The following is a 72,089-nucleotide window of genomic DNA, read 5'->3' as shown; positions in this document are numbered from 1 at the left end:
CACCTGGTTAAACCTGGCCTAGAACACTAAAATCTGGGGATCTATCCCCCTCAGTGGACATAAAAAATAAGTACAGTGTGGCTTTGCTCTTAAATGAAGAAATAAGCACTAAGAACGCATTGTTTTTTTCTAAAAGGTGTGCAGCAGTATCAAAAGATATGAACTATCTAATAAACTATACGTTTTCCAAGAATTTTTGGAAAAAACGGAAACCTGAAGCGGTTTTAAGTACAATGATTACTGCAGATGACAAATCAGAGATTTTGTTAGTACAATGATTACTAAGATGACCATTCCATATCGATTTACTGTAGATATAACGCTGAACTTTAAACGGCTAAAAATAACAGGTTTCTCAACAAAAGACAAAAGTTGAAATTTTTTGATATTATATAAGTAAAAATATATATTACAATATTAACCTTTCATGGATGGTTGCACAAAAACAAATATATTTTGAGATGTTAACACATGGCTGCACAAAGGAAAAGAGATCTCGTCAAAGATGGGAATCTAACGTTCTATGATGTAGAACAAGTCTGAAAAATAATCCAATAAATCAATATTACCAATAAAACGTGACTAAAGTAGTTAAAATAACCCAGTGGAGTCGACAAATGATTACTTACTTCCCGGAACATTAGCTCATGCTTAAGATGTTAAGCCTCGTTACTGATAAATTCAATGAAGTTTTCGATTTGCGACACGAAACGGCACAAAAAAATTGTTCAGTTCGTGTAAAAAGAAATAAAGTTACTGACTTTTAAGGTCTTCAAAACAGGAAGAAAGCTCCAATTACTCGGTTTTAAAATGTAGGCGGACGTCAAAATTGTCTTCTGCAGACACGTCGATGAAATCCTAAAGATTCTAAAATTATTCCAAATTTGAATCAATGTGACAAAATTTACCTTAGGCCTAACGACTACGATATTCATGGACTACATTGAATTTTGGAAAAAAAAAAAATGCACTAAGCTGATTGTGGATTGATCAGGCACACAGGAAAAACAAAACACAGCAAATAAATAGACAAGTCTGAGCGCTTATAGCACTAAAATCAGGAACGAGTTACTGCGATAGGCATGGTCAGGTGATTAGAATACTCGACTTGTAACCCGAGGGTCGCAGGTTCGAATCTCCATCATACCAATCATGCTCGCCCTTTACCAATGTGGGTGTAAAGTGACGGCCAATACCACACCACTAGTCGTTGGTTAAACAGTAGTCCAAGAGTTGGCGGCGGGTGGTAATCACTAGCTGCCTTCCCTCTAGTCTTACACTGCTAAATTAGGGAAATTCAAAAACAAACAAACAAACAATACTGTGATAGGAACAACACAGTTTCTTGTCTTCTTCTTGTTGTTTGTTTAACAACTGACCCGGTGGATTCTTTAAATATCTAGTTTATCTGTCGTAAGATTGTCTTTAAAACCGAAAGAGCTTTTAAAAATCACTTTGCTATTTATACTAAAGTGCAATCGAGAGCTCATGTAAAAAGCTCAAGTGTAAGGAGTTTATTATACGAGTTCATTTTTTAAACTTACACTTCTCGTGTTTTTGTGTTTTACTCAGTGTATTTGTACTTACCTGTTACCATTATGTCTGAACTAGCATACCGTACACCACTATTAACAGTACACGCTCACACGATCGTTAAGAAACTAAGAAATTTAAACTAACGAATTATTAATAGAAGAAATAACATTTATTTTATTCAACAATGTAGAAAAGAACAACTAACCCCTAATTTTATAAATGTAAAGCTTTCAAAAAATTTTAATACATACTCAAACATTATCCAAAATTTACAGAAAAAAACTACTTAAAGCCATGTTGAACACAAAATACAAAGAATTACATGACTTACAAAAACAAAAAATGAACCTAGACCATCAACTGGCATGCTGCATTAAACCAGAGATTTACGGACTTATACAACGAAACATAAGCCAAATCAATACTAAGAACGACAGAGACAAAAAGATCTGCCACAACAAAAAACTAGAAAAACTAAGATGCAAACAACAGAAAAGACACCAAAACGACAAACCGCTGACAAACCTCATAATTAACAGATCCGACCGTCAATTAAACACAGACGAGATACATTTACTTAACAAAGGACTCAACTTCGCAATAGCACCTAGGTACATTCCAACCATAGAAATCAAAACATGTTTAGAAGACCTAGCCAGGAGACTTGTGATACTTTCTACAGAGAAGAAAAACAAGGAAACAACCAAAAACAACCAACAGAAAGAAGACAACTTAGATAATGTTATTGACATCCAACAGCCAAACTTCCCAGGTAAAATTACAAATTTATATTTTCCATAAACACCTAAAAACAACATCTTAAACTATTTTTTCAAAGAATTTTCTCACAAAACCATCAACATAATTTCACAAAACAGAAAACTAAAAAACAACCCTACAAAAAGAGACATCAATTCCATTAAAAACCTAAAACAAGACAAAAACATAAAAATTCTAAAAGCAGATAAAGGTAACGCTATAGTCATAATGAACACGAATGAATACATCCAAAAAAATGAATAACATCCTATCAGACACGAACAAATTTAAACCAATACACACAAATCCAACAAAGACACACGAGACGCAACTGAACAAATTACTACTACAAATGAAAAATCCAACACAATTTCACAATCACTTTATTCCTACCTACGTAAAACCGACTCACGCACACCGCAAATATACGGCATCCCCAAACCTCATAAACCAGATTGTCCATTACGACCAATAATGTCCACATATGAATCGTTTAATTACAATCTTGGTAAATACATAGCATGGGCATTCTCCAAATATGTAACATCAGCCAGCTCATTCATCAAAGACTCTTTTAATTTCAAGTCTAATCTAAATCAACTTAATCATAAAGCCTTAATGGCCAGTTTCGATGTTATATCCCTCTTTACAGAAGTTCCAACCACTGAAGCCTGCAAGATAGCCTTAGAACTCTATATTCGAGACCCTAACCCAACTATAGACATTCCCAGTAACCAATTAGCAACCCTCATAGAATGCACCACGATAAAGACAAACTTTATGCTCAACAACCAAAACTATATACAAACAAATGGCCTAAGCATGGGCAACCCAGTATCACCAGTTCTAGCCAATATTTTTATGACACAAGTTGAAACACAAGCAATTAACACAGCATTACATCCACCACTATACTAGTACAGATATGTAGATGACACGATTGCGGGATTCACATCTACAGAACACATACTTAATTTTTTCAATCACATTAACTCTATACATCCCAACATTAACTTCACATGTGAACAGGAAGAAAGCAATCAAATATCATTTCTTAACCTCAAAATTACAAGAACCGACACACAATTCAAAACAGAAATCCACCGAAAAAATCACCATACTGGACTATACATTCCTTGGGACTCAGCACATGAAACAAAACAAAAACTCAACAACCAAATAAACACAGCCATAAAACTATGCTCACCAGATAAAATTAACGATGAATTAGACAAAATAAAACAATACTTCATCAACATCAATAAGTTTCCTCCACAAACCGTAGAAAACATTATACGCACACACCTGGACAGAAAGCATAATCAACCAACTAAAGTAAATATATCTCACGAATCAAAAAACCACGAAACCATATACTGCTGTATACCATACATTCCTGACATCAGCAAACAAATAACCAACATTTGGCAAAAATTAGTAACAAAATATGACATTCCAGTTAATACCAAATTTATTCAAAAACTAGGCACAAAACTGAGGTCTATACTATGTAAAAACTACACTGACAAACACCACACCAACATTATTTACAAAATACAATGTGATAACTGCCACGACTTCTATATTGGAGAAACAAGTAGAAAAATGGAAACTAGATTCAAAGAACATAAAAAGTCACCTTCACACGTTTTCGAACACTGCAAGTCAAATAAACACAACATAACCATAGAAAACACTCAAATACTAAATAAAGAAACAAACATAAACAAACGCAAAATTAAAGAAGCCTTACTTATGCGACAACTTAAACCCAAAATAAACCAATATAAAGGAACGCCTTTATACCTATATTAATATAATAAAATAAATAAAATTATATATTCAAACATCTAATACCGCCCTTTACGTTCCGACACTCAGTTACACAACCCCTTTCAAACATGTGGTCAGCTTCCGGACAGTTACCTCTTTCTTTGTGAACCTGACGATGACCGAAGAAGGTCGAAACGTTGTTCGCTCTTCTATGTAAAATATTTTCTCAACCCAAACGAGCCGTTTTTGCATATAAATTTCTCAACAAGTGGGTTTCTCGACATCACTGATTATTAATTCATGTTATTGTTTACTGTTAATTACTTACTTGTATTCTAGAAGGTGTAACGTATTTTTTCATAATTCATGTTATTGTTTACTGTTAATTACTTACTTGTATTCTAGAAGGTGTAACGTATTTTTTCATAATTCATGTTATTGTTTACTGTTAATTACTTGCTTGTATTCAAGTAACGTATTTTTTTTACACACAGAATACAGGAATAAACTACTAATGCCTAACTAGGCCTAGCATATAGCATTACCATGGGATAAAGAGATAATTTATTCATGTTCGAGCAGAAATAACGTATTCTTTTGTCAACACAACACAGACCTAACCTACCTCCGTTACTTGTCTTTATTTCTAATACAATTTAAAATAAGAATATCCCTTCAACATGAAAGTCCCCCAAAGGGACGACGTTATGTCTCCTGACTTGCAACCCTAAACTTCGGGGTTCGATAGCACAATTTGGTTTTACTAGAAAATGAATACAAAACATCAGATTGTTGACAAACTAACATCGATCAACATTTGTCTCCCTGTGGCACAGTCTGCAAACTTAGAACGTTAAAATCCGGGGTTCGATCCGGGGTGGGTAAAGCGCAGATATAGCCCACGGGTTGTTTCATTATGTAACTACAAACAAATAATCAAATCAACATGGAAAAAACTGACCTATTTTCGGAAACACTACATAAAATATATGTAGTTCCAACAATCTTTTTATTTGTACTTTTGTTTCTGGTGACGTAGTTATCTCGCGGAACCTAAGATAGATTCCGGATGTTTGCTAGTACACTCAGCTTGTAGACATTTATTATGATTTCTGATACACGAGGGTATGACAGCATGTTCAATACTTTTAACGTAACAAAACCCGATGCATTCATTCCATTTTTCTATATTTCTTACCTTATTTGTTACATGGATAAATATTTAAACCGTGAATATCTCAGTATATCGTAAACAGATACGATATTACACATTTGAAATTGTAAACACAATTATATGTTTCCAGTTCTAAAGGCCACGTAACAACGATATGGGAAAATTACAGCTGTCTCCTGCAAAGCCATGAGCGCATAAAGATAATTTACATATAATAATGAAGACATACACACGCATATGCAGTGAACTGTGGCATAGCTTACGGTACGTGTTTTATTTCTATCACAGTTGTCTAAAATGTTTAGACAAAGTTTGCTTTTTCAATAGTCAAATTATACTTTTAAGAAAAGAATAAACTTATTTCTTCACACTGTTTTAATAAATAGAGATAAGTTTGACAAGCTGTATGTCGTCATCATGGATCCCTCGTGGATTGTTACCAAACGACCGACGTTTCATCTGTGACTTTTTAATTTGTACTTTTCCAACACTTGACGAAGCACTGGCTTTATAATTTCTCATTTTTCAGTGACGATACAATAGTTTTTTAACTTTTTTTTTCAACGTCTGAGGCCCGGCATGGCCAAGCGTGTTAAGGCGTGCGACTCGTAATCTGAGGGTCGGGGGTTCGCATCCCCGTTGCGCCAAACATGCTCGCCCTTTCAGCTGTGGGGGCGTTATATAGTGATGGTCAATCCCACTATTCGTTGGTAAAAGAGTAGCCCAAGAGTCGGCGGTGGGTGGTGATGACTAGCTGCATTCCCTCTAGTCTTACACTGCGAAATTAGGGACGGCTAGCACAGACAGCCCTCGAGTAGCTTTGTGCGAAATTCAAAAACAAACAATCAACGTCTGATGAACGAATAGGTTTCTTGTTTGTTTGTGGAATTTCGCGCAATGACACTCGCAAATTCTTTTTACTAGTCGTCCCCAGTTTGTAAGGAAAGCAGATACCCAACATCACATACCGCGTACTCTTTACCAACGAATAGTGCGATTAACTGTTACGTTATAATGATCTCGGGGCTGAACGGTAGAACATGTTCAGTGACGGTACTCGAACTCGCAACCAGTAGATTCATTAGGTTACGCAACATATTTCTAATTTCTTATTTTCTCTACTCAACGAAATAGTAAGTTTTTTTTTAATTACTTATTTTCGACACGTGACGAAACAGTGGATCTCTAGCTGTTTTTTTTTTGTACTTTCACGATTTGGCACGTTTCTAAGTTTTTTGTTTTCAGCGTTACATAAATGAGCGAAATAAAGTAAGAACAAAACTAAAGGTCGATAACCAAGTCAGCAAAAACAGTGAACACAACATTAGTGAAAAACACACAAAATTTAATAAAATAAAACTTTTAAACTTCGCGACGTCCGATATGTTCAGTTTGGCTTGTTTTGAATTTCACATCACGGTGGATGATGGGGACATGCCCTCTGTACTTTTTCAAGGATAAAATATCCGTATACGTGCCTCCCAACACGTGTATCAGCGGGATGTCAGTGAGATTATGACATAAAAAATCAGAATTCGATACTCACGGTGAGCAGAGCACCAATAGCTCACTGTAAGGCTATGTGTTTCATAACATATATTAGCGACAGTAATTACCCTCTCTTCACTTTTGAAACGAAAGTCACGTCACTGATAACACTATGTAGCACAAATTTTATTCCTGGGTAGTAAGTGTTATTTCTTAATTGTTTATGTTGTAAAAGTACAGAAAACGGTCATTATTCCCTTCAAACTTTGCTTTTTTGACCTGGATAATGAAATTTAGAAATTATCCTATTTTCTGTGTAAAAACAGGGAAATAAATTTTCACGTTTTCATTTACGTAATGTCTAAATAAAACAACACATGAATCAAGATGTACATGTATTTATACTAAAGTTATACAAAAATGAATAAAAATGTTTAGAAGTGACTAGTTTTTCGAGATTTGCGACTGTAATGTAAATCAGTTTCACGTATCAGCCCCCAAATATAGTCTCCCATCACGTTTTTGTTACACACTCCCAGGTCACAAAAGCAGAGTTTGAAGAGAAAAATAGGTCTTTTCCATTTACTTTAGGCGTAAGGAATTGGGAAATAACACTTTCTGCCCAGGAACAATAAAAAGTAAAAATTTTGTTACGTAGTGTTATAATATTAAGACAAAGTACAGTTCAACGAGATTTTCATTGTTAAACGTATTACTAAGCTATTGGTTCTCATTTTTGTCTATATTACTATGTTATTGTTTTTAGTGCAGAAAACTGTGAAAGTTTGCTCACAAACAAAATTATTTGACTTATTTATAGACACCTAAACAAAATCTGAGTCCAGCTCTTTCAACGTATTCTCTGGAAAAGAACGTTGAAAATCGCAGATCCACCTGGTTTTTACTTCTTCATGTCTCTATTCTTCACATTAGAGCGTGTTTAGTTACACGTGCGTGCACTGATCAATTATTCATCATATGTCATCTTATTTTTATTGATTTCCAGGACGTCTGGCGAAATGGTAGTGAAAGATGGGCAGGTGTGTCAGAGCCTTATTCAGAAGAGAGATTTTGTTTGTTTGAAATTTCACGCCAAGCTACACGAGAACTATCTGCGCTAGCCGTCCGTAATTTAGCAATGCCAGACTAGAGGGAAGGCAGCTAGTAATCATCACCCACCGTCAACTCTTTGGCTTCTCTTTAACCAACGAATAGTGCGATTTACCGTCACATTACACGCCCCCACAGTTGAAAAATCGAATATGTTTGGAGTTATGGGGATTCGAACCTGTGACTTTAAGATAGTGAGTAGAGCGCTCTAACTACCTGACTTTTCCTGACCTGAGAAGACAGATAGATAGTTAGTTCTGTGGGCTATTTTTGAACATTTAATTATCCATTAATACGGACTACTGCGACATTAAAACCCAGTAGATGCTATGTTGGTTGTAAGGATGCTTAGAAAGGGCACGTGCGATCAATAAATTCGTACACGTGCTCTTACGAAACAACATACACAAATAAAGGGTGATTAATGTTGAGTAAGAAAGCTACAGAATAATTAGTTAAACAGTTTAATTACATTAACTTTTACGTTGCAATTATTAAAAAATAAAAACCTAACCACTGTAAAAGTTGTCCTTAGTACATATTTGAATTACATAAAAAGAGAGAGTCTGATTGAAAGGAGGGAAAGGATATTCTTAAACACCAAAACATATTTTCCATTAAATTAAACAAAAGAACTAACACATTCTTCCCGCAGAAATATATTATATGTCAATCAACTATATTAATTTGTTTCTTTTACGGTAATGTATTTTATTGTATGGTAATCTGTTTTGCTATATGGTAATCTATTTTATTATATGGCAGTAACTGTATAAAAAAACAATGCAATAAAAGTCATGTTGTTCTTGTTTGTTTTACCGTAAAGCTGGACAATGGTCAGTGGAGGGTCCATCCCAAATTTCTGAAGACAAACTTACCTGTTTCTACTTCTATTCACAGAATTATCACGAACAATGAGCTAAGTCTAACCGATTTTTTTATATTAAATTTAATAATGTAAGTAATGACTCTTTGTATCATGAACTCCAATCATATTATCAGTTACAGGTAGAACTGGGGACAGCTGTAACTGAAGGATTAATGAAATTAACAGTAGATTGTCCTAATTAAAATTAATACCAATATATATCAGGTTGTCCAAAAATAAATGTCGTTTCTGGACTGCGAAGTTTGGGAAGTATAAACCAGTGTTTTAAAACATGCTTTAATCAAAGTAAGCACCATTTGCTTGAACATAATTTTTCCAATATGTAACGATGCTGCTTATGCCTCTGCTGTAGAAATCAAAGTTTCTATGGTTAATGAACTCTCTGAAAGTTGTTGTGCGAGGGCCTGTCTCAACTGCTTCCCTTAATGTCGAAACCTTTGGAACCAACGCTGAACTGTACGTTCAGTAGCAGATCCGTGGACGAATGCCTGGTTGATGTTCTGTGTATTTTCGGTAGCTTTTCGTCCAAGTTTGAAGTCGTAGAGAAAAATCAGACGAAAGTCCTTCTTGCCCATGCTGCCTCAGAGGTTACGAAACTTACTCTGAGTAGAGTTCAAACAGCAGACAATTACGACAGCAAGCGACAAAAGTTGGATTAAACCAACCAACCAACAATAAGCTACTCAATATTTAAGGTGAATTTTCAACAAATTTAATAATTGCCTTAGAAACAGTACTTTGGCTAGGTATAATTCCTCTGTGGTTGCCATATTTTTAAACACTTTAGTTTTTGAGTAAAAAATGAAACACAATATGCGGGTCGTCGAAGTCATGTTTCTCTCGGTCATTCGGCTGTTTCAGGGACGTTTTACAACTATGACGTAATAACTTCCAAACACGCTTCTTTGCGCTCCAACCAATGCTGGTGTTTTATGTAAATCTATCGGTGCTTTTTTTCGGATTACATTCTTTTAATCGGTTTGACAACTTGTCCTATGAGCGACAACAAATGCACTCTCTCTTGGTTGGCATCCGCTCGCATAAGCCACACCTACACCTTGCACAAACATACGGAATATGTCATATAAATTATACATTTATGGCAAATATTAAATTAACTATTCAGACTACTACATCTAGTTTGATTTTATAGACAGAATTATGACGCATAATTGAAATTATTTTTGTTACGAGTCATAAATACCCGGTACAATGATTGTGGAAGGGCCGAGTATTAGTTATCATAGTCGGCAAAGTATAAACAAATAAAACCCAGTCTGTGATACCAATAATTTATAAACACCAGACAGGTTTCGAGATGATTAAAATTGCACGTGAAATAATACAGACCATATTTGTTGTCATGACTTAGGCTTACCATTCTTCCACTGGAGGTATGACCGACTCGCAACCGGCCTGGGCGCTATCAGTATCACTTACAGTTCCGCTACTCTCGTTCGTAGAATTGTCCTCATCACCAGAACTTGTCAGATCCGTGTCAAAAGTAACTGTTCTACGTTCGTTCAGAGTAAGTTCGACACTGTTCAGAACACAAAGTCAAAACAGACCCGTCTCTGTTTCTTCGTATGCCCTGGCCATGTTTATTTACATTCAACGCGTTGACGTTGGCGGTTTGTTTGGCAACTATTACGTCACAGTACTTTTCCTAGCGACAAATTGAAAAACTAAAACGTTCGGATTGCCGCTCGGAAAAAGCTCCTTCTGCACCAAGTTCTATGTTTCATTTATTAGCACATATTTTTTTATAAAAAATGTGAATCTGTAAAATTAATCAGTATGAGTAGTTCTTTTGACTGCAAAGTTTTCTTTTTTTCTGTAAAATTCACCTTTAAGCTTCTAAATGTCATCGTGAGAATTTTGACATTTATTTCTGGACAACCTAATATCAATACAAATATGATTTACTTACAGTTCCAATTAATATGTCGAACAAAATATTAGCAACTTGATTCTTGACAGGCCTCAGTGGCTTTTAACTACCTATATATTTAAATTTCACTTCGTAATTATCGGTTGCTAATTGCAACTCACTATTTTCGTTATTCTTTTAAGAAATTAAACTTCATTTAGGCCTAACTAAGACTCACTGTCACTATTATAGCGATTTCACTTCTGAATTCGGTCTAGCATGGCCAGGTGGTTAAAGCGATCGACTCATAATCTATGGGTTGAGGGTCACACCAAACATGTTCGCCCTTTCAACCATGGGGGCGTTATAATGGTACCGTCAATCCCACTGTTCTTTGGTAAAAGAGTATCCCAAAAGTTGGTAGTGGATGGTAATAACTAGCTGCCTTTCCTCTAGTCTTACACTGCTAAATTAGGGATGGTTAGGGCAGATAGCGCTCGTGTAGCTTTGCGCGAAATTTAAAAAAACAAACAAACAAACTTCTGAATTCAGACTAAGGTTGACAATTCTAAAATTAATAAAATATGTATAAAATATTAAAAGTAATGTTAATAAAATATATAATGAAATAATTATATTTATCAGTATTTTAATAATTATAAAGTGAAAATTAATATTTACTGAAATAAATAAAATAATGAAAAGATACTCGATTTTTTGTTGATAAATCGTAAAGTTTATGAGTACATGAAGCAAGACTTAATTATAAGAAATGTGGAAAGTCCATTAATGTGTGTGTATGTGGAGAAGGGGTACATTTTGCAACCGCAGATGCCTAACGGAAGCCCTCCCAGTGTATCTCAGAACAGCTGGTATGGGTATTAACACTATAATTGATAAAGAGAGAACAACGTTTCGACCTTCTTAGGTCATCTTCAGGTTAAGAAAGAGAGAGTTTGAATGTGACCGTTGAAGGACACATGTCTTAAGGACAAGAGAGTAAACGGGAACGGGATTGTAGGGGCGTTGCAGGTCGATGTTAGGTCATTAAATTAGTATAGGTGTAAAGGTGTTCCTTTATATTGGTTTAATTTTAGTTTCAGTTGCTGTATAAGTAGGGCTTCTTTGCGTTTGTTTATATTTGTTTCCCTACTTAATATCCAGATGTTTTCTATGGTTATGTTGTGTTTATGTGATACGCAGTGTTCCTAAACGTGTGAAGGTGTTTAATGTGTGTGTGTGTTCGTTGAATCTAGTTTCCATTTTTCTGCTTGTTTCTCCAATGAAGAAGTTGTGGCAGTTGTTGCACTGTATTTTATAAATAATGTTCGTGTTATGTTTGTCAGTGTAGTTTTTATATAGTATGGATTTCAGTTTTGTACCTGGTTTTTGAATAAATTTGGTGTTTACTGGAATGTTATGTTTTGTTATAGGTTTTTCCAAATCTTGGTTATTATTTCACTGATATCAAGAACATGTGGTATGCAGCAATGTAAGGTTCTGTAGTTTGTTGTTAGTCTAGGTGTGTGTGTAATTTTTTCAACAGTTTTTGGAGGAAATGTGTTGATGTTCATGAAGTGTTGTTTTATTTTGTTGATTTCATCGTTAATTTTATCAGGTGAACATAGTGTTGTGGCTGTGTTTATTTGGTTTCTTAATGTGTTTAATTTTTGTTTTGTTTCATGTGTTGAGTCCTATGGAATGTATAAATCCAGTATGGGTGATTTTTCTGTATATTTCTGTTTTGAATTGTGTATCAGTTCTTGTGACCTTGAGGTTAAGAAATGCTATATGGTTAGTTTTTTTCCTGTTCACAGGTGAACTTACTGTTGGGGTGTATCGAGTTAACATGATTGAAAAAAAACAACTAAGTGTATGTTTTGTAGATGTGAATTCAGCAATTGTATCATAAACATATCTGTACCAGTATAGCGGTGGGTGTAAGGCTGAATTGATCGCTTGAGATTCAAACTGTGTTATAAAAATGTTGTCTAGAACTGGTGACACGGGATTCCGCATATTTAGGTCATTTATTTGTAGGTAGTTTTGGTTATTGAACATAAAGTTAGTTTTGGTGGTAGTGAATTCTATAAGGGTTGCTAACTGGTTGCTGGCGATGTGTATCAATGGGCTAGGGTCTTGGATATAAGGTTCTAAAGCTATCTTGCAGGCTTCAGTCGTTGGGACTTTTGTGAAGAGGGAGATTACATCAAAACTGGCCATTAAGGCTTTATAATTTAGTTGATTAAGAATATATTTAAAGTTAAAAGAGTCTTTTAAAAAGGAGCCAGCAATTGAGACAGACCCTCGCACAACAGTATGTGAACTTGTAGAAAAGCTAGGCACAAGTAAATCAAACATTGTAAACCATCTGAGTGCGATTGCAGAGACGAAAAAGTTGGATAAGTGGATTTCACATGAGCTGACTGAAGATCAACAAAATCAGCGTTATAAGACCTGTCAAGGATGACGCTCCAAAAACTAAAAAATTGGGAATCGAGTTTCTGCCTCATCTACTTGTAGATTCCTTGTTTAATGTGACTTTACAACGTGATTAAATATTATTAACTCTTTGACATTGGGTATTGTGTATATTTCACTGATAATATTTTGGTTAAAATGGGCTCTTTAGGAACCGTTGTGGCATCATTTCAGCACAATACCTTTCAGAACTTTGAATTTTATATTACGTTTCCCTGTTTAACATGGCTGGCTCTGAATCGGAGGGTCTAAAGTTCGTGATACGCTGTTGACTACATTCCGCACTTTCGGTTGTGGACGCCATTTAAAAGTGAAAGCCAAATCCGATATTCGGTTACAAATAGCCTCGTAGGTAGACGGGTGAGTGTTGCTAAATGATCACTTCTCCTGTGGCCAGCAACTATAACTTAGGAGTTCATATATTTGAGCGTTGGAGCTCTCTGTCTTAACAGTTTATCCTGTGTGTGCAGTAAAGTTGCAAACTCATGATTAACATTGTTTACATCATATTAAATTAGTATCTACAAAAGATATCTCATTATGAAGATTTAGAGATTTACTTTAGGTTATGTTCTTATCACAAATACTTTATTAGCAAGATTAATGCGCATGCACATGATACAATACAAAGCAGACTCAAGTTTCGTTACAATAGCTAATGAAATGTTCTTAGTATAATTTCTATAACAACTTCTGGTACTGAACTAGGACAAGAAACATAAAGGTCTCAAACGTAGCAGTCTTACGTCCGAGGCTCGTCATGACCAGGTAGTTAAGGCATTCGACTCGAGATCCAAGGGTCACTGGATTGAATGCATGTCGCACCAAACATACTCGCCCTTTCAGCTGTGGGGGCGTTATAATGTTACGGTAAATCCCACTATTCGTTGATAAAAGAGTAGCCCAAGAGTTGGCAGGGAGTGGTGATGATTAGCTGCCTTCCCTCTTGTCTTACACTTCTAAACTAGGGACAGCTAACGTAGATAGTTCTCGTGCAGCTTTGAACGAAATTCAAAACAAACCAAAACAAAATTTACGTCCGACTATATGGTACATATGGCAGTGCTGACCAAGAAGAGACACTTCCCCTTTTATCAATCAATGCAGTCTATTGACTAAATCTGTCAATATTAGCTGCGTTTATAGCTTTTCGCGAGTTGGTATTTATTTTTTATTTACAATAATAAGATTTTTACAACTAAACGTGTAACTAATTTCAAAAGATTTTATAAAGAAAAAAATGATTTCCACAATATATAATGCCAAACTATTTACACACATAGCTGAACAAAAATTTAACTTGTACAAGCAATTGGAGAACTAATCTTCCTATTGTTTGTTACTTATTCCTAACGTTTAACTTTTTAATGAAAAATTAAAATATTTAGTCTACCGATAAAGATAAAACTAAATATATTATTATTTTTTTTTATTGATTACTACTTGCGAACCTATGATTAAGAGTCCCTAACTTAGTGTGTCCCTCAGTGGGACAGCGGTAAGTTTACGGAGTTACAATGTTAATATCAGGGGCTCGATTCCTCTCGGTGGACTCAGCAAATCGCCCGATGTGTTTTTTTTTATAAGAAAACACACAAACATACACCCTAATTAAGTGGACTGCGATACTAGCGCCATCTAACCACAAGAGCATGTCAGGCCTTTGGGAACGGAATTTTTACAATGAAATTTAGCTTTTCATAAGGTTGATATATGAAAATAACAGTCAGAGAATAGCATTACAAGAACCATAAGTTGATATTTGAAAACAACAGCCTGTGATTACCATTATGGTTGAAGAATTGGTTAAGGTGTGAAATAACAGTCAGAGGATAGCACTATGATCATACCTAGTAAACTTTTAAAGTACACACCTGTTTAAATAAACAAATCATCATGTGATCACACCTAGTAAACCTTTAAAGTACACACCTGTTTAAATAAAGAAATCATTATGTGATCATACCTAGTAAACTTTTAAAGTACAGATCTGTTTAAATAAACAAATCGTCATATGATCATACCTAGTAAACCTTTAAAGTACACACCTGTTTAAATAAACAAATCATTATGTGATCACACCTAGTAAACCTTTAAAGTACAGATCTGTTTAAATAAACAAATCGTCATGTGATCATACCTAGTAAACCTTTAAAGTACACACCTGTATAAACAAACAAACAATAAATCGTCATGTGATCACACCTAGTAAACCTTTAAAATACACACCTGTTTTAACAAACAAATCATCATGTAATCATACTCAGTAAACCTTTAAAGTACACACCTGTATAAACAAACAAACAATAAATCGTCATGTGAAAAATATATATGTAAAAACGGCTCGTTTGGGTTGAGAAAATTTTTATGTAGAGGAGCGAACAACGTTTTGACTATCTTCGGTCATCGTCAGGTTCACAAAGAAAGAAAGAGGTAACTGACGGATAGCTGACAACATGTTCGAAGGGGATTGTGTAACTGAGTGTATGAATGTAGAGGGCGTACTTAGATGTTTGAATATATATAATATAATATATATTTTTAATATAGGTAAAACGGTGTTCCTTTGTATTGGTTTATTTTGGGCTTGAGTTGTTGTATAAGTAATACTTCTTTAATTTTGTGTTTGTTTCTTTATTTAGTATTTGAGTGTTTTCTATGGTTATGTTGTGTTTATTTGACTTGCAGTGTTCGAAAACGTGTGAAGGTGACTTTTTATGTTCTTTGAATCTGGTTTCCATTTTTCTACTTGTTTCTCCAATATAGAAGTCGTGGCAGTTATCACATTGTATTTTATAAATAATGTTGGTGTGGTGTTTGTCAGTGTAGTTTTTACATAGTATAGACCTTAGTTTTGTGCCTGTTCATTCTTTCTTTGTGAACCTGACGATGACCGAAGATGGTCGAAGTGTTGTTCGCTCCTCTACATAAATATTTTCTCAAACCAAACGAGCCATTTTTACATATGTATTTTTCTCTACAAGTGGGTTTTCTCGACATCACTGATTATCAAATCGTCCTGTCATCATACACAGTAAACCTTTAAAGTATACAACAGTTTAAACAAACAAACAAATAATCATCTGATCATATCTAGTAAACCTTTAAAGTACACACCTGTTTAAATAAACAAATCATTATGTGATCACACCTAGTAAACCTTTAAAGTACAGATCTGTTTAAATAAACAAATCGTCATGTGATCATACCTAGTAAACCTTTGTGTATAAACAAACAAACAATAAATCGTCATGTGATCACACCTAGTAAACCTTTAAAATACACACCTGTTTTAACAAACAAATCATCATGTAATCATACTCAGTAAACCTTTAAAGTACACACCTGTATAAACAAACAAACAATAAATCGTCATGTGAAAAATATATATGTAAAAACGGCTCGTTTGGGTTGAGAAAATTTTTATGTAGAGGAGCGAACAACGTTTTGACTATCTTCGGTCATCGTCAGGTTCACAAAGAAAGAAAGAGGTAACTGACGGATAGCTGACAACATGTTTGAAGGGGATTGTGTAACTGAGTTTATGAATGTAGAGGGCGTACTTAGATGTTTGAATATATATAATATAATATAATATATATTTTTAATATAGGTAAAACGGTGTTCCTTTGTATTGGTTTATTTTGGGCTTGAGTTGTTGTATAAGTAAGACTTCTTTAATTTTGTGTTTGTTTCTTTATTTAGTATTTGAGTGTTTTCTATGGTTATGTTGTGTTTATTTGACTTGCAGTGTTCGAAAACGTGTGAAGGTAACTTTTTATGTTCTTTGAATCTGGTTTCCATTTTTCTACTTGTTTCTCCAATATAGAAGTCGTGGCAGTTATCACATTGTATTTTATAAATAATGTTGGTGTGGTGTTTGTCAGTGTAGTTTTTACATAGTATAGACCTTAGTTTTGTGCCTGTTCTTTCTTTCTTTGTGAACCTGACGATGACCGAAGATGGTCGAAGTGTTGTTCGCTCCTATACATAAATATTTTCTCAAACCAAACGAGCCATTTTTACATATGTATTTTTCTCTACAAGTGGGTTTTCTCGACATCACTGATTATCAAATCGTCCTGTCATCATACACAGTAAACCTTCAAAGTATACAACAGTTTAAACAAACAAACAAATAATCATCTGATCATATCTAGTAAACCTTTGAAGTATAGACCTGTTTAAACAAACAAACAAATCATAATGTGACCATACACAGTAAACCTTTAAAGTATACAACAGTTTAAACAAACAAACAAATCACAAAATGATCATATCTAGTAAACCTTTGAAGTATAGACCTGTTTAAACAAACAAACAAATCATAATGTGACCATTCACAGTAAACCTTTAAAGTAAACACCTGTTTAAACAAACAAATCATCATGTGATCATATCTAGTAAACCTTTAAAGTACAGACCTATTTAAGCAAATAAACAAACAAATTGTCATGTAATCATACCCAGTAAGCCTTTAAAGTACAAACCTGTTTAAACAAACAAATAATCATACCTAGTAAACCTTTAAAGTACACACGTATTTAAACAAACAAACAAATCGCCATGTGATCATACCCATTAAACCTTTAAAGTAAAGAGCTGTTTAAAAAAAAACAACAAATCGCCATGTGATCAAACCCAGTAAACCTCTAAAGTACAAACCTGTTTATACAAACACACAAATCATCATACCTATTAAACCTTTAAAGTAAGAGACAATTTAATTTTAACATTAAACTTACTGAAAATGATTTCCAACGTTGGTTGTAAAATAGGCCTAAATGAATCAACGTGTTTTGGCTGTGATGAAATAAGTTGTTGTCGGCAGACTTCTGCTGTGACGTCAGCCTTGATGGCAACAGCCTCGACAACTGTGCAAGATTGAATCAATTTGTAACCCATGTTTTGAAGACAACATTTAAAATATTTCCTACACATGGCGTGCTCTCGGCTAATAACTGTAAAGGATTCATGCAATGGTAGAATAATAAACGTGGTTTGGTTTATGAAAAGATTTATCACTATGTTCCGCTATTACATAAAAAAAAATTACTAAAATTTATTCGTCAGTCAAAAAGTAGAACAAACGTATTTGACAAATTATTGCACTAATTGGAAAAACAAATATCCTCCTTTCCTTCCCAATCTGTCTCTTATGACGTAATAGTTATGGGGGAAACGGCTCGCAGACTGTGGGTCACGTGTTGGAATCCCGCCGCCGAACATACTCTTTTATCCGTAAGGGCGTTAGAAAGTTACCATCAATCCCACTTTTCGTTGATAAAAGAATAGATGAACAGTTGGTGGTAAGTGGCGTTGACTAAATTCCTTCCTTCTAGTATATAACATGAAAATTAAGTACAACTAGTGAAGATAGATGGCCTTGGAGAACCTTTGCACGAGATTCTGGAAATAAACAAAAACAATTTCACCTTGGTGATGTTTTATCGAAACTATGTTATGTTAATACAGAACCTGAAGGATTTATTTGTTTGTATTCAAGCACAAAGTTACACAGTCCTTTACCCACTATGAGTATCGAAACCCAGTTTCTAGCGTTGTAAGTGTGTAGACATGCCGCTTTGCCACCGACGGGGGGACAGCACCTTGCATTTAAGAAAAGTGAAAACATATTTATAAAACGGTTGATAACAGAAAGGTTTTCCAAAGAACTAATCGATGTATTTTAATCGTTATGACTTATTGTTTTATGACAATTCTTAGTTAGATCAGGATATTAAATTAGCAATAGTTGTTTTTTGTTTTCTTAGTTTTCTTTCAAGTTTTCTAGCTTTTGTCCTCAAGTTCTTTATAACACATATATACACTTGGACAACTTTAAAGGATCGGTTCTGTCTAGCAATTAGGAAAAAAATAAAAAAGTGTGGCATTACAAACCAGGAATTATCTAACCCTAGCGAGAAGCAGATAAACGGAACTCAGTCACAACATCTGTTAAACCTACCTCCACAGCTGTTTCATCAACTGTTTAGACCAGTTGTTCCACCTGTATTTTTACATTTCTACATTTCACCGTTTTATATAGAAGTATGAAACAAGCATCGACGTGTACTTTCAAAGAATTAATTCTGCTTTCTAAAAGCAACACAAAAACACATGAAAAGCCACGCCATTTTGATGTCTTCATCGTGTGTAATAAAGTGTTACCATTACACACGTCAGAAGAGTGTTCGTAAGAAGCCTTTCACACGTTGTTATAAACAATGTAACATTGCATGTGAATAACTAAATATGGCCCTAATCAAATATAATTATGAACAGGAGGATATAATCAGTGTGCAATGGAGAAAGTCGTATGATCTACTGAAGGACAATAGAAACGGTAATATGTGAAGGTACCTGTAGGTTGCGAGGAAGCTAATCTGAAGAAACATGAAACATCAAACTCAGGACTGAAAATATTTATCAATGTGTTAACGGCATTTTGAAAGAGAACAAAAAAATTTTGAATGTTTGTTTGTTTGTGTTTAGAGCAAAGCCATATTAGGCCATCTGCTCTGTCCACCAGGGGGAACTGAACTTTAGATTTTAAAGTTGTAAATATGTTAACTTACTGCTCTCCACCCACCGGGAACAAAAAGGAAGATAGACGTCACAAAGAAAAACAAAAATTGGGATTATCAGGTGTAAGGCATTTCGGTTTAGAGCATCCTTTCCAGGATTTGGAATAATTTATCAAAGTCGAGTTCGAGTTGCAAAGGGAAATAAAAGCATGAAGCTAGAAATGAGTAAACTAAAAATGTAACTGTAAACATAACTTGATGTACTTTGTGTGCGAGTTTTGAATCATTTGTTTGTGAGGTAAGAACTGGGTTATCCTAGGGCACTCTGTGACAATGGCCTGACACGCTTTGATGTTTAGGGCTCTCGGTTCGTTATCTGAGGGTCGCTGGTTCGAAAACTGTCACCACGCATCCTCGCCCTTTCAGCCATGAGTGCGCTATAATATGACAATCAATCTAAATGTGTGTTGGTAATAGAGTATCCTAAGATACCGCGACGGGTGATTTTGAGTAATTGCCTGTTCTCTAATCTATAACGTGTAAAACTGGATATTGATAGCGCACTTAGCCCTTGTGTAGCTTTGCCGGAATTTTTGGGAGAGCAGTAAATTTTCAAATTTCAAACGCTAAAGTCAGGAATTTGATTCCCCGCAATGAATACACCAGAGAGTCCAATATGGCTTCACTCTAAAACAAACAAACAAGCTGTAACAATAAATATCAGGGATAAAACAAAGCCAATATTGGCTTAATAAATTAAACTCTGTGTGCTAAATTATAATAATTTTGAGAAATGATGTTATTCTTTGAAATATTTTGAAATAGGAGGTTATAGTCCAATTCCTTAAACGAAATGAACCTTTGGTACAATTTGTGTAACAATATTTACAAGTTTTAACTATTTATTACGAACTAAATAATTAAGCACCAGAATAAGGATTGAGAATGTAAGGAGTTAAGAGTATCGGTTTCAGCGATTGAAAGTGTTGACAGAGCAGAATGGATGTAGATGGCGTGATGCAAAATATCACGTGCTTCGAACAGTGTTCTTGCGTGTTTTACATTCTTGAAAATAATGATCTATGACCTCCTTACACATAAACTATAAATGAAACAGTGCCAAGTAAAAACGACTTTTATTACGTACCTCCCAACATATAAACATACACACATACACAACAGAAAATTGTTGTTTTAGCTATAATGTTTGGTATACAAAACTACAATGTAAGCTTCAACGTCACGAGCGTTCAAAAGCAATACCCGTCGTAAGATCGATATGTGATTTTCTCTAATCCACGATATTTTGCCAAGAAAAGTTTAGAGTACCTAATAACATGTATGAAAAACGTGGAATTCCCAGGCCAGTTACCGCGAACCGCTTATTCTAATCTAAGAACACTAAAAATGTTCAGTAACATACGTTTTAAATATTGCTCTTGAAAGTCACGTGCTGCCGTCTGGTGCTAGGAAGGTACATAACTTTCGTATCGGGTCTATTTCATATTCCTGCCTCCTCTCCAGGGGCTCAGCGATAAGCTGTAAAACATATAACACTAAAAACAGGTTTTGATACTCGTGATAGACAGAGCACACATAAACCATTGAAGAGTTATGTTTTAGTAATAAAAACAAACAAACAAACAGTTCTAAATTCTTGAGAGAATTTTCAAAACTTTTTATAAATATCCATCAGTTAGGTACTTGGTTTCAGCACATTTTATATACACTGCTGGCCAATGAACATAAAGAAAAAATAGGCATTTTGCGTTGTTAGATTCAACCACTTATTTGAGTAAAGCTTCGAAAGATGAAAATAAGAAAAGGGAAAATAAAAATAAAAAACTTTTTTAGCATTTAATAGGGAAAATGTGAGCACAATGAAATTAGCCTAAATACTAGTTGGTCAAAAGTTTAAGACCATACCAAAAAAAAGGTCCTTAACAGGGTATGAAATGTCCAACAAGAGGTCTCAGTAGTGAGTTTCATGGCCGTCATTGAAAATAACATCAAACATTCGCTTTGGCATGGTCGATATAAACGTTTGCAGAAGGCTGGCTGGTATGTTATCCCAAGTGGTGAAGATAGCTTCACGAAGATCATGCATTGTTTGGAACTGAGGTCCATTTCTATAGATTTCCCTTGCCATCTACCCCCAAAAATTTTCAATGAGGTTCAGTTCGGGCGAACACGTTGGATGGTCCAAAATAATCACGTTATTCGCCATGAAAGAGTCCTTTGTCCTGCGGTCATTGTGGATTGCAGCGTTGTCCTGCTGAAAGATCCAGTCATTTCCACACAAGCGAGGGCCTTCAGTCAATAAGGATGCTCTCTCCAACATGCCAATGTAGTCAGCCGTTGTTTGACGCCCCTGTATAACCTGAAGCTCCATTATTCCATGGAAGGAGAAAGCACACCAGACCATGATGGAACCTCCTCCACTGTGTCGTGTAGAAAATGTCTCCGGTGGCATATCCTTATCGTGCCAGTAACGTTGGAAGCCATCTGGACCATCCAGGTAAAATGTTTTAACATCAGAGAACAAAACCTTCTTCCACTTTTCCACGTCCCATGTTTGGTGCTTCTCAGCAAAGTTTAAAAATATTGAAGGATGGACATGGTGATTATACTTTACTACGCGGTTTAGAAATAAAAGGATTAAAGGAAGGTGTAGTAAATATACTTTACCACATGATTCAAGAGTTAAAAATATTAAAGGAAGGACATGGTAAATATAATTTAAACATGGATTAAGAGTTAAAAGGATTAAGCAGGGGTTCCCAACCTTTTGGCACTCGCGACCCCTTACCTAAAAGTTTGAAACCCATGTGACCCCCTACTTAGGGCTTACTATCAGCAGCTTAATTTTTCTTTTCTTTTCTATGAAGGAGAGGGAAAGAAACATCTAAAAAATATTTAAAAATTCTGTAATTATTTATTAGCAAATTAAATCACATTGGTCCAACCTGAATTCACAAAAAGAACATATATTTCTTAAAATAATATTAACATAGGATTGAACAGCTATCCAATCCAGCTAGTGAGATGCCTGATGTTGCATTTCAGCAGCAAGCTTTGAAATTCGTGGCCGAGCGTTTGTTAGAGCCAGTCTCATGTCAACTTCAACATCCAATCTGTTCCTATTCTTTGTTTTTATATTGACAAGAGTGGAAAATCCTGCCTCACACAAGTAGGTAGAAGCAAATGGAACAAGGACACGTAAAGCTATCATGCTGACTTTGGAGTATGACTGATACATAGCGCACCAAAACTGAGTCACGGATTTCACCTTGAAGAGATCACGAGCTGAAGAGTCGTTCCTTAGATCCAGAATTCATCTTGGATATCATGTGGGATGCTGGATACATCAAGTTCAGTACAAAATGGGTTCCTTACCAGGGCCTCCTGTTTCTGTGATAGCTCAGGGAAGTAACGCTCGACTTACTTTTTTAGAGACTGAAGATGTTCGGTAATCTCATCCTTGAGGAACTGATCCAGTTGGATCTGAGACTCATCCGTCACTCCACAAAGTTTTTCAAACATAGCGATGTTTCCAAGATTGGTTTTCCGACGCCAGTTCTGCAGTTTGGAAACAAAGGCCCGAAGACTATCTTGAAAAAGGAGAACATGTGTTTCCCTTCCTTGAAGCTTCAAATTGAGCTTGTTCAGCTGGTCAAAAATGTCGGCTAGGTACGCAACCCTTTTATTCCATGCTTCATCTTCGAAGTGAGCTACAAGATCTTTCCTTTCTTTAGTCTCCAGGAATAGCTTTATTTCATCTTTCATTTCAAAGACACGATTAATAACGTTTCCTTTCGACAACCAACGTACTGCTGTGTAGAAGAGAAGGACTTCGTGGTCAGCATTCATGTCTTTCCATAGTTCTTTGAATAGGCGAGTGTTGAGTGCTTGCGTCTTCACATAATTTACAATTTTTATTACAGATTCAAGCACTTCCTGCAGAGAGGCAGGGAGAGTCTTACTGGCGAGAGCATATCGGTGAATCATGCAGTGGATGACCTTTGTTTGAGGTGCTAGCTTCTTCATTCTCGACTGGAATCCTGATTTCGATCCCAGCATAGCCGGTGCCCCATCCGTATAAACCCCACACACGTTTTCCCATTGAAGAACTTCGTCTTGAAAAAAAGTTGAAACTTTTTCTATGACATCATCAGCTTTTGTTGTTGTTTCAAGTGCACTGCAGAATAAGAATTCGTCTTTGATGTCACCTGAATTAATGTATTTCACAAACACAAGCAACTGAGAACATGAACTTACATCTGTTGACTCGTCGAGCTGAAAGGAGAACAAAGGGGAACCATTGATTTCAGTCAAAACCTGTTCCTTCACATCCATAGACATTTTAGAAATGCGCCTCTGTATAGTATTATTTGACAGGGATACTTGCTGCATCTTCTTTGCACTGGCTTCTCCAAAAATAAGATTTACTGCTTTCATCATGCAGGATTTAAGAAGTGTTTCTCCAATCGTGTGATGCTTTTTTTGTTTAGCAATTTCGAATGCAAACTCATATGAAGTTTCCACTACGGCTGCACTCTGCTGCTGAAACGACCCACTTCCATCGATTCTTTGGCTTTTAAGACACCGTTAATGCCGTTTGAAGAAATCCAAACCCTTCTTTGCGTGTTCTGGATGTTTCAAAACACACTGTGGTTTCTCGATGCCGTCGTTGGCGAGCACAGTGGTGAAGCCAATGTTGAGGTAGCATTCTAAGTATCTGCGCCGTTTAGCCATGGACACAACTCACCTCTACTGCTTACTTATTTCCTTGTTAAAATAAAATAAAAATGTTGAATAATGAACGCTTTGGCAACTGTAGATCTTACACTGAATACTTGTGGGGGGTGCAGGTAGAGTAATGATGGGGTAAGTATTGGGAGGGAAGGGAGCGTGGCCAGTCGCGCGATTCGTCATTCACCAATCAGCATGTAACTCACGTGTCGACAGCGAGCACACACACACTTAATCACAGCTAAACAGACACACAAGTATACGTACATGCGCGTGCACTCACATACTCGCTACTCACTAGTACACACATACATACAGTTGCAGACACATACACATTCACACAGGCACATTCACTCACAGGCACGCATACATACACCCATAATATCACCTAATGACATTGAACTAACGTGGCACACGTTTTGCTTTGCACCGAAACAAAAAAACATGTAAGAGCATGAAAATGTAATTCATGAAATAAAATTAATGTTATCCCAAGCTACTTTTAACAAAGCTACGCGACTCCCCTGCCAAGGCTTTGCGACCCCCCAAGGGGTCGCGACCCACTGGTTGGGAACCTCTGTATTAAAGGAAGAGCGTTGTAAATATACTTTACAACATTGTTTAGGAGTTAAAAGTATTGAAGGGAGGATATCGTAAATACATTTTGCCTCATGGTTTAGGAGTTAAATGGGTTGGAGGATGGACATGGTATATGTACTTTATGACATGATTTAGGAGATAAAAGGACTGAAGGAAGGACATAGTAAATATACTATACCACATGGCTTAGGAGGTAAAAGGATTAAAGTAATGAAATGGTAAATATACTTTACCACATGGTTTAGGAGGTAAAAGGATTGAGGGAAGTACGTAGTAAATATACTTTACCACATTGTCTAGAAATTTAAAGGATTGAAGGAAAGACATGGAAAAATACATTATCACATGGTTTAGGTGTTAAAAGGGTAAAAGGAAGGACGTGCTAAATATAGTTTACCACATGGGTTTGGAGACAAAAGTACTGAAAGAATGTCATGGTAAATATTCTTTACCACATGGTTTAGGAATTAAAAGTATTGAAGGAAGAACATATTATATATACATTACAACATGGTTTAGGAGCTAAAATACTGAACAAAGGACATGGTAATTATACTTTACTACATGGTTTGGGAGATAAAATAATGAAGGAAGGACATGGTAAATGTACTTTACCACATGGTTTAAGAGTTAAAAGGATTGAAGGTAGAACATAGTAAATATAGTTTACCACATGCTATAGAAGGTAAAAGGATTCAAACAATGGTATGGTAAATATTGCTTACCACATGATTTAAGAGGTAAAAGAAATGAAGGAATCACATGGTAAATATACTTTTCCCCATGGATTAAGAGTTAAAATGATTGATGGAAGGACATGTTAAATGTATCTTACCACATAGTTTATGAGGTAAATAGATTGAAAAAAATGATATGGTAAATATACTTTACCACATGGTTTAAAGACAAGAGGGTAGAAGGAAGAACATGATAAATTTTCTTTACCTCATGGTTTAGGAGTTAAAAGGATTGAAGAATGGAGAGGGTAAATATACTTTTCCACATGGTTTAGGAGTTAAAATATTGAAGGATGGGCATGGTAAATAAACTTTACCGCATAGTTTAGGAGTTAAGAAAATTTAAGGAACTACATGGTAAATATACTTTACCACATTGTTTAGGATGTAAAAGAATTGAAAAAGTAGCTGGTAAATATATAGTTTACGACATTGTATAATGTGCTAACAGGATTGAAGGAATGATATGGTAAACATACTTTACCATATTGTTTAAGATTTAAAAGGATTGAAGGTATAACATGGTAAATATGCTTTATCATATGGTTTAGGAGATAAAAGGATAGAATAAAAGACGTGGTAAATATACTTTTCACATGGTTTAGGAGTTAAAAGGATTGAAGGAATGACATGGTAAGTATACTACATCACATGGTTTAGGAGTTAAAATGATATGAAAGAAGGCATTGGTGAATATATTTTACCGCATCGTTTAGAAGTTAGAAGGATTGAAGGAACTACATGGTAAATACACTTTCCCACATGGTTTAGGAGTTAAAACGATTGAAGAAAGGCCGTGCTAAATATACTTTACCACATGGTTTAGGTGTTAAAACGATTGAGGTAATGACATGATAAATACACTTTATCTCTTGTTTAGGAGTTAAAATAATTGAAGGGAGGAGAGAGTTAATTTACTTTATCACATTGTTTAGGAGTTAAAAGGATTGAAGGGAGGACTTGATAAATATAATTTATCGTATGGTTTCGGAGTTAAAAGGATTGAAGGAAGGACATGGTAACTATACTTTACCGCAGAGTTTAGTAGGTAAAAGGATTCAAGGTAGGACACGGTAAATATACTTTACCATATGGTTCAAGAGTTAAGAGGGTAGAAGGAAAGACATGGTAAGTATACTTTGCAACATGGTTTCAGAGTTAAAGGGATTGAAGGAAGGACATGGTAAATATACTTTACCTTATGATACAGGAGATAAAAATTGAGGGAAGGATGTAATAAATATACTTTACGACATTGTTTAGGAGTTAAAATGATTGATTGAAAGACATGATAAACATACTTTACCACATTGTTTAAGAGTTAAAAGGATTGAAGGAAGAACATTGTAAAAATACTTTACCACATGGTTTAGGAGTTACAATGATTAAAGAAAGAATATGGTAAGTATACTTTACCACATCGTGTAAAGTTAAAAGGATTGAAGGATGGACGTGGTAAATATACTTTAACAGTTGGTTTAAGAGTTAACTGGATTGAAGGAAGGACATGGCAAATATAATTTACCACATGGCTGAAGAGTTAGAATGATTATAAATATACTTTACCACCTAGTTTAGGAGGTAAAATAGTTGAAGGAATTACATAGTAAATGTACTTTACCACATAAGTTTGAAGCAAACAGTAAAATATGAAACACCAAATTCTTGCAATATTTTTAAACGTATGTACACAAAGAACTACACTGTTCGTTTGGCACCAATTCGTTTGAACACCGTTAAATGAATACTGGTCTCTGAATTAGGAAACTAATTTGTTCCCAAATATTGTTTAAAAGAAGATTCAGGAATTAACCTGCAATATTTGGAGAGAACTCATGTTTTTCCGAAGCTCTTTATGGCGATTAAAAAGAAATATGTATTTGTTTTATGGAAAACAGCTAAACATTGATGTTAATTTTCAAATCAAAAAAGAAAATTTATATTAAAATTTTCAGTAAAGAAACCATAAAAATTAATTAACGCAAGGTGCAAAAAAATAATACGCATGCTTATATTGTAATTAACATCAGGATTCTGTTATTAGTTTTTGTAATATATTCTCTTGCATGTCAGAATTGCTTAACAGTGTAAACCGTCTCTGTTTTGTTTAATGATTAGGACAGTACCAAACAATACGAACATTGTTGTAGGTGAACTTTTCAAATATTATACGTCACTGCTTATTCTGGTTTCGAAAACAAGCCTATTCAGACGTGAAATGAAACAACTGCAGATATTATGAACCTTTTGTCGACTTTGTTAACAGTTGCTCTGATTCATCTGCGTGATTTTTTCCACGCGCAGAAGCGCAAGATAAAGTTCTTAACCAATCATGCTAATGCACATTTCAAAATCTTGGTGTCCCTTTGTAATGGAATGTTTAATTTCACTGATTAATGGAATGTTTATAACTTAAAAGACGCTGTATTTGTAGGCTTAACTCATTGTTGTTACATTTGTTGTTTAATTACATAGTTTTGCACGAGCGACACTGGAAGTTTTGAATTCATGTAATAATGACTCTTATGTACACTTATATTCATGATTTCGTGTTGTTCCTGAAACGTGTTGTAAACATATTTCATCCAAAATGAGCTTAGATATCAAATACCAGACGAAATATTTATCCTGAAAAGTTTCTCTTGGTGACAAATTTCTGCAAGTTTCTCTCTTATTACACTTGATGGAAGTGATTAGTTCGGCAACTCTTGGACAGAATATCTACAGGGTTATTTACAATATGTCACGTTAAAATCCAAGTTGTTGAGTTACTAAACAACAACAACAAACTGCGTTATTTTTGGATAAGTTTAGTTAATCTCTACCACATAAAGATAGCTTTCCTTGTGAGTTCAGTTGTATGTATACTCATCTCATAAGTGACCATTTCTTATGTTTTGGAACATAATTAATACATTAACCCCCTTCGGGTGATATATTAGCTTTATCCTCACACACTAACCTGACTGTGATGTGTAACAGCTTTCCCAGAAAGTAATGTAGTTCATCCTAGTTTCTGTGTTTATAAACACCTTTCTGTACCCTAACCTGCTGTGATATATTCATGATGTGTTAAAAACGCGTAGGTCAAGAAGTCTTGATAGAACTGAAATAGAAACGCTTATAACTCGAGCGCTTTCGAAAAGTGGACCTTTCTTCTTCAGGAGTAATCTGAGAACTCAGACTGCAAACTAAAGGAACGTCTAATATTTGTTGTTGTTGTAAGAATAGAACTGTACAATAGGCTGTATGTGCTCTGCCCACTGCGAAAATCACGTCTTGAATTTTAACCTTATTAGCACTCGAGCCTATAATTGAACTCTTATCTATCTATAGTAAAAGACTTCTGTTCGCAGAATAAGTTTGTTACGCAAACAGTTTATATAATGTCTGATAGAGCATGTTGCTCAATCAATTATTGTGCAGTGCATGAAATATATTATCTTGTCTATATTTCCGGGAAGTTACGTCGTACGTCGTCTATCTTTATCACCGAATTGACTGGTTTCACCAGGAACTGAACGTTAGATATCGCGAAAGTTCACATATCCGGCGAGACGTTGCGAGTCTTGGAAGAAATAATAATAAAACCTTTAAGATTGCACTGCTCGCTTTCTCTGTGTCTGTAAAACAAACGAGTCTTAAGATGAAAAGTTTAAAATAATCCAGGTTAATTCACTGTATCTGTTGTTATTGTCAGTAAACACATCTGTTTTCCGATACGATTTTACTGAGCGAACTGAAAACCCTTGTAAAATATCCTTCTGGACATTATCGTCAAATGAGATCTATGTATGTCCAGATCTCCTGGAAACAAAATTATCGTTAAAATTACAAACAATAGCATTTTGCTTGCTTACAAACGAAGCCTATTTTATCTTCCCAAACGAGCAAAATTTATCGTTTTATCGGTAATATATCTATTTTAAATAGCGCCTTCTATTGGCGTCTTTTTCTTTAGATTTTCCTTTACACATGAGGTTGTTTCTCTACTTCATACTTTGCGTTAGTTTTAGTTTCACTGTGAAAATGTTCATATTAATAAAACTTATTATTCATACTTAACATAGTAAAAAGATTCATCCATATATTTCACGGAAATGAAAATGTATATTATATATACAATTAAAAACTATATATTTATATAAAACACAAGTTAATATGTACAAGACAAGTCCACTGAAGTATTATTATGAAGTTAATTACTAGTATTAAATAAATCTTTCACATGAAATGTATCTGTGTGAAATATTCAAGGTAATATTTTCACGTGACAACCAATAGTTTCTTCACCCAGTTGCAATAGCTCATCATGAGTTGGGCCGTCATGTAACGGGTGGTGCGTCGGGTTCAAAACACGCTCTGCACTTCGAACTGTGAGCGCGTTATATAAGTGACAGTCATTCCTGTCATTCGGCTCAGAAACTTGGGTAAAGTTTACGCTTTGTGGTGTTGATAACTGGTCAATACCCAAATTCTAGAGGTCGCTTTTTGGGTTAAATCTGTCTTTCTGGTTGAAAAAAAGAAAGAAAGGAAAACTGAAGGATTTACAAATATTTTAAAAGTATTTTACTGACTTATTCTTACTATGAACTAAGATCACCTTCCAAAGAAACTCCCCCTTAGTGGCACAGCGGCATGTCTGCGGACTCACACCACTAGGAGCCGGAATTTGATACTCGTGATGGGCAGAGCACAGATAGCTCATTGTGTACCTTTGTGCTTCACTACAAACAAAAATGAAAGAAAATTATATACATGTTGTATTTGTTTGTTTGTTTTTAATTTCGCGCAAAGCTACACGAGGGCTATATGCGCTAGTCGTCCCTAATTTTGCGGTGTAAGACTAAAGGGAAGGCAGCTAGTCGTCACCACCCACCGCTAACTCTTGGGCTACTCTTTTACCAACGAACAGTGGGATTGACCGTCACATTATATCGCCCCCACGGCTGAAAGGACGAGCATGTTTGGTGCGACGGGGATTCAAACCCGCGGCCCTCAGATTATGAGTCGAACGCCTTAACCCACCTGGCCATGCCGGGCCGTACATGTTGTGTGATTGAAATTTAACGATGAATATAGTGGTGCGTTATAACTAAGAGTTTTTAAAGTTTGTTTTATACTTAGTGTTTCTTATCCTAAGAAAGCCAGGTCAAAGAATATTTTTCTGGTTCACTTGGGCCGGGCATGGTCTATAGCTGATATGCGGATCAAAGATCCGAGGTTCGATAAATGATGTTGTTGAAAACATTCCATGCTGTCGGCTATAGTAGCGTTATAAAGGTAACAGTAGAACAAAACCCTTGTAGCATCATTTTACTTCTGACTGACCATCGTTCTTCTAGTCAGTAGTTCATAATTATCGAAATTTATAAGGGTCACTTAAACTAGTCATTTTATCTACTGATCATAATTATAATGCCTTAGATTTTGAAAAATCTGATTCTATTTTTTAAATGATTTCAAACATTTTAATATACTGTCATGCATTTCTGTGTTTTTTAATAAAACGAAGTGTTGTGAATAACATAAGTCAACACGGATTTTGATTAGAATCTAAAACAAGAGTAATTTGACACAAACATAAGCCTAGTTAGGCATAGACAATATTTAAATAGTAACAATACGACAAAACGTACGATAAGACATGCTAATAATAATGTTAAGAGAAAACATTTTATATATAAAAGGATACTACATCTCTAACCACAAGTTTAAACGAATTATCAAAAAGAAACGAGTTATTTTCTAGTGTTGAGTGACAATAGGAAATGGGAAGACGTTTTCTGCTAAAGAGTTCGTCATCAGTTGTTCGGCAGTGAAGATTTTCAGAGTTGTCCAGGATGTGGTTGTTGTACATATCCGCATGTCCGCTTCTGGCTAAACTTCTCACCTGCTCTTCTGGACATGGTTGTAGGTGACGTGTAGCTAGTTTTAAAAATACCATTAACTTCACAGCTACCAAAACTAAACTTATATATACGACATGCAACACACACACACATGAGAGGATAGAAAGATATACGTAGAATGCCTTTGGTTTTAAACAAGTTTTTAATTCTAAATGTTGACTTGACAGTTTGTTCATAACTGCAGTCGCAATATGTAGTGAATATTTAACACATTGTGGGTTTTTGGCAGGCTTTATAAAACAAGGGACAAAATAAGGGCATCCAGGCTTCTAAACCTGGTTTTATTTAGCTTAGTGGTTGTTTAATCCAACTAAGCAAAAATATATATATATATAGGTGTAACATAGAGCCACGTTACTCGCAGAAGCGCTAGGCCCAAATAATTATTACAAATTTACACGTGAGATGTTGTTGTTCACTTGCTTTTAATCACAAAGCTACATAAAAAGCTATTTGTGTTCTGCCCACTACGGGTATCGAAACCCTGTTTCTAACAGTAAACGTCCGCAGAAATACCACTGTTCCATTGTGGGACGGACACACGTAAGAAGAGAGAGTAAAAAAGGTCGAATTGACTCATCTTAAAAATATACTAATATAGAACTATATTAAGGGAAGATGCATTTTCTTTACAGAATGAACGTATATTTATATCGAAAGGGAAAAAAAAACTTCCAGAATTTAACACTAATGTTCACAGTTCGATTCCCTGTGGCGAGAAAAGCACAGGTAGCCCATTGCGCAGCTTTATATTTTATATACTTTCATTCCAAAGTTACACAATGGGTTTAGTGTGATCTACTAACCATGGGTGTCGAGAACAGTTTTAGGGTTGTTAGACCTTGGACTCACCGCCAAGCCTCCAGGGAGAGCTATTATTGGATCTGATAAAACTGTGTTCATAATACGTACCAAAGACCGTATATTTTTATCTATATTACAAATGTTCCCCGCTATTGAACTTAACACTCGTATGTAATAATGTGAATGACCATCTAAGGAAAATTTCTTTTCTTTATTACTCCCCCGGCCCGGCACGGTCACGTGGGTTAAGTCACTCGACTCGTAAGCTGAGGGTCGCTGGTTCGAATTCCCATCTCATCAAATATATTCACCCTTTCAGCCCTGGAAGCGTTATAATTGTCGATCAATCTCACTATCTGTTGGTAAAAGAATAGCTCAAGATTTGGCGGTGAGTGGTGATAACTAGCTGCCTTCCCTCTAGTCTTACACTGCTAAATTAGGCAGTTAACCCTCGTGTAGCTTTTCGTGAAATTCAAAAACAAACAAATCTAAACGCACCGACGTTGTCATTTCTTGTCGAAGAACGACGCCCTCATACAAGAAAAGCGCCTCCCAGTGGGTCATCGTTAAACCCGTGGGTTTATAGTGCTAAAATTAGAGTTTCGATACCCTTGGTGAGCGCAGCATAGATAATCTACCGTGTAGTTTCGTAAGAAATAAAAAACACGATAAAAATTATAGCCGTTAGGGTTAATAACTTTCATACCGTTCAGTGCCAAGGTCTTCCTAGACCAATGTTTCTAAAGGTTTGTTATCCACGTCTCCAGTTAATAATTATCGAGTGAGTGAGTTAAATGATGAGATTTAACACACGGCAACACATTAAAATTATATGTGTTTACTAATTACTCATTTATGACCCCTAGGGGTCACTCCACACTAGGGGTCAGTCAGTTAACTTGAAGAAACATTTTATTTTTGGATTTGTTTGGGTGGAGGGAAAAACCTTATTCTGCTTAAAGAACCTGAGTTCCATATCAAGGATTCTTATCACCTAGGTCTGTCGGAATTCCTACTTCTACTGCTCGAAACCGCGTTTCGATACCCGTTGTGGTAAAAGCACTAATAACCCTTTGCATAGCTTTGTGTTTAACAAGTGTCAGAACCCATATTGGTTGTGAATGTATTATGTAACCAAAAGTTGCAGTTCTTGTGTTACGTTAAACCACACTTAGCAATAAATCTAGCTAGCGCTCGACAACGAGTGGTAACAAAAACTTTCTACAACAACTACAAAAAAACAAACAAAAATAACAATGAATCATTCAAAGTACAAGGAACACAATAAAGCCTGCCGTGAGTTCGTCCAGAACTAGGCTTACAGATTAAAACAAAAATGTCTCTAGTGGCTTTATTTCACAAAGATTTTATATATCGTGGATTGTCCAGGGGACTTCTTCTTGTCGACGATAAGATTACAGATAAAATTTCTTGGTTGTGTACAATAAATAATACCAAATTGAATTACAAATCCCAATCTATTCTAACGTGTTTCAGTTCTTTCTAGCGTCGCAACACTAGAACCCGGATGCGGAAGTCATGTGAGTCAGTATCCAGCTCTTCAGCTACTCTTACCTGATGCTACCCTCCCCTGATGGCATAGCGGTACGTCTGCAGATTTACAGCTCCAGAAACAGGGTTTCGATACATACCTGTAATGGGCAGAGCACACATAGCCGAAGAAGTAGTAGCTTTTTGCTCAGCTACAAACAAACTTTTCATTATTATCTTATGCGACAATGAGACGCGAACCACCAATCATCGGATTTACGTTTGCTCATGCTATCGGCGATTCTTTATAAACAAGTTTACTACAAACAAAAGTTTAAATAATTGTTGTACGTTTATTTTTCATTTCCCCCCTCGATAAGGCATCGGCAAGTCTATGAATTTATAATACTTTAAATCCAAGGTTCGATCCCCTGCAATGGAGACCGCATATAACGTTTTGTGGCTTCTAAGAAATATAATTACTTTTTGGTTTTTAAACCGCTAGATGAAGATTGTTTAAAAACACACACACATGAACCAGTAGCACAGCGGTATGTCTGCGAAATTACAATGCTAAAAACCCAGTTTCGACACACTTTGTGGGCAGAGCACAGATAGTCCTGTGTGTAGCTTTGTACTTAATTACAAACAACAGAAATAGGTCTGAAAGTTTATAACATTAGAAACTGGTTTCCTTACCTGTAGAGGGCACAGCACGGGTAATCTATTGTGTAGCCTTCCCCGTAAGAATGAAGAAACAAAACAATGAACGTAATAATTTGTTGCACATTAATATAAATATGGTGGCTAAATGTTTAAGTATAAACATTACGATCCGAATGCCTGCAAAGTTTTACCTGGGAAAAGATACACTGATTTTTGCTGACCTAAAAAAATATCTGTGTAGAAAAGAAATATTCTGAGATAAGGATCTGGAAAATATTATGTTTCCTATCAGAACTTTTTATGTTATAGAAAGCTGAAAATGTTATCAAGGATACTCTAATTCGCTCTTCGCCGTGAAATATTCATATGCTTTCATGATCGTCCACCAGATGGCTGCAAGCACTTTAAGGTTTGGTTTGTTTTGAATTTCGCGCAAAGCTACACGAGGGCTATCTGCGCTAGCCGTTCGTACTTTAGCAGTGTAAGACTAGAGTGAAGGTAGCTAGTCATCACCACTCACCGCCAAATCTTGGACTACTCTTTTACCAACTAATAGTGGGATTAACCGTTACATTATGACGCTCCTGCGGATAAAAGGGTGAGCATGTTTGGTGTGACGAGGATTCGAACTCTTGACCCTGGGACTACGAGTCGCGTGCTTTAACCACCTGGCCATACTGAGGCCTGTTACGACATTAACTAGGTTGTGTGCATGAACAAGTTCACAGAGGCTATAGAGCTGAGTTTTCGTGATCCTAAAGAATGTTACATACACTTTGGATCGTTTTTATATATATGGAATAAAAACAATTACGATAATTAGATTCCGAATCAAACAGGACCCTTTTTTACTGGTTTTCCATCAAATAGTATGTAAGTAGAAGTAGTAATTGTACAAAGTGACAATACTAAAATCTTGTGTTCCATTTCTCGTGGTCGACAGATAGCAGAAAGTTGCTTTGTGCTCAAAAAATGAAACAGACGTTGGAAAATAATAGTATACAAACATAGTATTTATGTGCCAGCCTTTTTCAGTTTAAGTAAAAAAAAAATTGTCTTCAGTGCCTTGAGTTATGTTATAAACAATCGGTTTTTCGTTTTGTTTGTTTTTAAGAAACGAATTAAGGACTTACTCTGTCAAGATATTTTGCTGTCCTGTCGTGTGTGTCGATTGTTCTAACTATTAGGTTTTACAAGTAAGTGTGTTGTGTTTTTGTGTTTCTTTCGAATGGTTAATAAAATAACAAAATTGTAGCAGTACAATAAATGCAATACATTTCTATAATTTATTATTTTTAAAACATTGTTGAACATCCAGTGAAAATATTTTAGGGCTTGATTGAAAGATCAAATAAGGATAGGTACAACTGATTACCGACAATAAATAATTCCATTACAGTAAAGTAAAGTGTTTCTGTTTTTTAGATTATTCTTTCACGTTGAGCACCAGACGATGAAACATTAGATGCTCATGCCATCTGTTGATCATTATTAAAACATTTTGAAACAAAGATAGATTTCGGTCACACAAATATCTATTTGACGTGAAACAAATCATTTGTATTTTAAGTGAATTTTTAAAAAAGCATTAAAAAGAGAAAAAAAATGTTACAAACAAATATAAAAATGATGTGTGACCCAGAAAATTAAAAAGAACAACAAAGACAAGTTAAACGTATCTGATAGAAACTTGACTGACTTGATTTACACGCTAGAAAAAATCACAAATCCTCTACCCCTAGTAATGAACTTTTTCCTTGAAACGCATATATCTGCGGGTCCTCTCAAATTTCGAAACCATCGACCACAGGAAGCTTGCTATAACTAACTTTTACTTAGTACTTATTTATTATTATTGTGTGAGTTTCATATATATAACACCATATACAAAGCACATTATAATTTTAAACCTGTTATTTATTGTTTCTATATCACACGCTTGAACAGTTCAGCGCTATCCTCCTCCCAGTTATATATCTCCTCAGGGTTCGTTTCGTAATCAAATTTGATTTAAATGCCACTTGTTCTTTCTACTTTTTAAATACTGGAAAAGGAAAAGTTTTAAAACCAAATTTCCTTCCTATTACAATCTTTCATAAAAGTTTGCAAACTGTTATAAAGTAGCCCAGTCATTTTTCACCCTTTTTCGTTTTCTCCAATTTGAAAAAAAAAAGAAGATGAGATTATATTTTTAATACTAAGAAGTGAAGTTAATTTCTGCTGCTCGCTGAAAGACAGAAACGTAATGGCGGTAAGTACAGTGATGGCAAGCGTAACTGCTAAGCATCGTTTAATTTAAAACATTAAAAATGACCGTGTAACTATAGTTGCGAAAAAAAAAGTGATAAGCCTAGTCTAGTAAGAGTAGTTAAGTGAAACTTGCATATCTTACGAAAGTTAACTAAATTATTGATTGTATTCTATAAGAAAGCTGAGATGAAGTGAATTAGTTATAATAAATCATTAAGTATATTAAAATAAACATTAAAATCAGTAGACGTTGTAATCATTCCGTTTGTCTGTTTGTTTTTAAGGTCTAAAATCCGAATTTAGAGCTGAGAGTTTTCGTACTTATCGTTGGGCCACTGGTGTACAGTGAAGTTTCCTTACTTTCTGTCGACCCCAAAGTAATATTAATTAAAATATATTATTTTAACAAACGTAATATTAATTAAAATATATTATTTTAACAAACGTAATATTAATTAAAATATATTATTTTAACAAACGTAATATTAATTAAAATATATTATTTTAACAAACGTAATGTTAATTAAAATATATTATTTTAACAAACGTAATGTTAATTAAAATATATTATTTTAACAAACGTAATATTAATTAAAATATATATATATTATTTTAACAAACGTAATATTAATTAAAATATATTATTTTAACAAACGTAATGTTAATTAAAATATATTATTTTAACAAACGTAATGTTAATTAAAATATATTATTTTAACAAACGTAATGTTAATTAAAATATATTATTTTAACAAACGTAATGTTAATTAAAATATATTATTTTAACAAACGTAGTATTAATTAAAATATATATATATTATTTTAACAAACGAGAACTCGAGCTGATATAATGTGCAGACAAAAATGACTGAATTTTCATGTATTTCTTCAAAACAATGGTTTGTTGGCATTTATTGGCTCGAAGCAGCTAGGCTAAGTGCTCCGATATGAATATAATATTTCAGCTAAGTGATTCATATTTATATCACTAGATGGAAGGACAACACCTATTTGTTCATTTATATATAAAGCTGCACTGTAATTATGATGAATGACACAGTCACAAAAGACAGTTAGTGATTTATCCTCAGAGATGGAGTATCGTTAAAATAAAATATACAATATAATAAAAAATTAATGGTATTTCTTCACATTATACGTGTTGAAAGTGCTATCATTTTCCTCCACAAAATCTTCACAGCCAATAAGTACTCATAAACTATGAAGTAGCGCGTATTTTTATGACTGTGTAGTCATGTTGAACTATCGAGACACGCGATACATTCCTAAACGAAATTTAAATCATTTCATAATTTGAAACTCAAGGAGTAAATCAGGAAATATGGCGATCATAAAATCTATAATTCTGACAACGCGGTTTTCAAAATTCCAGTTTAAGATATTTGTTTTCAGCCAAGCTATGTTAGGAAACGTATCCCAATCTACATGCTAATGCTTTATCTTTATGGTTTAAAAACTAAAACTTGAGTTAACCCTCAAATTACCAATTTGTTTCTATGCTGTTCGGTACCAGTTTGGTCTAGATATTGCATCATACTCGATATCAAGTCATCCCTTAAGTAATGTCTGAATTTAGGTTCAGAAAAAGAGAAATGATTTCAAACGTTTTTAATGTTATTTAATCAATAATGTATGTTCCATTATTATTAATTACTTCCTGCTAACGATTCACAAGCTTCTGAATGTCACTTCTATAAAATTTTTGGGGTTTGGAGGAAAATAATGTAGAGAGGGTAGTTTTGACATCTTCATGTTTTCCAAGCTCTTTTCCATCAAGATAGTTCTGCAAACTTCGGAATAGATGATAATCAGATGGGACAAGATCTGTGGAATAAGGAAGATGTGGAAGTTTTCGTGATCTAGCTGTTCAATCTTTGCAGATGTGATCCTTGCAGTATGGGGCCGTGCATTATCCTGGTGTGACACAACACCTTTACGATCGATCAAAGCATGCCTCTTTTCTTTCAGTGTAACATTTAAGCGCTCTAACTGTTGGCAATAGAAGTCTGATGTAATCGTTACATTGAGTGGCATCAACTCAAGTGAATCACAACAACAATATTCCACCAAATGCTTAACAAGACTAGAGTGGAGGTCCATTTTGGGCTGTGCTTTAGCCAGTTTACCTGCACTGAGCCATTGCCTGCAGTGCTTAACATTTTTATAATATATCCATTTTTCATCTCCAATCACTGACCTGTCCAAGAAGGTGAGTTATGTTCACGAAAGTGCAGAGAAGTGCAAATACCCACTCTTGCTCTGAAGTTGGCTTCTATCAAATCATGGAGGACCCATTTTCCAAGTTTTGATACCTTTCCATGGCGCATCACTTAAGGTGTAGTCACCTGATCTGAACTTCTGAAACCACCTTCGACATTTTCTTTCGTTGAGAGTCACCATAAACACCTTGAATGTTTCTTGTAGTTTCTTTTATTTGTCGGAACATTCTTATACATGTTTTACTACATATTTTAGTCATTAAAGCCTTCTAGAAAGACAGAAATGATGATGCATTTTTTGTATTAAATTTTAGGACATTACTTATGAGATAACCTAATAGTTTTACGTTTTCTGCTGGTTACAGCAGCACGTGGTGTAAAAGTTTTGATTTGTTTTGAATTTCGCGCAAAGCTTCTTGAGGGCTATTTGCACTAGCTGTCCCTAATTTAGCATTGTAAGGACTAGAGAGAAGGTAGCTAGTCATCACCACTCACCGCCAACTATTGGACTACTCTTTTAACAACGAATAGTGGGACTTACCGTCACATTATAACGCCCCCACAGCGCAAAGGGCAAGCATGTTTGGTGTAATGAGGATCTGAGCCATGTTCACCACGTGTGTCGTAAGGCCGTAGATACACTGGATCACTGTAGACTCAGAAGTAACTGAACTTATCTCATGGTAATGTTTCCAACAATAAATTACATGATTTTAAATATCTTCACCTAAACACAATAAATTATGAAACTAAACAATATTTTATCAAATATTGTTAGACTGTATTATATTCCAACAGATGCAACAGGAGAGTGGAACACCATCAGAGTGGTTCTAACAAGTAGCTTGTCCACGTATGTGGCAAAGTAATTATGATAAAAATGTATGTAGTAAACACTGACCATGGAACCCACAAGTTTGCTGTGGGTTACTGGAAAAAAATGTCAGAATCAGATTCCGGATGATATTTCTGGAGAAACATGTCACAGAATCAGACTTGGATGATATTTCTGGAGAAATAAATGACACAAAAATTGATTTTGATTAATATTGAAATAACTTTATGAATACGTGTCCATGTTGTACTGGATGGGAAAACATGTTAACTACATGTAGTTAAATAATAGGGTAATTTGAGTAATAAGCTTGTTCGTCAACAAATTATTATAATATTTATCTTACTGCAACGGACGTAACGCTTATATCTGAGCATATAACCAACACCCTTGCGCACTCTATTGAATGACACCACAAACAAGAGGGTTAAAGAGTAAAGGCAGCAAATCCAACATCATTTATCATCTCAGGTAGAGACAATATGGGAAGAAAATGTCCAGACAACTATAGATTAATATGGGATAAAGTCCAGACAACTATAGCTTAGTATGGGACTAAGTCGGTTTGTTTTGTCTTTGATTAAGCGCTAGTTATAAAACTTGATTTTTGATAGTTAGTGATTAGTTGAATGAACAAACGAAGATTCAAACATTCACTGTTTGTATATACTGAAAGATATTCATTGTTTGTACATACTGAAAGATATTCATTGTTTGTACGGACTGAAAGACATTCATTGTTTGTACGGAGTGAAAAATATCAGTGTTTGTATAGACTTTAATCGAGTTTTCGTCTCTCACCTTATGAAACGACGTGGTACAAAAAACAAAAACTGTACAGTTGACCGAAAGAAACGTCAAAGGAAGGCAACAAACAACCTTTCAAACCGAGTATCAGATTCGAACTTCCAAAATGTCGGTTCCCTATATATCAGCAATACGAGTTACACCATAAATAGTAAACTACGTAAGTCCATTCTGTTCGTGTCGGAAAAACTACGCTCGTGAAAAATGAAATATAATTAATCTGTTTAATTCACAACGGGCTGCAAATATTTCATTGTTTATGTTAAATCTGTGAAAGCCTGGCGATTTGGTTTAACTAATCATATGAACCAATAAGATTTGGAAAGGTATAGAAACTGTTTTTCATTGTAATCACCATTATTAATGAAGTTTTATTTGTGTGTGTCTGATTTTTGTGTTGTTTTTTGTTTTGGTGGAGAGAGGTAAGGCTTAACCCAATGACAGAAGCTGTTAAGTCTCTTCTTGCGTGGTTTGGCTCAGTGCTGTTTATTTGGCATTTTATTCGGATTTATGTGATTTCTACAGAGAAAAATAAAGGTATTGAGTTGCTAAAACAAATGACACTTGTACTTTATCCAAATAAATCAACAACAAACAAGAAACATTCATGTGAGCTTTGCTACTGTAATGTGACTTGTCATCGGATTTATAAGTGCATTGAACCTATGTTACTTAGAATAAAATATGCGAAGCTATTAAAACCATCACCTGAAGTGTACACATCTTTCATGTTATTTTATTGCCGAATTTCGTTAAAAAAATAGAAAGATATCGATAGAACGTCGTTACAATAATTACGAAAAATTCAATTTTTTACTTGGTATATTCGGCGTACATTCTTAAACTAATATCACTTAAAGGTTAATATTTGTACAAATTTATTAAACTAAATCCTGGGTCTGTTTGTTTCAAACATTTTGCCGAAAGCTTTGTTTGTTTCTTTTTTAATTTTGCATGAAGCTACACGAGGGCTATCTGTGCTAGCCGTCCCTAATTTAGCAGTGTAAGACTAGAGGGAAGGCAGCTAGTCATCACCACCCACTGCAAACTCTTAGGCTACTGTTTTACCAACGAATAGTAGGATTCACAGTCACATTATAACGTCTCCACGGCTGGAAGGGCGACCACGTTTGGTGCGACAGAGATTCAAACCCGCGACCCTCGGATTACCAGTCGAGTGCCTTAACCACCTGGCCATGCCGGGCCCTGCCCAATACTACATAATTAATTTCTAACTGATAGACTAGAAGGAAGGCAGCTAATCTACAACACCGAACACCAATTCCTGGAAACGTATTTGAAAAAAAGGATTCGACTATCACTTTTATACCTTATCCACGGAGCTATTTGGAACGGATTCTGGCAATGTATTTGATTTGTGCATTTCCTGAAACCTTTTTTATGTCCATTTTAACTTTTTATTTATTAAAAACATAGTGATTCTGCGCATGTCATTGTCCTGCTGGTTCTTCCAAACTGCTCTGATTGTAAACGTGATTTTCTGAAACCTGTAAAGGAAACCATGGAAATCCTAATAGGATGTACCTATGTGGAATTAAAAGATTTTCGTGTCTTAGAAATTACTTTTACACACACACGTCAGGTTGTCCTCAGGCGGCGCTGCTAAGTACAAAAGTTATATATTGTTTTTAAGCGCAAAGTTACAAAAAGGGCAGTCTGTGCTCTGTCCACTACATGTATCAAAACCCGGTTTCTAGCGGTATAGGTCCGTATATATAACGCAGTATGTGTACATATTTTCTCATTACAAAGCCACATCGGGCCATCTGCCGAGGTCACCGAAAGGAATTGAACCCCTGATTTTAGCGTTATAAATACGTAGACTTACCGCTGTACAAGCGGCAGGCTGTGTCTTTGGAGTCATGTTTATAAGTCAATTTTCCTGTTTCTTTTTCGGATGCTAAAAATTTTAAAACCTAAATTACAAGATTACAGAAAACTATATGAAAACTATATGAAAAAGCTTTGTTACTTAATTAATCAGTGAGAGTTAATAAAGGATCTCAGAAACTTTGAGTAACTTTTCAAAAAACAAAACTTAAATAATCACATACTAAAACAAAGTTTAAGTTCATGTAAATATTTTATTAAACTTTAATTAAAAGTCATGCAAGTAGAGAAAATTTAGGCTTAAACCTTATTTCAAAAACGTCTGTGAAAAAGACAGATGTACACATATATTTTGGAACATAATGTGTGTGTGTGTGTTTCGTATACCAAAGCCACTAACATTGGCATGTTAGCGTTTTGTATTTTGGAATCTCAAGTTCGCATTTTAACAGTTGATCTCATGTAATCTAGCTTTTTAACAGTATTATTTCATATTCTCCAACTTTTTAACATGTCATCTACTTCCAACATGTCGTACGTTTCCACCTCTCAACATGTTCTACACACACCGTGGGTATCGAAACTTGATTTTTAACGTCGTAAGCCTGAGACTTACTGCTAAAGTATTGGGGATAATGTGAAAGGTAGAATTTACTGTTTTCTTCAGACTTCTTGCTTTCTTCGGTGGGGGTGGTGGGTAAAAGGGTGACTTTAATGTCAGTAGATTTCACTTTGCTCTGAGAAGTATCAACATTAGAGTGGTGTCGTTAAACATTTTAGTCAGTACTTGGTAGATGCGCCACAGTATGTTTTTATATATTTTATATAAATTTTGGTTATACGAAAATACGAACAATAAAATGTTTCTGATTAAACACATCTTCTCATTTTCAGTCCCTAATCTTTAGGTTTTTATACACAAGAAATGTTTCAAACGTGTATTCCATGCGTTGACGTGGCTTAGTTTTAGCTTCATCGGGCGGATAATTCGATGATTCATGGTTCGTGGCCCGTTGCCACATAAATATACTCTGAATTTTGAAGCTGTTGAACTACGTAACAAAGATATTAAAATCCTATAACTCGGTCAGATAAATGTAATCCAACAGTTGGCAGTGTGGACTTTTCACTAGATACCTTCTCTCCAAACTGCCAGTTTAAAATTGGTTTGGTTTGTTTTGAATTTCGCACAAAGCTACTCGAGGGCTATCTTTGCTGTCCTTCCCTAATCTATCAGTGTAAGACTAGAGGGAAGGCATCACCACCCACCGCCAACTCTTGGGCTACTCTTTCATAGTGGAATTCATTGTCACATTATAACGCTTTCACAGCTGAAAGGGCGAGCATGTTTGGTGTGACGAGGATTCAAACCCACGACCTTCAGATTACGAGTCAAGCGACTTAATCATCTGGCCATGCCGGGACATCTGATGGGTCTTTAATGTAAAATCCAGGATTCAGTTCCCCGCAATGGACACAGATAAAGAAAAGCCAATAATGTTTAACCTTAACAGCATATACTACGCTCGTATACTAAATGCCACCCAGTAAAACAGCAATAAGAATTCGGACTTACAACACTAGAATTCGGGGCTCGATTTCCTATGGTGGGCACACCTTATACTCCAGAGTTGCTGTGGTCTAAAACAAAACAAATATATGCTGAACTGCACGGCCAGAGTTCACTACCAATTAGGTATATTCCAGATGTTCTGGGAACTATAAAATGACTGCCGGGTTGAGTACGTTAAATTAAAACAATGTCTAATTAACAAGTCACGTGACTATTAAATGCTATATAAAGTTGCTGAAGAAGGACATCTGTTAGGCCTACATCTGGTGGTTAAGACTCTCAATTGGCCACTTGTTCGAGTCGCAGTTTCGAATCTTGTCACCAACCATACTTACTTTTCAAATATGAAGACGTTAATAATGGGACGGTTAATCCCACTATTCGTTGGTATAAGAGTAATCCAAAAGTTGGCGGTGAGCGGTGTTGACTTGCTGCCTTTCCTCTAGTCTGTCACTGCTAAATTAGGAGCAGTTCGTGTAGATCGTCCTCACGTAGCTTTGCGCAAAACTGAAAACAAACTACAAGTATATTTTGACATTTATTAATTTCAAACGTAGACGTTGATTTTTTTGTCAGCGTATTAGAAAAAAATATCAACACAAAACGAAACCAATACCACACCTACGTGCACGTGGGTTGAAATGACAGCTATCCAGGAAGAAACTGTTGATTAGATGATTAAAGTGTCTTGTATTGTAACAGGTATCCAAGAGCACAAAGTTTTTTCTACGATATACATGTTCAACAGTCTCATACCTCAAGCAGCTGTAGGATGAAATGAATGCCTTATACAGTATGACTGAAATATTTGAATAGCTCTAGGAAACAGTTTTCTTCAAATACTTGATGGATTATGAAACGAAAGCAAAGATGAACGGTGTGCTTTGGACTTGGTAGCGTTATGATGGAGCCTTTTACAATAGAAACTACGCTTCAGGGCTATTGTAAAGATGCTGATTGACAAATAGAACATGACTAGCCAACATGAAGACTAACGACGTAATGAAGCTTCAAGATCGTTTTAGTACAAAATTATCAGTAACAGTCTCTAATTTTGAACTAGCGAGGGAAGATAGCTAGAAGCACCAGCCGTCACACAGTTTATCAGGCTCTTTGAACCTAGTAATCCTCTGTTATGTCAGAAGTAATTCTGTAGTCATTGTTAGCTTTGCACGTGAATGCCAACAACAACACTTGACCTGAGGAACGGGGCTGACTGTCTACTATTGAAAGTATAAAACATTTGTAATCACCTCGTGAGTCCCCTACCCATTCCACCCTTAACCCTGAAACTATCCACTAGGCCACGCTCAACTATTTAAAAATACAGATTATTAGATTTAATGTTATATTGTTTATATTTTTTATCTATTTAGAGAGCCTACATAAGGCTAGTTCAAATGTAAAAAAAAATGATGCTGGTACCTTAAGTTATAGCATGGTTTTAAAAGCCAGATGCTTTCAATATGTTTTAATGTGCGAATTCATTCTTACCGTATGACTAAGTCTGACCTTTTCACCTGATAGAATTAAACCTTGGACCTGGCTCAACGACAGACCATGACGACTTGTAACATTAGAACATTGAAACGGACAGGTCTAATATAACCAAATGCGTAGCTTTGTGGTAAAAAAAAAATTATCATTATCTACTTTTCGTAACGTTAGCACGATCGTTTAATGGAATATATAGCAGTTAGTGGTTTCTGTAATAGGATAACGAGCCACTAGAAAACATTAAAAGCAATCATGGCTTAAATTAGAAAACCACTAGCAGTCTTCTTGTTTGGGTTGAATTTCGCGCAAAGCTACACAAGAGTTATCTTCATTAGCTGTCACTAATTTAGCAGTGTAAGACTAGAGGGAAGGAAGCTAGTCATTACCACCCACAGCCAATCCTTGGACTACGCTTTTACCAACGAATAGTGGAATTGACCGTAACTTTATAACGCCCACACGGCTGAAAGGGCGAGCATGTTTGGTGTGACGGTGATTCGAACCCTCGACCCAGTTCATTTTATAGCTTTACACTAAACGTATACCAGTCACATCAGGCCTGTGCCAACGAGGCCTTTCACCCAGTGCGTGGGTTATTTAAGCCAGATGGAACACGGCAGACACAGTTGTAGCTGATACGCTATTCATATTAACTAATTGTCCAATACCAACTTTAAACTGGTAAAGTGTAATTTTATCAAATTTTACTTGTCACAAACACAAGAGAATTAGCGTATAGATTTTTCTATTAATTTTAAATAACTTATTTATTTCAACATCGTTTAGTGTTGGTTATAAAATTTTGGAATGAAATTGTTTGTTAATCAGAGAAACTGGCGAATCAGCTACCATCTACCGCTGGATGGCGTTATTGTGTAATTTATCAGAAGATCATTAGTATTAATTAATTAAAGATGTCGTAACATGGCATTCTCGGATTATAGAATAGGTTTGCAAAGAGAGAAAAGGAAACAAACAACAACAAAAAAGGCCTAAGTTTTGTACAGTGGCATACGAGAAAATAATGAGAAAAACTGCCCTCTGTCGACTGTAATATTATACGGTTATAAGCAGTTGACCTCCTTCTTGTATCAATTTTTACATTGGAAAACATGTTCTCAAGTTACAACATTAAACAGATTGTTTGTAACGTATGTATTTTTTATAGTCTGACGTACAAAAATGTTTATGGTACGTGATAGTTTGAAGCTTTTCTTGAATAAATATATGCTACAAAGAATTTTGGTTACCTAATCATAGGTTTTGTGTTTTACACCTAGTGGTGTCTTCTGGTTATTTTTTAATCAGTTTTTGAGATACGTAAATTACTTTGAGATTTTCTTTTTATATAAATATGGTATTAATTTTGCTTTTCAATTAAATACATCTTGCTGTGCTGTAAATAAAACATTTTGTGTTCGTTTGACAGAGAAACTGAAACATAAAAAAGTCGACTTTTTACTACTTTTATCCTCGTGTTTCACAGGTATTGAAACCTGAGTTTAGGGTTATAAATATATATATTTATAATTTAAGATTTAATGAGAGCCTCCGATAACCCTGAATGTGAAATGGATTGGTTAAACAACGCTAGAACGTAATACCAAAATATTTATTCACAAACAATAACACTATATACATGAAAAGTTACAAATGATATATATATATATGTAACAATCAAAGCTTGTAGTAAATCACAATGTTTGGACAAGTAGCTGTGTGATCCTTTAACAGCTGGTATGAAGCTATGAAAACAGTAATAAATGTTAAACAACAGAGAATATTTCAAATGTCAAATAAAATATATGGCAGGACACATTTATCAAATAACCCAACTCATTGAACAAAGTTAATTAACATCGTAATATTGGAAGAAAAATATATTAGAATCAAACAGGATTCGTAATCATTCGATTAGTTTTTTAAAAGTGCACAGTCAAAAACGTGTATCGTTTTTAGGCCTTAGGTTTGGTTTGGCTTGTTTTGAATTTTGCACAAAGCTACACAAAGGCTATCTGCGCTAGTCATCCCTAATTTAGCGGTGTGAGACTAGAGGGAAGGTAGCTAGTCATCATCACCCACCGCCAACTCTTGGGCTACTCTTTTACCAACGAATAGTGTGATTGACCGTCACATTATAACGCCCCCACGGCTGAAAGGGCAAGCATGTTTGGAACAGGGATTCGAACCCGCGACCCTCAGATTACGAGTCGAGTGCCTTAATCACCTGGTCATACCAGGCCCTAGGCCTTAGGAAACACTCATTCAAATAATGAAAATATAGAATATAATAGACATACATAATAGAATATGGATAGAATATATGGAATATAAGACGTTGCTATTCGCTATACTAATTATAATTAATATAAAAGTATAACACGACATCTATCTTAAGTTAAGTTTTTAAATGTAAACATATTACATTTTACTTGCTTGTGAAGAAACTATGATATTTATTCTAGCAAAGTTAAACATTATAAAGGTATATTGAAGCTTAAAGCTTTACCCAATAACATCTAAGACATCACAAAAACAAGAAGTCAAAGTACGCTCTCTATAAAATCATTGCCAATTATGAAATTTCGTTGAATATGTTTCAATCACTCATACGGCATTTAAAACACTTCGTAGAGGGCGTGCGAGTAGGGTTATAATATATATCAACGTATGCTGCATTTTAACTTCTCCTCAAAGGTTAACTTTCCTTCGTTTTCTGAATTAAATGTGACGCATATCTTCCTTGTATCCTACTGTACAAGAGAGTTTCTTCTTTTTGGAACTACGTTTCTATATTACGACCACAAAGAAGGAAGGTTTTTACCAACAGTTTGAACCAATTCCAAGGATTGTGCTCTTGTCTGTAGCATCTTTAGATCTCACATTCATGTCTCCACATAGTTAGTTTGTACTTTTGTTTGTTTTGGCGAGTAGCGTGTAATGACATTTTTATACAAATGAGTATCGTTTAGGGTCTTTTGAGAGGCGACACCAACGTCAAGTTGTCTTCCTTCTTCAATTTTGAAAATGAAGAATGGAAGGCCAGAGATGCTGGAATTTTGAGAGTCTGTCGAGAGCGTCGATGTGAGAGTACTTTCACTGGACAAGTAATTGAACGAACGTCGCTGAGGAAGAGATTTTCGCCTCTGGTGGTTGAATCTAGGAGCCATTGAAGAAATATTCATTAATTCGACTTCACTTTCTTCTAAGGAGCGCGTACGAGTCATTATTGGCTTGGTAAAATGTTTGACTTTAAATGCATTATTCATGACGACTGCTGCGCACGTGCTTCTCCTCGAGAACTTTCGTGTGGTGCACAGACTCACATTATCTTCCATGCTGTCAATGGAAGTCCCTCCTACGTAAGTAGTCTCACTGCTACTAGATCCCAGATGTGAGCGAGGTTTGATGTGGAATGTAAAGACGTTTTCGTGTGATGCTGGCGAAAGCTCGTAGTAACTACTCGTAAGAGGTCGCTGTTGGCACCGGTATTGGGGAGGGGTCATAAGTTCTGGATGGCATACGTTTTTTTCCTCGATATTCAAGATTAAATGAGCATCGTTTCGGGTTCCATAGTCGCAAATAATTCTTTCATTAACGTTGTAGTCTTCTTGAGCGAAAGCTGGCAGGGTTTTACTCCCCGCCGTTTGGTGGTTTTTGTATGCCCATTTCGAATAGAGAGTGGGTTTGTCAACAGAACACAGCACGTGATGTTTAATGGGCCTTGACTTAAAATTTATTACATCTTTATTAGGGGTGCCACAGTGGAACAACTGCTTGGCATACGCAAATGTTGTCCTGTTGCGAAATACGTACAGGTAGGGATTAATTATGGACGCACTCAGTGAAAGAAGAATGACCACTGATGGACAGTACACTGGCATCCAGTTTTCTTTCTCCATATAGGGTTCAATTCCAATGACTAGAAATAGTGGTAACCAACACAAAACGAAGGAAAAAATGACCAAGGACCCTGTTTTAACAGCTTTCCATTCTCCTCCAAAAATTGAAAACTGACTGATGGAAGAGCTGCTTCTACGGTAAGGCTTTTTCTTCAAGAGATGGACAGCGTAAGTCGATTTCTGGGAATCATTGACTTGGACCTCTGTCAAGCTGGGGCCAACTATGTGTCTCCGGGTTCTAGCACTACTGCTTTTGGCAGCCATGAACATTGAACAGTAACTCCAATTCAGCTTCACCAGTGGTACAACGAAACCGGCTATTACTATCAAAATGGAGTACGCAATGATGCAGGGATCATTATTGGTCCAAACAGGTGCACAGGCGTGCCACGATTCACGATAGCGAATCGACGTGATTCCGAAAAACGGGGGCAGGCACATTACAAAAGCTAGGAACCATGTTCCTGATATAAAAACACCAGTTTTTTTCTTCGTTATGGTGATGGAATAGTGAAGTGGACTGTTCACTGCGCAGTTTCTATCTACAGCGATAAGTACTAAAGAAAACACGGTTTCCATACTGAACCATAAAAATACAAACCCACTGATCTGACACCACACGTGTCCAAACGGCCACTCGCCAAATATGCCCGAAACGAAAATGTAAGGCATCACTATTACTGCTTGAAGTAGATGAGTCAAGGATAGATTGAGAACAAAACGATTGGAAAATGTCCGAAGAGTGGGTTTTTTATAGAACAAGAGGAAAACCATACTGTTAATCATGACGCTTCCAATAAATATCAGAAACAGAATCGCAGTTTGAAGTTCTTGCCTCACATCCTTGAAGGAAAGACCTAATAAGGAATGTACGCTGCTCTCCTTGGTCATCATGAGGTCATGGCCGGTGCTCAAGCCAGTAGCTGTCTGGTTTACTAGGATATGGGCTGCAGCAGTGTCCCAAAGACGAAGGTCGGGTTCTTGAATTTGCACGTTGTGGCTCATATCATATATCAACAGATCAACCACCTGAAACAAACAAGAAAAAAGTGTCACTCTGTAATTCAAAAACCAGTTTTTTTTGTGTGTGTTCTGAAACTCATTTAATGTAAGAACAAACAACGGCTTCACATCAAGTGCTGTCATCTGTGAACAATGATAATAAAATAATAACGCATTTAAACAGATATAACAAGAAAGAAAAGTCACTCATCCTTAACGGCTTATAATTAAAAGAATAGGTTAAAATTTGAGTTTCAATACCCGTGAATAGCACAGCACGGAGTCCATTGTGTAGGTTTATACTTAACAACAAATAAACAGAAAAGAAAATATATTCTCTTATAACATTTTGGTCACTTACGTAACTTGTTTGTAGAATTTCGCGCGAAGCTACTCGAGGGTTATCTGCGCTAGCTGTCCCTAATTTAGCCGTGTGAGACTAGAGGTAAGGCAACTAGTCATCCCCAACCACCGCTAACTCTTGGACTACGCTTTTACCAACGAATAGTGGGATTGACCGTATCATTGTAACGCCCTCACGGCTGAAAAGGACGACCAGGATTCGAACCTACGACCCTCAGATTACGAGTCGAACGCTTTAACCCACCTGGCCATGCCGGGCCTCTGACGTAACTCCTTCGTAACAAAATTTAAAAATAAAATAGGATATTTTAAGTTCTACTTTAAATCAAATGGAATTGGTAAGTGTATTGCATAATCCCTTCGAATAATTGACTTTTAGGGCATTTATTTTTATATGTTCGACATTAATGTACATATAAAAACTATAGGAACTGCGATAAATTTATAGTAAGTTCAGAAAACATTGAATAAAAATATATAAATTGTTAGAGAGCAACGTACGTACAGTTATAGCAGAAAAAGTGAAATAAAAACCGTTTTTGATGCAATTCACCAAAGAATAATAATATGATTTTAGTCTTGCATTTAAAAAGAAAAGACTGGAACCTTTAATGTTTGTAGCATTTGTGACAAGATCGTTTTTCTAGTCAACTACGAACTAATTGACATAATGAAGATTGGGTCGTAGTTAGATAGTAATATTATATTGTTGTTTTCAGAAGCAGAGTAGTGAGTCTGGCAGTAAAGACAGTTATAGAGGGGCAATATTTATAGCAACACCTGATCTATTTCGTCGCGTATTATAATACAGAAAATCATTATTTTGACCTCGGCTATAGCATATTTATCTGGTAACGTGAGTTGTTTTCTAGTTTGTAATTCATCATACTTTTTCCACCAAACCCTTCAGACCTATCGCTGAGCCAATTGGAGGGGGGGGGGAGTGAGAGACTACAGTATGGTAAAGTTTCATCAGAGAATTCAAACCTTGAATAACAACGGAGTGTGAAAAACACTTATATTGACGGGTTGAATAATGTTTCGTCTACTGAGTTCTGGATTACGTGCTTTTAAAACATACTTGTAATTCGCTTTTCCTAAACCATCAAAATTTTTTATGTTTTCTAAAATACGTACATTATAAAGACTAGAGTCCTCTGCACGATTAATTATGTTTCCGCACATTATCTAACTATTTTCTCTACGCTAGTAGTTATACTCGTGTGTGGTTTCTTCGCGATTAAGGTTTAGCTAAATTTTCGTTGTAATTTTAAAAAAAATATATTTTTATTCAGATCTGTATTCTACAAAGATATCATAATATAAGTAAAATATATAAATAATAGATAAAACAATGCAAATAAAGTTATAAAAATAAAAATATATTTTTTGTTTGGAATAAAACACAAAGCTACACAATGGACTATCTGTGCTTTGCCCACTCCGAGTATCGAAACCCGGATTCTAGTGTGTGAGTTCGCACATATTCCGCTGTGTCACTGGGGGGGTTCTCTTTTAATAAAGCCAAAACTTATAAACTCTTTTCAAAGATACTTAGTATGGCTGACTCGAGCATAAGACAGTGTATCAAAATCAGTTGATATTCTAATAAAGTTAACAATTTCAATAACTTGTCGATATTCAGTGCAGAGAAGAACAGGACGAAAAGTAGTTATAGCGTTAAAATGAAATGTAAAAAAAATATTTGAAGTATTTCTCGTACGCACGTGGTCCTGTCTAATTATTTTACCAAGTAGGCTTCAACACATGCAAATAACAATATTTGAAAGTGTAAACACGTTATCTAGCGGTGTCGTAAAATATACATAACTCGACCAGAATTGAAATGTAACATTTTTACAGCACGTGGAAGTAAAGGGCTGGTTTGTAGGAAATAAATCAATGAATCGAATTTAAAATTGAAAAAAGGTTGTAAGGCACGAATGTCAAACATGTGATCTGAGTCTCATTAAGCCTGAAAATATTCATACTCTTTTTTCATGTCATTTCAGTAATTGAAAATATATATTAATAATTTCACATAGGAATAAAATTAAGTAGTCTAGAAAAATGCTGAAACTTACTGTAAGAATTCCGTGTAACAAAGTTTCTGGTTGAAAGATCCGACGGCTGCGTGTTGGGAGGAAATCTTAAACAATCTTGACATAGATGCACATAAACTCAAGATACCTGAAAATCATGTCACAGAAGTAGCTCTCGCATGAGATTTGACTAAGTTGGGCGGCGCTGCCGTTATATACCGTCGAGTACTGGAATACCAGCTGATGGGACCCCACGTGTTTCTATAGCAACCTGGAACTTGGAATCAGTAGCCTGATAAAAGCGACCTCTGTTGGAAAGAAAAGCAGTACACGACCTAGAAGAAGGTCATACGCACGGAGACACACATTCTTATATAAGCCTTTGTAAAACAGACTCTAAAAGTAAAAGTCATATTAATAACAAAATAAAATGCATACATAAGTTTCCCACGAAACTGCAAGAAATGATTAATGAAAACTTAGAATGAGACTTTTTCTTTTAGAAAGCGGTGGGCTGAGCAGATAGCCTTTGTGGCTTTGCAAAAAGAAAACACACACACACAAACACTTTTAGAAAGTTATTCATTTAGTGTGAAATTATGTTCCAGTTTATTTTATTATGTATGCTTGAGCTTTTAAACAAAGTGTAAAATAATAAAATGTCTCAGTAAATATAACTCCTAGCTTTGTTTCACTAATGGTCAGGAGGCTAGGGGGCGCTCGATTCGTAATCTGAGAGTCACGGGTTCGAATTCTCGTCACACTAAACATGCTAGCCCTTTCAACAGTGGGGGTGTTATAATGTCACGGTTAATCCCACTATTCGTATGTAAAAGAGTAGCCCAACAGTTAGTGACGGGAGTTGATGACTCGCTGCCTTCCATCTAGTCTTACACAGCTAAATTAGAGACGGCTAGCGCAGATAGCCCTATTATAGCTTTGCGCGAAATTCAAAACTAACAAACAATTGTTCTTCTATTCTCATCCTACTTTATGTTCTAGCTATGTTCTTCTCTTCTCATCCTGCTTTAAGTCCTAGCTATGTTATTCTTTTCTCATCCTACTTTAAGTCCTAGCCATATTCTTCATTCTCATCCTGCTTTAAGTCCTAGCTATGTTTTCTACTCTCATCCTGCTTTATGTTCTAGCTATGCTCTTCTTTTCTCATCCTACTTTAAGTCCTAGCTATGTTCTTCTATTCTCATCCTACTTGAAGTCCTAACTATGTTTTTCTATTCTCATCCTACTTTAAGTCCAAACTATGTTTTTCTATTCTCATCCTACTTTAAGTTCTAGCTATGTTCTTCTATTCTCATCCTGCTTTAAGTCCTAGGTATGTTTTTCTATTCTCTTCCTGCCTTAAGTCCTAGCTTTGTTCTTCTTTTCTCATCCTGCTTTAACTCCTAACTATGTTCCTCATTTCTCATCCTACTTTAAGTCCTAGCTATGTTCTATTTTCATCCTACTTTAAGTCCTAGCTATGTTCTATTTTCATCCTACTTTAAGTCCTAGCTACGTTCTTTTATTCTCGTGCTGCTTTAAGCATTAGTTGGGTCTGCTTTGTATGGGTGCAAAATTTCAGGTTTCTAGGCTCTAGATATGATAGTCACTCACAGAGCGAGACTTTGCCGTTTATTATTACAGATAACCTTAAACAACAACAAACGAGCAGTTGGGTTCGTATTACAAGCACAAGAACATTGTCACTAAACGTTTACAGCTACAGATATGAGATTATTTGTGTTTCATGAAGCCAAATAACATGTGACATAAAGTGTCATTATTGTGGTTTAAATATATATTATGCTACAAAACGTTCAAGTTACAAAATATATAAATACTAGATAAATAAAAGACAGGCCATTAACCGTCAGTATCATAATAGTCGTTTCTTCACGAACGCTTATATTAAACCGTCACTTGAATAACTAGAAAATAAACCAACAGTCTGTAGTGAATATTGTTGGCTGGTTTCTTTCCTTTATCGTGTAGCTTTGCATGGAACTATGTCTTCGTTTTGTCTCTAATTTCGCACAAAGCTACTCGAGGGCTATCTGTGCTAGCTGTCCCTAATTTAGTAATGTAGGACTAGAGGGAAGGCAGCTAGTCATCACCACCCACCCCCAACTCTTGGGCTACTCTTTTACCAACGAATAGTGGGATTGACCGTCAAATTATAACGCTCCCACGGCTGAAAGGGCGAGCATGTTTGGCGAGACTGGGATGCGAACCCGCGACCCTCAGATTACGAGTCGCACGCCTTAACACGCTTGGCCATGCTGGGCCATGGAATTTTGAAGCAAACTTCTAACAGTAATAGTATTGATTATTGTTTAAATGATATCAGATAAAAAATCTTCAATAATAATGTTGTATTCATAATGTATCGGTAATCGTTGTTTAAAATGATTATGTTGTTAACAGGCTGTTCTCGGAAATGTTTCTAATAACGAGTTGTTACGTTTAGAGAAACGAGCAGAGGTAACAATGATAAGTCAAAGTTAAGAATCTTCTCAGAAGTTTCTGGAAAGTTAACACTTATTTTGATTTATGAATAACATCTCCGGCTTTGAGATGTTCGATTCAATTATAAGATTGGTCGCAATATGAAAATACAATTATGGTGATTTTTTTTCAACGCCCTTTTTCCATGCGTGTGTGTTCAGGTGTTTTGTGTCTGTGTCATGAAAATCCTCCACGAAATTGGTCGACATATTCCATGAAGCTTAAGTTGATGTTTTATTTTCGATGAAAAAAATATTATATAAAAGAAATTTGCCATAATATTTACTGAGCCCTTTGTATCCAATTGATTGGTTACTGTACTGGTTACTGTTCTTTAATTTTGATAGTGATTACAATCACACTTGACTATAGAAGTTTCCTTTTTATCATATTCATCATAATTAGCTTGTTGAGAGTTTCGAGCAGAAATAAGACAATAAATGTGTTCCAAACCGACATTTTTTCTTTCACAAATGATAAGTCTGAAATGATGCTTCCAGTTCTAACTTAGTCAAGTTTCTCTTTGCTGACTCACAGACAGCTACAGTGGCACAGCGGTATGTCTGCAAACTTACAACGCTACAATCCAGGTTTGATACCCGTGGTGGGCAGAGCACAGATAGCTCATTGTGCTCAATTGTAAACACACACAAAAACATACAGCTAACTCACTGGGCGACACAGATTATGTTTTTTTCAGATCGGATTCAGAGTACAAGATGAAATACAGTGGTAAATATTCTCTTGGGTTCTTCCACCTATATCCTGAGATGCCCAAAGTTCGATGAATTATCTCAATATAGGTCACACGAGGATTGGAACCAAAGTTACAGCTTGTTATGAAACGTGGTAAACTAGTGCCTCTTACGTTGAAACTCCTAACACATAACACAAGACGAAGCGACGATCTGAACAACTAACGTAACAAAACATGCTTACAGAATAGATATTTGTTTAATTTTCTGAAACGTATGTTTATAGTTTGGGTTTCAAAACTCATACCCAGAATTTTAATCATAAGTTTTTCATTAGGCAATTTAATTAGTAACTAATAACATAGAAAAATTAGCACAGCCGTAACCAAACAAGCTCATACGAAACACAGGAAAATTAGCAAATCCATAACCAAACAAGCTCATATTAAACACAGGAAAATTAGCAAATTCCTAACCAAACAAGCTCATACGAAACACAGGAAAATTAGCACAGCCGTAACCAAACAAGCTCATATGAAACACAGGAACATTAGCAAATCCATAACCAAAGAAGCTCATACGAAACACAGGAAAATTAGCAAATCCATAACCAAACAAACTCATGTGAAACACAGGAAAATTAGCAAATCCATAACCAAACAAGCTCATATTAAACACAGGAAAATTAGCAAATTCCTAACCAAACAAGCTCATATGAAACACAGGAAAATTAGCAAATCCATAACCAAACAAGCTCATATGAAACACAGGAAAATTAGCACAGCCGTAACCAAACAAGCTCATGTGAAACACAGGAAAATTAGCACAGCCGTAACCAAACAAGCTCATATGAAACACAGGAAAATTAGCAAATCCATAACCAAACAAGCTAATATGATATACAGAAAAATTAGCACATCTGTAACCAAACAAGCTCATATGAAACACAGGAAAATTAGCAAATCCATAACCGTGTGTTTGTGTGTTTTTCTTATAGCAAAGCCACATCGGGCTACCTGCTCAGCCCACCGAGGGGAATCGAACCCCTGATTTTAGCGTTGTAAATCCGGAGACATACTGCTGTACTTGCGTGGGGCAATCCATAACCAAAGAAACTTATATGAAACACGGGAAAATTAGCACAGCCGTAACCAAACAAGCTCATGTGAAACACAGGAAAATTAGCAAATCCATAACCAAACAAGCTAATATGATATACAGAAAAATTAGCACAGCCGTAACCAAACAAGCTCATACGAAACACAGGAAAATTAGCAAATCCATAACCAAACAAGCTCATATTAAACACAGGAAAATTAGCAAATTCCTAACCAAACAAGCTCATACGAAACACAGGAAAATTAGCACAGCCGTAACCAAACAAGCTCATATGAAACACAGGAACATTAGCAAATCCATAACCAAAGAAGCTCATACGAAACACAGGAAAATTAGCAAATCCATAACCAAACAAACTCATGTGAAACACAGGAAAATTAGCAAATCCATAACCAAACAAGCTCATATTAAACACAGGAAAATTAGCAAATTCCTAACCAAACAAGCTCATATGAAACACAGGAAAATTAGCAAATCCATAACCAAACAAGCTCATATGAAACACAGGAAAATTAGCACAGCCGTAACCAAACAAGCTCATGTGAAACACAGGAAAATTAGCACAGCCGTAACCAAACAAGCTCATATGAAACACAGGAAAATTAGCAAATCCATAACCAAACAAGCTAATATGATATACAGAAAAATTAGCACATCTGTAACCAAACAAGCTCATATGAAACACAGGAAAATTAGCAAATCCATAACCGTGTGTTTGTGTGTTTTTCTTATAGCAAAGCCACATCGGGCTATCTGCTCAGCCCACCGAGGGGAATCGAACCCCTTATTTTAGCGTTGTAAATCCGGAGACATACTGCTGTACTTGCGTGGGGCAATCCATAACCAAAAAAACTCATATGAAACACGGGAATATTAGAACAGTCGTAACCAAATAAGCTCATGTGAAACACAGGAAAATTAGCAAATCCATAACCAAACAAGCTCATGTGAAACATAGGAAAATTAGCAAATTCATGACCAAACAAGCTCATATTAAACACAGGAAAATTAGCAAATTCCTAACCAAACAAGCTCATATGAAACACAGGAAAATTAGCACAGCCGTAACCAAACAAGCTCATATGAAACACAGGAAAATTAGCACAGCCGTAACCAAACAAGCTCATGTGAAACACAGGAAAATTAGCAAATCCATAACCAAACAAGCTCATATGAAATACAGGAAAATTAGCACAGCCGTAACCAAACAAGCTCATATGAAACACAAGAAAATTAGCACAGCCGTAACCAAACAAGCTCATGTGAAACACAGGAAAATTAGCAAATCCATAACCAAACAAGCTCATGTGAAACATAGGAAAATTAGCAAATTCATGACCAAACAAGCTCATATTAAACACAGGAAAATTAGCAAATTCCTAACCAAACAAGCTCATATGAAACACAGGAAAATTAGCACAGCCGTAACCAAACAAGGTCATATGAAACACAGGAAAATTAGCACAGCCGTAACCAAACAAGCTCATATGAAACACAGGAAAATTAGCACAGCCGTAACCAAACAAGCTCATATGAAACACAGGAAAATTAGCACAGCCGCAACTAAATAAACTCATATCAACACCGGAAAGTTAGCACAGTCATACCTGGACAAACTCGTATCAACGCAGGAGAATTAGCACAGCCATAACTAGATAAAATTAGCACTTTAATAAAGGCTGAACAATGTCGTCTTCAATTTTGAATATTTTCAATATTGATTCATTCAGTTATTTATTGCCTTTGTCGTAATAGCGATTATCAGGAATTTAACCCGAACTTATAAACGTTCTTATTGACGTGTCACAATTTGAAAGTTACGAGCTAACAGAACCACAGTTTGAAGCTCAGGACTCAGTAAGGTAACATTAAACTGATTGCTACAGTTTAGTTTACAGTCGCAGAGTCGATATATGTAAAATATTCCGAAAATCCTCACCTCACTGATTTGGATCCTTCGAAGATTTTTAATCAGAGCGTTTGACTGTTTTTACTAAAATATTGTCACTCCGTTAAACGCGTAAACTGTGAGTTTGTGTTTCGTTGCGAGTAGCGCGGGGAAAGTGACGATATTGAACGCTTCGTTAGGGGGCGGGGCCTAATGCGATCTTCCCTCCCACTCATGGATTTAATTAGGATTTAATTACGGAACACGGAGGACAAAATAATAGGTGTGTCAAGACAGTAACAATTAACTAACTCTGTTCTAAAAAGAAAACGTGATCTCTCGGGTCGTTTCTAGGTTTGTTTAATTAAAGAAACAAAACAAACGTGTTATTTCGAATTTCGCTCAAAGGTACACACACGACCGTCTCTAATTTAACAGTGTAACACTAAGTAACTTGTTTATTGTTTTTCGTTATTTACTTATAGACAATACTAGAATCACAACAACAACAATTCAATTACACCCGAAAGTTTCTTTGTTTTGAATTTCGTACAAAACTATACGAGGGCTATCTGTGATAGCCGTCTCTAATTTTGCAGTGTAAGACTAGATGGAAGGCAGCTAGTCATCACCACCCACCGCCAACGAATAGTGGGATTGACCGTCACGTTAGAATACCCTACAGTTGAAAAGACGAGCATGTTTGGTGTGAATGTGTTTCGAGCCCGCGACCCTCATATTACGAGTCGACCGCTCTAACTACCTGGCCACGCCGGGCCAGTGGTATTAAATAAGAAATGAATAAATTTTCAAATAAAGCATCATTAAGATAGAAAAACAAATGGCGCTTTGACTTTTTAAGTATACTTTCTTCAGTACATAAGATAATTTATCATTATCACCAGTAAAATGTGTGCCCGAGTACACGTATGAATGTTATAATAAAGACTACGTTGTTCTTACACTTTCACTGAGATTTCGAAAGCAGGCTTGTTCCTAAGATATAATATTACTTAAACTAGTTAAATATGACATTCGTTCCAAACCAACCTGAATCTCGAATATCCAATAAAGATATAACTCTTGTGTCACTTCTGTCACCACAGTTTGATGTGAAGTCATGTCATTCCTAGCACGTGTTGTTGTTTGTATCATTAACACACGTTACCTTCGTCCTTTACACAAGTTATTTCCCACGTCATTAACACATATTGTTATCTGTATCTCATTAAAACATACTCTTATCTATAACTCATACTGTTGTCTCCAAGTTATATCTAATTAAAGAGGATCTCTCTCACGTCTTATGACTACAGGGTATTTTCAACCATATCATACTTGACCCAAGCGACCTTTTGTGTGGAGAAGTAACTGTAAATGTTTAAACAGTGCATTTTGTCACAGATAACTGAAATTTAACGAAACAGAAAATTTCTCACATACATACCTCCTTATTTCCCTTTGATTAAAGTACGTCTTACCTACTGGTAAGTACTGGTACTATATAACCCTTCTCAACGTCAATTTATTTGAAGAATGTTTCGAATTACCAATGAGCGAACGTTTCACATAATATTTACACTCGAATTTCTCTGACGTACAGACTGTACTTCTCGGAAGGATACATTTACTGAAACGTAACCAACGTTTTTTAGATTTTTGATGAAAAAGAACGAGATGTGATGTAACCGCGGGAACAGACTCGAGCATATTCCATAGCTATTTCACGTGCATGATAATTGACGTTAACCGTCCTGTAAATGAAAAACATTCACATTACTTAAATTTAGTTCAAACGTTTGTTTCTGCATGATTACACGTTTTTAAATTTCCAATCAATAGAAGTGTATTGTAAGACCGAACATCAGGTTTAAAAGGTTTGCTCTACGAAATGCCGTAAATAAAAGGCTATTATCTGATACTTAATGAACTCTTCGGAGGAAATATATGAATTCGTAACAATAATTTCTCGATCAACACGAATCTTCCACACGAAAGTTGATTGTTCGAAGCAGAAAACGTGGGTTGTAGAACGATACTGTATAATTAAGCTTTAATAATCACGTGCGATAAACTGAACGACGAATGTTCGTTGCGTCGAAAACTGCTTAAAACATTGTCAGGAAACGTGAAAGTTTAAATCGTGCCTCTTGTGTTGTTGTTGTTTTTTTTCAAACATTACTTACTTATAAAGGTGTATCTTTTGTTTTCAGCCTCATACGGCACGTGGGTTAAACGTGAAAATGGCTGATAACCGGGAAAGCTGTAATTTTATAACAGTGCTGAATCAATGGTAATGAAATGAGCTTTACTTGGCATATGTGAGGCCACGGCGTAGCTTGATGGTTATGGAACTCGACTCGAAGTCTCTAGATCGCGGATTTGAATCCCTATATATATATATATATCACCAACCTTTATTTCACCACTGGAAGCATAATAATATAATGGTCCATCCCACTTTTCTTTGGCAAAAGAGTTTGGAGTGAGTGGGGTTGACTAGCTAACTGTCTTCTCTATCGTCTATTACTGTTAAATTACGGACCGCTAGTGAATATAGCCTTCGTGCAACTTTGCGAGATATTTCAAACCAACACTAAACATGTGCGAATAAAAACAGTTCCTGTAATTTCTTCTAAATCGATATCTTAATGAGAATTTAAAAATTAAAAAAAATTAAGATAAACAATAATATATTTTCATCCTACCAACCACAAGGAACGTGGAAGTAGTTAGTCGTTGTTAGAGACCAAATAATAGTACTCAGTACTGGATGGACAACGTCCTGTTGACCTTTTCACATCTATCAGTGTGGAAGCATGAATTGGTGGTTTAACTGTTTTCAATGTGCTCGGAAAGAAGGATACGTCACATCTCTACATCCCTGAAATAACTGATGTATTGATGTCTCCATCTTTAATACATATTGTCTGCATGCTTAACATACACTACTCTCTGCGTCTTTAAAATACATTGATGTCTCCATCTTTAATATATCGTTTGTGACCTTAAAACAAATTATCAGCGAGATTTTCATATTATTCAACAAATAACAAGTAAACAAATAGAACCTCAAGTAGCTTGATGTAAACAGAAAACTTTATTATACTTTCAACACATGTATTTCTTTTAACTTGTTTTTAATAAATTCGCAGAGGAGTGACGTGTGATTACAGACATAATTGCTAATATTAAAGTGATTAATTACAATAAGTAGGTGCATTTATGTGTTGTTTTGTGATTTAAAGAGTAAACAGTTAAATAAAAAGTATTTGTAGGAAGGTTTATACACGTGCTTTTGTCGGAAATACTAAGATATAAAGTTCAGATTAAAGAAAGAAAAAAGTGGACTCTACTATGCCTAGAAAGAGAGGCCATAATGTATCATATTACGAATTTTCACCAATTCCTGTTGTGATTTAGCTAAAATTAGTTCCAGAATGTTGAAAATATACGCCCAAGTTTACATTTATTGATAGGATAGGTAAAAAGGACTTTTAAGGCGAATGAAAAGAGGGAGCTGAAACTTATAGAAGACTCATTTTTGTTATATTTTTAGTTATTGACGCTTAAACACACAAAAAACATTTGAGCACGTGTACATTTGTGTCTACAAAAAAATGAACTCAGTACGTCATGAAACAGCCTCGTATATCTGTATACATATATTTGCAATGAACTGTGAACGTTAAGTGGTTAAAATAGGCTTAAAAGGTAAAAGAACCGTATACTTTTCTTCTTTATTCGTTCAAAAACCGACAAACACAATCTAAGAACGACCATGACCGTTCTTAAAAGGATAAAAATACACGTGATTTTCTGGAAATAAACTTATCTTGGGAAATTCACTTATATTGGAAATTCACTTATCTGTTCGTTTCATGTCTATTTGTTGAATTTTATCTGTATTTTCGAATAACTTTGAAATTTAAAATTCCTGTCAAAATTCATAAAGGTTGTTGATAAAATTTTAGAAATATGAAATTTTTAGCATAAACTTTATTTTCATTCACAAAAACTTAACGTTTATTTATACCTTGTTTCTCTTGAGGAAAGTGATATGAGGAAAACTCCAAGGAACAAATAATTCAATTCACACAACGAAAGTGACGCGTTCAACAGCTCTGACAACCAACAACTCAGGGCACTCTGTGGTAATGACGTATTAGACAACAATAGCTACATTTGATATGACACTTATTCAATACATTCCATGACTTCCACGGTATGGGCATTAGATGAGTGACTGTTAGAGGGTCCGAACCATTGGAAGTCATGTTCACAGAAAGAAGAAGCAGGGGGAATATATTCAGACAACACAATAGAATAGAAGTAAGAAGTTCGGACAACACAATAGAATAGAAGTAAGAAGTTCGAACAACACAACAGAATAGAAGTAAGAAGTGGTTAAACAGGTGAAGTATAGACCATAACAAAGGAATGAAATCGAAAACACAAGCCTCAGATCTACCTTTAATAAGTTGTTGTTTGTTCCTTTAGGGGGGGGAGAATAAATATAGAAGAAACAACAATGTATAAGTTGATTTATCAATAAAAAGTGGGACTGACTCTCCCATTGTAGCGCTCACACGGCTGAAAGTGCAAGTAGTTTCAGTGAAGGGGTTCGAAGTTGCAGATGTAAGATTTCGAGTTGCGCGACCTGGCCACTAGGTTATGCCAATCTTCTGGTCAAAAGATGAATAATAAAACTTACATCATGTGACCTAGCTACCGGGCTCTCTGGTTGAAACAAAATTACTGAAAGCAACACACGAAAAGAGACAAAAAGAGAGACAGACTGAGTTCTCTAAATGTTCTCTAAAAGCTACACCATGGGCTATCTGTGTTTTGCCCATTACGGGTATCGAAACCCGGTATCCAGTGTTTTAAGTCAGCAGACGTGTCGCTGTGTCACTGGAGTACGTCACAAAAGGAACATGACATTAAAGAGAAAATTATATGAAAAAAGCGAATAACAGGTAAAGCAAATTCTAGAAGAGGTAGGTGGTGTTGAGACAATTTTAGGAAGAAAAGTAGAAAAATATTTCTAAGAAAATATTTGGAGCCCTGGGATTATAGCATTTAAAATGTGTGAAAGAAAAGAAAAAACCTTTTCTGTGTTTTAAGCTTTTCTAAAATTAGAAGAAACTAAGCGCATTTGTTTTATGATATTTGGTGTGTCTGTGTTTTCTTATAGCAAAGCCACGTTGAACTATTTGCTGAGTCCACCATGATATATGGTACATATTATAAATTAAATCTTAATGCTGTTATTGTATTAAACTCAGATAAAATAAAAACGAGTCAAGATACAAGAAAACATTTTAAAATACTCGAATTTTCTAAATGCTATTTATCAGGTAAAAGGGAATGGATATTTTTGAAACGTCATTGTAATAAAACGTCGATAGTAAAAATGCATTGAAGTACGTTTTCATAACAAATAAGGTATGGTTATGTATAATACCACCAAAGCACATGATTCAAAGAGTTCCAATGCACCAGTCAAATTTTCTCGTTATTTCCAATTAGGCCCGGCATGGCCAGGTTGGTTAGGCGTTCGACCCGTAATCCGAGGGTCGCGGGTTCGAATCCCGGTCACACCAAACATGCTCGCCCTTTAAGCCGTGTAGGCGTTATAATGTGACAGTCAATCCCACTATTCGTTGGTAAAAGTGTAGCCCAAGAGTTGGCGGTAGTGGTGATGACTAGCTGCTTTTCCTCTAGTCTTACACTGCTAAATTAGGGACGGCTAGCGCAGATAGCTCTCGTGTAGCTTTGCGCGAAATTCAAAACAAATTCTACAAGCGATTAAGATGTTCTGAATATTCTAGAGTGCCGCATAGATTGCTGTCTTTCTGGAAATCGCCAACAGAATGTGAAATTTTTCAATTATGCTTGATAATGATTTTCATTCGATCGAACGTAGTTAATATCAGAATCCAGCGCGTGACTGAGACTTCACGTGCTTTACGAGAACAGTTTTAAACTTTACACTGTTAGGCGCTTCCGATTGATTTTTTTCTTGTTTGTTCAACAACGTATAAAACATTTAAAAACATCCATGTCTATAAGATAACAAACAACAAAAAACCGTTTAGGTAACCGCAGTAATTGTTTGAGTGGAGGGTCATAATTTTATAAAGAAAAACCAGTTTAATATAGAATAGTAAACATTCACATTTGTAATTTCCATTAATCAGTTTTTTTTAATGGATTACTATTTAATTAGCTTGTACAAGTGGATTATTTTGTAAAATAATTATCCAAAAATACATACTATTGGAGAAAATATTTTCACAAAAATCTTATTTTGTTAATACTGATTCCAGTTTCCTCAATTTGAAACGTGCGAGAAAAAAATGGAACAAAGGAAGAGGGAGTCTAAAAAGTAATGAGTAACTGATTTTCAACTTCAGATTCTAACAAAAATAAAGAACGTTGAGAAGGATGTGATGTATCATTCAAACTAGAAGGAAGGATGACAAAAGGTAATATTGGTTCTTCTACCGCTAGTAGGTTTAGGATGTAAACGTATCTCGGTTCGTCTACCGCTAGTAGGTTTAGGAGTAAAGCTATCTTAGTTCTTCTTCCTCTTGTAGGTTTAAGATGTAAGCTTATCTCGGTTTGTCTACCGTTAGTAGGTTTAGGAGTAAAGCTATCTTAGTTCTTCTTCCGCTTGTAGGTTTAGGATGTAAGCTTATCTCGGTTTGTCTACCGCTAGTAGGTTTAGGATGTAAAGTTAATTTAGTTCTTCTTCTGCTTGTAGGTTTAGGATGTAAAGTTACTTTAGTTCTTCTTCTGCTTGTAGGTTTAGGATGTAAACTTATCTCGGTTCGTCTTCTGCTTGTAGGTTTAGGATGTAAACTTATCTCGGTTTGTCTACCGCTAGTAGGTTTAGGATGTAAAGTTACTTTAGTTCTTCTTCTGCTTGTAGGTTTAGGATGTAAACTTATCTCGGTTCGTCTTCTGCTTGTAGGTTTAGGATGTAAACTTATCTCGGTTCGTCTACCGCTAGTAGGTTTAGGATGTAAACTTATCTTAATTCTTCTTCCGCTTGTAGGTTTAGGATGTAAGCTTATCTCGGTTTGTCTACCGCTAGTAGGTTTAGGATGTAAACTTATCTTGATTCTTCTTCCGCTTGTAGGTTTAGGATGTAAGCTTATTTCGGTTTGTCTACCGCTAGTAGGTTTAGGATGTACATTTATCTTGATTCTTCTTCCGCTTGTAGGTTTAGGATGTAAGCTTATCTCGGTTTGTCTACCGCTAGTAGGTTTAGGATGTAAACTTATCTTGATTCTTCTTCCGCTTGTAGGTTTAGGATGTAAGCTTATCTCGGTTTGTCTACCGCTAGTAGGTTTAGGATGTAAACTTATCTTGATTCTTCTTCCGCTTGTAGGTTTAGGATGTAAGCTTATCTCGGTTTGTCTACCGCTAGTAGGTTTAGGATGTAAAGTTACCTTAGTTTTTCTTCCGCTTGTAGGTTTAGGATGTAAACTTATCTCGGTTCGTCTACCGCTAGTAGGTTTAGGATGTAAACTTATCTCGGTTCTTCTTTCGCTTGTAGGTTTAGGATGTAAACTTATCTTGATTCGTCTACCGCTAGTAGGATGAGGATGTATCTGAAATATTTAAGCTAAATGTTGTCAAAGGGATTAAAACGTCACTTCTATAACGTGCCCATAGATTGAAGTGTTTCGAAATTCAGAGATCTATCACAGACCCAACTCGCAACTAAATTCAATATTAACCTGTAATGCTAAAGGTTTTTCATTCTATAATTAATAATCCATAGTTTTCATTCTACTCAATCGAGCTCTTGAATGTCATATTTTTGTCATGCCCGAAGATATACGCCATTGAAATAGGTTTTGAATAACACAGAAAACAAACCACGATTCCATCGTAAATGAGACGAAAATTAGTTTTTTTGACGTAGAAAGTGACGTGGAACGTAACCAAATATAGAAGTGAGATACTTTTAGTAGAAAAACCTGCAATAAACAAAATTCACTGACGGATATATCAGTGTTAAAATATGAATATTTCTACAGTAATTAATTGCTTTGTTAATGTAATTAAAAGCCCATTATTCCTTTCAGATCACAGACTTTAAGTCTAAACTGATTAATCTGTGTGTGATCTTCCTACTGCTGGTATCGAAACTCTAATTTTAGCGTTGTAATATATGAGACTTACCGCTGATCCACCAGGAGGCGTTGTGTGGTTAATGAGTGAAGTTGCTCCCAAATAAAGAAATATTGCTTTCGGGTTTTTAGGATTTTCTGGCAGATTAGCTGCCATTAAAAGTCGTCCATTCCAACTGAAAATTTTCAGGTTTTGTGTTATCTAAACATGACCTGCCGCTGTGTATTTCAGAATCAACAATACCGTGTAATTTCCTTGCCCGAAATTTAAACGAAAATAGAAATTCCAATAACACAAAAAAGACTAATATAGCAATAGCATTTTGAAGCTGATTGTCACCATAATGAGTCTTTTAAACAATAAATCAGATCTAAGACTTTTACCACTTTCTCCCAACTATATTTATCCATTCTGAGCAGTAATCTAAGAAGAATCTGTAAGAACTTTAAAAGCAGATTTTATTTCAAATTTAGCCTTCGAAAGGTTTCTAAAAAATGTTATTTCAAGACCAAAATAGCTACTGGCATTCCTGAGACATACAACGTTTACAGTATCATCTTCTGTTTCCGTAAGACCTATATTAAAAGGAAAAGTAGTCAGAATATAAAAGAACACAAGTCGATGGGTGGTAATGACTAGCTTTCTTTCCTCTAGTCTTACATTGCTGATTTAGGAACGGCTAGCGCAGATAGCCCTCGTGTAGCTTTGCGCGAAATTTGAAAACAAACAAACAAATTTATTCCCAGCAGCAAATGCAGCAGATAACCAAATAAGGCTTTGTGTAAAACTGGAAGGACATAGCAATGCAACACGTCTCCTACTACTCGAAACATTGAACACTCTCACAGCACTCTTGTACTCCTTTCAATTGGAAAAGGGCACGAGTTTAGATACTCGAAGCATCTATTTCGCCGGCTTAACGGGGATGATGGGACGGCGTGAATGTGAGTCATTTGTTGTCAATAGCTGGGGGGGGGGCGTGAAATAACTGTCAAGTTTGGTAAAATAAAACCCTAACCTGAGGCATGCGCAAAAACACCTGAACGAAAACTCATGCTAGGTTGTCGAGAATTTGAAACCTGTTTTGTTACGAATATAATAACAAATCCTAGTCATAGAGAATCTAATCACCAGTAAATATGTGAATAAACACTATCAGAAAAATAATATTCCCTAACATAATTATCGTTGATATTATGTCACAGAAAGAGCTTATAGTTCATTTCACGAGATTAGCTCTAAAATATGGAACGCACAGAAAACAACGACTGTGCTAAAAATAAATAAATCAACTTATATCACTAGATTCATCATTACCTTGCTTTTTATCCTAAAAAAACATGAAACATTATTTATGCAAGAAGAAACACGCATTCACATGGTCTGCTGTGAAACAGAATACGAACTGTCCCTCGAACTGATTCCTCTGTGTCTAATGAATTTTGTAAAATGGTTGAAATATTTAAGTTTGTGTCTTTGATTTTTTAATTTCACGCAAAGCTACACGAGGGCTATCTGCGCTAGCCGTCCCTAATTTAGCAGTGTAAAACAAGAGGGAAGGCAACTAGTCATCATCACCCACCGTCAACCCTTGGGCTACTCTTTTTACCAACGAATAGTGGAATTGATCGTAACATTATAACGCCCCCACAGCTGAAAAGGCGAGCATGTTTAATGTGACAGGGATTCGATCCCGCGACCCTCGGATTTCGAAAATATTAGATTAAAATCAATTTATCCTGCTTCGAAAGACCAGACGTATATTGTTCGAACTGTTCAATAAGACTGCCTGTTTGTTTGTAATTAAACACAAAGCTACACAATGGGCTATCTTTGCTCTGCCAACTGTGGGTATCGAAACCCGGATTTTCGAGTTGTAAGTACGTAGATATTCCCTGGCTCTAGAGGGGTAAAATGTATATATGGAGTACAATGTAGTTAACATTCCCCTCTAATAATAAAATCCCAGTTAATGAAGTCAAAGCAGATAATTGTGTATGTGTGTATCTTTTATTAAATGTGTAGAGCTGTGTTTTTTAATACGCTTAATATTTTGATACGTAAAACATTCTTCAGTGAATTATCTAAGAAACTTTCTGCTCGTGGAGAAAGTCCTTTATACTAACTATTTCTTTGTCTGTTGTCAAGCGCGAGGCTACACAGTGTGGTCGATTTACAATTTAATGAAAAAGGAAAAACCTTTAGATCAGATGCTCATACACATTAAACTTTTGTGAGAAGGAAACCGTACGGTGTAGAGGGCGCTAAGATCGTTTATCTCAGTTTAAATTTACTTTTCTTTGAGCAAACTAAATTATTTAACTCAGAAAAATATATATATGCATGTATTCACATACTGTAAAAGTGTTAGGGAAAGGACGAGTAGAATTAACCCCAATTACCCCTCTCTTCTGAAGAAAACAAGTTACCTAAACATTAAACCTGTGAGGTATGTAGCTCATACAATACTAAGGTTCTACATATATTAATAATTTCGTCAAATTATGAACTGAGAAAAATCGATACCGCCCGAAGACTAAATTCTCTCAAACAATGTTGTCAGGTTTTTTTGAAAACCTAAAAATTGTAGTCAAAGGGTTGAATTCTTCCCAATTATTACAGACTTCTTCGATAGTAGAGTTTATCCCTGAAGAAGAAAAGTCCACCTTTTGAAAGCGTTAGGGTTGTAGGATTTTTATTCATTTCTAGATTATAATAATTATCAACTTTGACTTCAGTAACTGGGATTTTATTATTAGAGGGGAATGTTAACTACATTGACTCCATAAATACGTCACTGAACTTTAGATTACTTGCAGGGATTTTCAAGAATCATAGCTGAAATGGATAAATTAAACAATATAACAAGGAAAACACTGTATTATGGAAGGTTAACACATGAACAACACTGTATTATGGAAGATTAACACATGGAAAACACTGTATTATGGAAGGTTAACACATGAACAACACTGTATTATGGAAGATTAACACATGGAAAACACTGTATTATGGAAGGTTAACACATGAACAACACTGTATTATGGAAGATTAACACATGGACAACACTGTATTATGAAAGGTTAACACATGAACAACACTGTATTATGGAAGGTTAACATACAGTAAACACAGTACTGTTGAAGGTTAACACATGGAAACCACTGTATTATGGAGGGTTAACAAATAGAAAACACTGCATTTATCGAAGGAAAATACACGGAATCGAAGCTTAACAAATGGAAAACAAACAAGATAGAAGGATAACAAATAAACAGAGTGTGCATCAGATCAATAGCGGATTTAAACATACCAGATTCAGACACGTAACATGAACATTTCCTTATCTGACACCTGTCTTTCAATCGTTTTGCTTTAATTACTTATTAAGTTATAACAGGTTTGTGGGTGTAGTGATAAGTAAGGATGCTAATAGATTGAGAGGGATACTAAATTACGAGGTACGTTATGGAAGTTTTAAAAATAATAGTTACAGTACTGCTTAAGTTGGGTGGAAAGCTTCGGGTTTGTGTTAGCTAGTTATTTAGCACTAGTAACGATGAAAACTATATTTGTTAATGTTGTTAAAAGGAACAGTTGTGGTTTAATGGATTGTATGCAATCTAAAAAACATGTACTCAATAGCTTCACAATTATATACCATAGTATATAGTGCGATCAAGTTAATATGTGTTTATTGGCCATAGTGTGATCAGGTTAATGTGTGTTTATTTACCATAGTGTGATCAGGTTAGTGTGTGTTTATTTACCATAGTGTGATCAGATAAGTGTGTGTCATTTACCATAGTATGATCAGGTTAATATGTGTTTATTTACCATAGTGTGATCAGGTTAATGTGTGTTTATTTACCATAGTGTGATCAGGTTAGTGTGTGTTTATTTACCATAGTGTGATAAGGTTAATATGTGTTTATTTACCATAGTGTGATCAGGTTAGTGTGTGTTTATTTACCATAGTATGATCAGGTTAATATGTGTTTATTTACCGTAGTGTGATCAGGTTAGTGTGTGTTTATTTACCATAGTGTGATCAGATAAGTGTGTGTCATTTACCACAGTATGATCAGGTTAATATGTGTTTATTTACCATAGTGTGATCAGGTTAATGTGTGTTTATTTACCATAGTGTGATCAGGTTAGTGTGTGTTTATTTACCATAGTGTGATCAGGTTAATATGTGTTTATTTACCATAGTGTGATCAGGTTAGTGTGTGTTTATTTACCATAGTATGATCAGGTTGATATGTGTTTATTTACCATAGTGTGATCAGGTTAATGTGTGTTTATGCCTTTCTTTTCTCTTATGTTTTTTAGACATTTCTAAATTAGGTCAATCAATGATATTCGTTTCACTAGAAAATCCTAGCTTTATAAAATACTGCAATTCAAACATTTAATACAGTCTGAAGATAATTACGAACTTATTAAAATGAGGGCGTATCCATGGTTACTAGGAGTGGAAAATTATTTTGTTTAGTTATTTCGTCTTATTGCGTTCAGTACATGAATTTCCAGCTTAGCAAATATTGTTTATTTTAAGACACGAGATTGTTTTTCCCGTCTTGAAACCAAGGCAGAATATACAGTGACACTTTCCAATTTTCGTTTGTTTTTTTTTAAATATTCGTGCAAAGTTAGTAAAAAAATAGTTTGTGTATAACCGTCCTAATTTGGAACTGACACAGTAGAGTGAAGGCATCCATTCAACGGTACTCGCCACCAACTCTTGTATTACTCTTGTGTAACTGAATAGTGGGTTTTAGCTGTAGCCCTTAAAACATT

At 35.4% G+C, this 72,089-nt stretch overlaps 2 protein-coding genes across 3 annotated transcripts; both read right to left on the bottom strand.

Annotated features, from left to right (window-relative positions):
- Nucleotides 1-16,309: 16,309 nt before the first annotated feature.
- Nucleotides 16,310-29,037, bottom strand: LOC143244188 (protein FAM200C-like). Of its 2 annotated transcripts, XR_013024941.1 has the most exons (3): nt 28,659-29,037; nt 21,031-21,146; nt 16,310-18,489 (listed from the first exon to the last, which is right to left on the bottom strand). XR_013024941.1 is itself a non-coding variant. In XM_076488419.1 (2 exons), exon 1 carries the CDS (start codon nt 24,066-24,068, stop codon nt 23,049-23,051), a length of 1,020 nt encoding a protein of 339 aa, XP_076344534.1. In that variant the 5' UTR covers nt 24,069-24,873; the 3' UTR covers nt 16,310-18,489; nt 21,031-23,048. The 2 variants fall into 2 exon arrangements, 1 of the variants encoding a protein (XP_076344534.1); XM_076488419.1 differs by lacking the exon at nt 28,659-29,037 and having other exon boundaries at nt 21,031-24,873.
- A 19,099-nt stretch (nt 29,038-48,136) lies between these two features.
- On the bottom strand, nt 48,137-53,205 carry LOC143235980 (5-hydroxytryptamine receptor 1B-like). Its single transcript, XM_076474126.1, has 2 exons — nt 52,974-53,205; nt 48,137-50,553 (listed from the first exon to the last, which is right to left on the bottom strand). The coding sequence occupies exon 2, from the start codon at nt 50,527-50,529 to the stop codon at nt 48,508-48,510; it is 2,022 nt and encodes a 673-aa protein (XP_076330241.1). The 5' UTR covers nt 50,530-50,553; nt 52,974-53,205; the 3' UTR covers nt 48,137-48,507.
- Nucleotides 53,206-72,089: the final 18,884 nt, after the last annotated feature.

Source organism: Tachypleus tridentatus, chromosome 2 (assembly GCF_004210375.1).
Source record: "Tachypleus tridentatus isolate NWPU-2018 chromosome 2, ASM421037v1, whole genome shotgun sequence".
Classification (NCBI taxonomy): Eukaryota; Metazoa; Arthropoda; class Merostomata; order Xiphosura; family Limulidae; genus Tachypleus; species Tachypleus tridentatus.
This window is presented reverse-complemented; position numbering and strand designations above follow the sequence as displayed.

Coding starts and splice junctions, on each gene's coding strand:
- LOC143244188 (XM_076488419.1), bottom strand. CDS start 24,068: ATGATGAAAGCAGTAAATCTTATTTTTGGAGAAGCCAGTGCAAAGAAG.
- LOC143235980 (XM_076474126.1), bottom strand. CDS start 50,529: ATGAGCCACAACGTGCAAATTCAAGAACCCGACCTTCGTCTTTGGGAC.